At 29.2% G+C, this 72089-nt stretch overlaps 1 protein-coding gene across 1 annotated transcript; it reads right to left on the bottom strand.

Moving 5' to 3' along the window:
* Window positions 1-1560: 1560 nt before the first annotated feature.
* LOC129981429 (homeobox protein B-H1-like) lies at window positions 1561-48982 on the bottom strand. The gene is made up of 3 exons (XM_056092269.1): window positions 48410-48982; window positions 6734-6968; window positions 1561-3228 (listed from the first exon to the last, which is right to left on the bottom strand). The coding sequence occupies exons 1-3, from the start codon at window positions 48831-48833 to the stop codon at window positions 2859-2861; spliced, it is 1029 nt and encodes a 342-aa protein (XP_055948244.1). The 5' UTR covers window positions 48834-48982; the 3' UTR covers window positions 1561-2858.
* Between the last annotated feature and the right edge of the window lie 23107 nt (window positions 48983-72089).

The following is a 72089-nucleotide window of genomic DNA, read 5'->3' on the forward strand; positions in this document are numbered from 1 at the left end:
TTAGGTATCGTCCTCGACAAAAATTACGAAGTTCGTCTCCAAAATTCACTCATATTGCTTTAAAACGGGACATTAACTAAACTAAACGTGGACACAGCATCATCAGTAGCTTCATTATCATTATACATGACGATGTCATCCTGCTAACCACCACCACCACCCTCTCAAAAAAAAAAAATACTTGCATGAAAAATTTTGCGGTGGTGACAGTTCATTGACGAATCTAAAATTATAAATGGCCCTTAGTATTTTTTTTAAGATTCGCTTAAATTTTTCAACTTTCTGCCATGAATCAATTTTATTTCAGAATTATGAGCCTTTTTAAATATGTTTGCATTTGTCTTTGCTGTAACTATTGATACAAGAATCTACTTCTTGGCTACGAAGTATTCAGAGCGTCTCTTTAATTAACAAGATAAATCAATTTATAGTTTCAACATGAACCTGAAAGAGGGATAATACACTTTGTTTTTCGAAAGTAATCATCTCAGCATTACAAAAAATTTTTTCCATATTTTATTTATAAAATAAAAATAATCGGTCATCCAAGCCAATTATTTTTATGATTGGAAACTTAAAAGTAATTTTTATAACACAAAAATTGATTGAAATTTTATCCGTCCATAATACGCTTCAATAATCATACATTATAACTATTACCTTCTAAATTATGCAAGTTCGAAAATTGTGTTAACATTTTGGAAATTACTTGTAGAACATTTTTAAAAACGTTTTATCAATCTGTATTAAATAATTTGACAATCGGTTTTTCTCATTTTCAACAAATCATAATATTTAACATACGACATATTATAAAATCAACCTATTAATCAGAAAATTAAATTTTCTTCATTTGGTTTCACAAGGAAATATTCGCCATACCAGGTTAATAGGATAATATATCTCATGTTAAATAATAGTAAACAAAAAAGTAAAACAATGGTTTTCATTTTATCTCGAAAAATATCGAGAAAGGTTTATGTATAGAAATTTACTAATTTCAATCCTATAAATCATTTAAACACATTTATTCAATTAAAATTCAATATTAAAATTTAAAGATTTCAACTAAAATAAAAAAAAGTTTATAGATCATCTTTTAACATTATGTTTTATGTACACAAATGATTTTTTTTTGCAGTTATTAATTCAACATTTAAAATTTTGAAAACAATGAAAATGATCAAAAGATATTTATGATTAAAATGAAATTAAATTTTATAAAATCAACAAAAGTAAGAAATATAATTATCACTATAAAACAGATAATAAATTAAAGAAAATTTCGAAGCAATTTCTTTTTTTTTTAATAAAACTATTTGTTGGCATAGAAAACCATTGTTTGTTTTGCAGAAAAAAATAACAATATAAATGTCAATGCCGAAATAACAAAAATTTGTTTTAAAATTAAATAAAATAATTTTTGATAAACAAATTGTTTTTAAACAAATTCTTTTTAATTTCATAAAATACAAAGAAATTGTCCTGTTGAAATTTCAACTTAATATTTTATCAGACAAAATTGAGTAAAAAAATCTCGTTTAAAACCCTGCACAATTTTTACGTAGTAAATTCTCTAAATCGTCGTAACTTTATAAATTCTCATAAAAGAAAATAATGAATAGGGCAAATATGATTTCTTTTTTGCATCAATCACTGAATTATTCAAAATGAATAGATAAATGCAAGAGTAATAGCAATTCAAATATACGTATTGTGCAATGTAGGGTTAATAATTTAGTCAGGAAAGCATTAATAAGCCATAATAATAAAATGGACTCATTACATATTTTGAGTACTATAGTAAAATATGGCTTTTAAATTATTTACTTCTTCGACTTTTTATCATATTAGCTATCAGAAATATTAAATTTACTCTACAATTTTGGAATTTTTATTGAAAATTCTAGTATCTTCTAATACTCTCATATTCTTTCTCTGTTTTGAGATGATTCTGATATCCAGAATTTGTCCAAGTTTTTCCAAATATTTTCTATGAACATTATTTTCTGAAATTTTTTTTCTTAGAATTTTATTTAATGCAGAAAGAGATTTTACTATGCAATTCATTTAAAATATGGGCTATGTCCTGTAAATGATTTTGCAACAAAATCCATTTTTCATTCCATATTATTTTATTCTGAATAAAAATGAATTTTATTTATTAAAATATTTTTTTGTGATTTTCCATCACAATTTGACTTGAAATCTGAAGGGAAAAGCAATTACCTCTTTTGTACTTTTAAATACAAATACTGTCATAAATAGAATTTAATTCCTAATAATTTTTTAAAAAAAACACCTTTACTTTAATTTTTTTTCTTTTAGATAGGGAATATCATAGCTCTTTGAAGGTACTATTTTTAAGATGAAGTTCACCCCAAAAATAATCAGAGCTACATCAGGGTTTAAATTACATAAAAAAATTATATAATTTTGTTACGAGAAATTGATGATTAAAAATGTAATAACTTATTAAAAAACAGATTGACAAAAAAAATTTATATAAAAATTGATTAAAATTAATTAAACTTAAATGATGAAATTTTCAGCTCTAAGAATTTTGGACAACATGCATTTCATTGTGCCGTTTGGCTATAAATAGGCTCGAAGATGTTCTAGTGTCAACCTCACTCCATGTAAAAGTACTTCATCAATGGAAAAAAATTATGCTTGAAGTTCAGGACAACCGAAAACAGTGTTCAACTCCGTACAGGGTTTCCCGGAATTTGTTGTCCACAACAACAACAGCAACTAGACCTAACCAGCTTCAGAACTGGCACCAGTCCACCTGCCAGCCGTGGTCACAAAGAATAAATTAGATTAAAAGTTCCTAGATGTGGAATTGCCTCCTTTTTTCAGCATGGAGGTTGGTCTCTGCTGTAGTAGGAAGGAATGGACGATGTAGTGGAGGTGGACATTGGTGAGTTGGGGGAAGTGGCACTGCCCCCGGCGAGAGGAGGAACACCGGAGGAATTGAAGTTGACTGGCAAACCTAGGCTAGCCGCTGGTGCTGTTGGGTACATTCTATACGCCATAGGTTTTTGGAGAGCTACAGCTGTTGCCTGACGGTAGTAGTCCATGCCTGGAATATTGCCGAAAGGTAGACTTGCAGCATAATGGTTTATCCAGTAAGGAGATGTCTGAAGCATCCTCTGTACAGCGGCGTAGTTGCCAGCTTCAGCGAGGAGTTCAAGGCCAACAGCTGTCTGCCGTTTCCATTTGGTCCTGTACAAAGAAAAACGATATCTCATGAGATGAAAAGATCAATTTAAAAACACAGCAATGAAAGAAAATATCAATAATATTTGCTTGATCTTAGCATGGCACGAGATGTAGAATACTTGGATCGAAATCATTCCCAAGCTTCACTGTTGGCTCCATTTCCTCAGTCATCAAAATTTCTTATATATCTCTGTGAGTGAGTTTCGCCAAGATTTGGTATAATTTTGTTTGGGATGGTAATTATATCGGGTTTAGTATATTAGGTTGCACCATTTTATCAGCTATCAATCTAAGTCAAGATTGTTGCTAATTATATTATTCCTATGAATGAATTATCGCTAAGATTTAGCCTAATTTGGTTTGTATGGTAATTATATAGGATTTAGTATATTAAGTTGGCACTATTTCATCAGCCATCTATCCTGGCCAAGATTATGGCTAACTATTTTGTGCCTGTGATCCTAACTTTATTGTTCTTAGTTATCATTCAGATTTGACCTGTTTTTGCTTGTATTGGTATTGTACTGGATTTAGTGTATTAAGTTGCATAGAAACGGAATTTGTTATGTCCATCATTAGAAAAAATAATGCTATTTATTATATGTGGATATTGCATTGAATTAAAAAGATAATTTTTATACAAAATCGTTATACAAAATAGTGCGTGTGGCAAAAGTTGCACTGACCATATCCTTATTCTCATATACGGACAGAATTCTCTTCAGAAATTATGCTATAACTTTCACTTCTTTTCAAGAAAAAAAACAGTGTTCCAAAGGAACTTTTTTTTCCCCAAAGTGACAGTTATCGAGTTAATAACATATACCGATATTGACTGACTATGATCCACCAAAATATTTGCAATCTGAAAATCATTCTTTTTCTGGAAAGAATGTTTTCCAGATTCTGAAAATACTTTTTTTTTTCTTTGACAAGTATCAAATATATGTGTTTATGAATTACTTTTATTCTTTTTCTTTTAATATTGAGATGAATTACTTGCGTTTATCCTAATTATTATCTCCTTGCACTTTGAAAAATGCCTTAGATATGTAACTTATGAGTATCCTGCTTTATTTTAATTCTTCGAGTCTTTACAACATAAAAGAAGGGGGGTTTTTTTTCAGCAAAAATCAATCTATTTCTAGAAACTCTATATAATATTTCTTTAATTATTGAAATGGACACGCTTTAAAATGATGTATTGTCACTTTAAAATAATGCATTGTCTAAAATGGTATACGAGAGAAGTTAGCCGTGAATAAAAGGATTTAAAGGGTAAAATAAATCAGTGATATTAAAACGATAGAAGCACTTAAAATCTCTTTAAAAAAAGTGGCATTGTCCAAGCAAAACTCTACATTTACAGTCAAACATTTCGGGCGGATACATATTATTGCTTCAGTTAAACCATTTCATTAAACTATTTCTATGTTCTCAGCCTCAGAGAAAGAATTTAATAAGAAAACCTGTCCAGAAAGATCCATAATGGTATCAAAGAAAAGAGAATGAATATGGTATTAGGTGACATAACCAAAACAAAAGAGTTGTTCTGTGTAACAGGTGGGAGGTGGGAGACAGTGGGTAGGCATCATGATAGCATCGCGAAAAAATGCTCGATAGTATCAATTTCGAGTTAGTCTTTCACGATTTTATGACTTCTATTGTCTTCCAACAGATAGCTGACGATATTTGTTATAAAAAATTGAAATTTCCGCTACGGTGGTATTGTATGGCATCGCAGAATTTTTCTTTTTATATCCTCACTCAAAATCGCATTATTTTCACTTATTGTAGAAGTATTGTGAATGAAAAGAATAAATAACGTTTGTCTTAAACTCAAAAACCCTCGATCACAACAGCAGAAGAAACGTTTCGTACAATCGAAATTACCAAAGAACTACACTGCAATATTTTGTGAGCAGACTATTGTGAAAATTGTCGTTTATCAAAAGTACTTTTTTTTTTTTTTGCTGATTGTTATTCTTCGTAAACCTGAGGAACAGCAATCTCTTACGGGATTGCTAATGTCATAACAATCGTCTTTATAAAGATCATTGGGTTTGTTTTCATGCATAGTGAAGAAATGTCATAATTTACTGAGGAAAAAATAAATCTTAGCATGTGGTAGGATATGGTCAGCATAATTCTATCTGAATGCTTAAATAAAATCTATTGTATTACACTTGATTGTAAAAATGATCTGAAGAGCATTTAAGTTTAGCTTCAAAGCAGCATTTTAAATTACATAATACTTTAGATACATAGAAGCAGAGCAATATTCTTCCAAAGATCTCATCTATTTAAAAACCAGTTTTCTTTATAGATTGTATTTTTTTCTACTTAATGCTTAATTAGTTTTAATTAAAGCAACGAAATGCCTGTTTAATTAAAAGAATTAAAAAGGTATTTTTCAGATAAAAAAAACTTCTAAAAGTTTTATACATTATTATTATTCTGTTATTAAATACAAATTTATTCATTGTTATGATGATAATTTTTAAAACGGGATACCTTTAACCATGAATAAAATTTATTTTTTATACCGTGCAAACAGATGAAATTTGATCTTATGTTATGAATTGTCAGATTTCGATAGCATAATTTCTGGAGAGAATCATATGAGAATAAGGATATGCAGTCTGTACATCTTTTGCCACACACACTATGCGATTTTGTATAAAAATTACTTTTTAATTCAATACAATATTCACATATAACAAATAGCGTTATTTTCTCTTGTATTAGATGAATTCCTATAGTCAAAAGTAGCTCAAGCATCAATACATGCATAAGAAACATTTCATATTAAGTTTGCCATTCATCCTTTACAGAATCATTTGTTTCTTAATGTGAGATCACTGATAAGTCTATATTATTGTAGTGAAAGCTTATAAGCCAATTAACAGCTACGCTACACGAGCAATTGCTTTTGTATCGTGGTCATGTTACTGGACTGCGAACCACAAGGTCCCAGGTTCTATCTTCACTCCTACCAATCTTCTACATTATCAATGGTTATCATCAACTTCTTCAATATCATATTGAGTTGCTTTATCATTAACTCAAATAACAGTACGTGGTGTATCATACAACCAGTTAGATGACACCATATGCTATTCAAATATAGAAATATATAGTTTTGTGTAGAAAAAGATAAGACGTTTTCACTGATGATGCGATCATCCGTAAATGTCAGCAATACATTGCCAACTTGAGATAACAATGACTATAGTCAAGACGAATTGCAAATTCTGCAGCAGAAATCATGGAGCATTGTGTTAACAAGCAATGGCGCACTCGACAAAAGTTTAGGATTGGAACCATCAATTAAAAATGAGATTCAGAAAAAAAAAAAAAAGCAATGCCCATGTGCCTGTATAACTGTAACACGTAGAATCAGAAACCTTTTATTCTCTATAGCTAGTTCTCTATAACACTCTATAGCTAAATCATTGTCCACGCATTACACTAATAGAAAGACTAATATAACCGAAGGAGTGCTTACCTTCTGTTCTGGTACCAGGTCTTGACCTGTGTATCTGTGAGGTTGAGCTTGGCGGCCAGCTCCATCCTGTCCTGCACGCTCAGGTACTTCTGTCGCTCGAAGCTCTTTTCCAGGGTCTGGAGCTGGTGGTCAGTGAACGCGGTGCGGGCCTTTCGTTGCTTCTTCACCTTCAGGTTGTAGGGCGGACTGCTCGAGTGGTCGGGACTGTTGGACACCTCCTGACCGGAGTGATCGTCTGCATGGAAGAACATATTGTTACATACGCGCTGAATAAATGATTCTCATGGATTAAGGGTGCTTTATCGGAGGACAGTCAGAATTCTTATTATGTGGCATATTTATTTATGAATTTAAATCAATATATTTAACTAACTATTGTCTCCATCGTATAATATAACTATCCTTTTTTTCTTTTGTAATAACTTTCAAAAACCAACAGGCAAAAAAAAAAAAATGACAAAATAAAGTGTTAATTATTTAAACTTTCATATTTTGGTTAAAAATTTCTTCACAGATGTGTAAAACATGAACACAGGAGAAAAAGTGACAATATCACTGTGGGATATATAAAATTTTTCACTGTATATATTACCTGGAAAAACAAAAACAAAATCTCAAGATATTTATGTTTTCTTATTCTTACATTTATCTTGAAGAAAAACTAAGCCAAAAAATTAATAGAAATTAAATTATCAATACTTTGATAGTATAAACGATTAATTGATTTACCCATGCGTCATATTGCTTTAAATTATGTTTTTAAGCCTTAAAATCTAATATTAAACCTTACTTAGAACTCCATACTTCGATTTAAAATGATGTAGAATGCATAAACCTCATAAGCACTCTGTGGTCTCCAAATTAGACCAATATAATAACCATTCCCAAAATAAAAGGCGTCATTTAATTTGGGGCAATTGCATAAAATGGGGCAATCAAATATTGTTTTTCATGATCATAAAATTGTAGGATCAAAAAATTAAAATAATAAGAAGTATTTAATATTGATGTTATCATAATTTGCGTGATATTTCAAATAATCGTATCCGAGGCAATGATTATTTGCGAATACTGAGTTACAGAGGAAGTAAAACATTCTTTCTTTAATGAATATTATTTTCCATCATGCAATAAATCAAAATTAACGATATCCGACAAGAAATCAGATGCGATTTAATTTTGTAAAAACAGATCTAATTGAATGAATGGTTTTCTTTTACTAATATGAATTATAATTATTTGTGATATTTTAATATCATTCATGGAATAAATTATTAAATATCAAATCACCATTCGTTACAATTATTCTGAAAGCGAGAAATTCATAATAATATGGATATATTATAAGAGTAGGAGAATGGGAAATTATTCAGTTTTAATAGCAAGTGGACGATAACCCTTTGAATGATTGCTGCTGTAAGTAGAACCACATTGCTTGAGCGGCGTGCAATCAGCAGTAATGATCGTTGGGGATTCAACTGATGGCTTGCGCCCGACGCACATATGCACCCATAAGCAACATTGATCATTTTTCTCGGAAGCATGCATGCCCCCATAGCAGTTAAAGGGTTAAATCAAATATGTCGAGCACTTGTAATGATTTTACAGGGAAGAAATGGACTGAATCCTGTACGTTATACGTAATTATGTCGCGTGAATACTATGATTGTTCATACAAACAGTATAAATCGTATATCACTTCAAAGTTCCCACTTGAAAAGCATAATAATGATATAAAAAAATAGAGAGAAAATGTCCATCTAACACATTTTTGCAACCTTCATTCTGGCATGCAGCTAATTTGTAAAGTGTTTTTTTTTTTTTTTTTTTTTTTTTGTCATGGCACAAAAATGGCAAAATAAAAAAGAGCCTTGTATTCTACACTTCGCCAAGAATTAACCTTTTTAGAATTCAATTCAAGTTTTTTTTTTGCTCATCCCTCTATGGAAGCGGTTTACCTGGCCGGAGACAAAAGAGGCTTGCGACGGGGGGAGGGGGCGTGATTACAGAGGAGCCGGTGACAGGCCGGCTACTGGCGACGAAACGTGGCGCCGTCGGAAATTACATACCTTACTCGCCGCTTCTTCAAACTGACAGTGTTCAATTACGGACTTTTTTGCTCTTTTCTGTCATTTATGCCATTCCTCCCCGTAGGAATGAAAGAGGGGGGTAGGGCTTTTAATATATCGTACCCCCTGCTGGCATTTCTGATGTCTGTGGCTTATTATAGTGGGGTAATGTACTAGGGTTTTGCTTTGATGCGAAGTTAGCATGCTACGGCTATTACTTGTTCCTACGGTTCTTTTTGTGAGGTAGCATCTTCCTTTTTAGGAGTGTCTTTCTTTTCCATTTTCATGGGGGGGGGGTAGGAAATCTCTTCTTGTTTTTTGTTCAGTTATGGGGGTTGTGGTCGACCCCGTGAATATTCTTGGGTGGTTTCGTGAAATGTGGATTTTTTTTTTCTTTTCTTTTTTTCCCTCCGATGTGGTTTTTAGTGCGACTATTATATAAATTCTTGCACTCAATAAGTCACAATAATAAGAAATTTATAAAGAGAATTCAATTATATATTGCTGTGTTATTTAGTTGAAACCCCCGTCTCATAGGGCAACAAAATTTATTATTAAATAAAAAATACCATCTCGAAATTTTTTTTCATTGTTATAGAAATATATCTGGTACTCATCTAAATGCTATTTTCAACCAATGGGTTTCTTAAGATAAAACTTTAGAAACTTATAATTTTGGAACTTGAATTATGTTAATTCTTCCGACAATACTTAGGATTAAGTTCAAGTTTTGACAGTCTAACTTTGTAAATCTTTTATATTGCCAATTTGTAAATGTTATTTAATTTTTTTTGTTTAAATTTTAACTAATCTACAATATTAAACATTAAATATTTCATCAATAAATGTATCTAAAAATTAATCTAATTTTATAAAAAAATATATAAATCATTTTAAAGTGTCAGATAATTTATTAATTTTTAACACAAAATTACTCGCTAAAATGAATAAAAAAATTTGCAGATAATTAATTTATTATATGCTTATTAAATAATCACCAATTTTATAACTGTTCTTTAAAGCAACACAATATATATCATTGATATTTTATTGCACATTTCAAATGGCATTAGCTTTCTTTTATTCAGTAAAAAACTTTAACAAATCCTTGAAAGCTTTTTACAATGATATAAGTTATCTTTATCGTATTCATTTTAGGCAACAAAAGATCAAAGAATGTAGATAATGTATTTTTTAAAAAATTTGATAGTAAATAAAAAGGTTCTCAATATGATTGCATACTAAAGAAAAAATTATGCCATTACCGCTATGTCATGAGTTACTAACAATAAATTTCTCCTGGCCATGAACTTCGATTAATCGCGGGTTACAGTTAACACCACCATCTCTTATTCATATTGTTAACTTTAATCTAGAAGCCGCCTATTTTTTAAGAGAGAAATTATTATATATATATATATATACAGAGATGCCACTTATTTCCGCTATGCCACTGGTTATAGTACACCCTCTTTTCAGACCCAAGATCATAGTGAGAACTTTTTTACAATACAAACATCAGAAGTTTAATTTAAAGCCATTATATGAATATATGAGTTTTTATTATAAAGGATCTCTTCAAAAAATAACTGATTTTTTTAGATTATTAGAATACTTGTGCCTTTAACTAACAAAAAAAAGATTACCCAAGAGAATTGTATAGGATGAATGATATAAAATAACTAAAAAAAAACTATTTAAAATGCATTCAAAATTGTCCAGAACAAAAAAACTACCCATAATATACCCATAAAAATAAAGCAAACGCATAATACCCATAAAAAGTATAAATTATAAGTAAAATATACAGATATTCATTGGTGAAAAATGTGCCATCATCAATAACAAAACTTTACACTGAAATCCAATGAATAGGCAATAGTGTCCATAGTAAATCATATTTTATCAATAGAATCCTTTCAAATATATTTCTAAAAGTAAATATAATATTACAGTATCACTTGTAACATAAAAATAGCTTTCAAATTTCTTTATGAAAAAATCGTGACAGATTTTTCTCTTTGAATGTGAGTTAACTTTTAAGTTTCTTTCCCCAAAATTATGAACAGATCACAAATGTACTCAAAAAAGAAAATTCAGATCTTAAATTAAAAAGATATTTTTAAATGTGATTTTTTTCATATTTCCATTATGAAGAAGAGAAAAAAAAATATTATAGTTTATGATTGGTTCTTAGATGCATCTCACAAATCTCGTTTATTATAATGGTGATTATGACCCATTTCTTTGAATTTAAAATAAATAGTTTCATCATCTGAAAGACATTCTCAAATTATTAGAACACGAATGTCAAATTATAAACAATGTTTTTATTTTATATTGTTGTTCCTGATTTTCAATACGTTACTTTGTTACAAGGAAGGTTAATTTGATTTATTTCCTCATTTCATCTTTGCATTGTTTATGTCTTAACATCTTTTGTTATCATATCTATATAAATCGAATAGAAGTTTGCCATTGCACAAAAAGTTATTTCTTTTAAAAAATGGATTTTAAAGTTTATTTGTTAGATTAATAATAAAGTAGAAAATTTGAACACAACAGATTTTGAACAAAAATCTGCATTTGAAGCATATTCACAATTTAAAAATATTTCCACAGTATTAATTTAACTATTCATAGATCAGTTTTTATTTTATATTCTTAACTTTTCTGATTTTTACGTAGAAAATTTTGATTATGTTAATCGTTCTGTTAAAAAAATAATAAAAATTCATATTTTAATTTTAAAAAGGCCTAATATTTATCTTCGTAAATCTTAAATTATCTAACATATTACAAATGTTAACAGACTATTAACATTAATTAATTTTTTTTTGTAATTAAACATGAAGCATCAATTGATAGAGACACGAGAAATATATCTTATTTCACATTTAACAAAATTAAACATTTTAAATCTCACAAAATTATTTTTGATTTAAAATCCATATCCAATTTTAATATTAATGCATTGTTTATGCCTTCATATTAAAATTGCTATGTTTGAAAATCTTTTAAAAATTTATTTAATGAAACAAGTCAATTTTTTTTCTACGCACTTCAAAAAATTTTTAAACTTATTTTAATAAAATGAAATTAAAAAAGAAATTATTGCCAATTCAAAATAAATTCCCATATCTTCACTTATTTAATTACAGTTTTCAATAAAAGTTCGGTATGATTGAGATAAAAAGTAGGTAGATTTCGAACTTGATTTATAAATTACTCAGTAGACCTTTCCCCGAATAAATTTTCTTTTATATTTATTTCTTATTGAATGGGTTTAAAAAAAAGAAAAGAAAAACTCAACCAAATCCAGAGAATATACCTTCCGAACCGCCTATCCATTATCTCTTCAATAGTTAGGAGAGGGCGCAACATGCGAAATAATGATAACAAAAGAATGTGCGATTCTTGACAAAAATTTTAACCCACTCAAGCAGTACTTTTTCAACTAAGCTTTGTTATCGTACTGAATTCCGACTGGATCAATTTCTAGGCAGAAGAAAAAAAAATGAACTAAAACCGTAACCGAACAATATGAATCCCAAACCGATATCCACCCCCGTCCCCAACAGGTGGGGGTGCAAGACATTGCCCAAGACGGTCACGAATGCAACAGCATGTCTACTGCAGGAAGGAAGTGAGAATTGAAGACTAGATAAGCGCCGCACGCAACCACTTAAGACGCTGCGTGGCCAGACGTGGTCATTTCCCACGGTGCCACGCTTCCGGTCGGCCGGTAAACCCCACGAAAGGACAATTATCATAATCAGCCGGTTTCCGAAGTGTCTTGGTTTAGTGACCACCCGGCCTACTCAAGGATGAAAACAGACCCCGCATCGAGAATTAAAGAGTCCGACTCACCATCTCTGTTCCTCCTATTCTGTGTACGCGGATCATGCGGGATGGTTTGAGGTGAAAATTACAGTTAAATGTATTTTGGGATGCTGCCTTGTTGGTAGGGCGTTTCCCAACCATCGTGGTTCTAAATATGCTAAGATTCTTTCTATTGTAAGAGTTTATATGAATTGTACGGAATTGCTTAGAACAAGTATTGGCACCCTTGGAAAATTTACATCTTCTTTTCGAAAATAATAAAGTTAAATATCTTGATTTTAAATATATTTAAAATTTGGTAAAATCTAATTTTGTTTTTTCGATTGTCTATTTAGATGACACCTCGTTTTGGGAATGTGCAGTTCTATTGATTTATTAAAGAATCCATTGAATACTCGAGGTTCTTATCGATTATATATAATTTCTACATTTTTGAAGATTTAATTTAGAATTACCGATTGATACTCGGATTCGAAGTTTAAAGTTTTTTTTAATTATCATTCCTCAAAGCAGTTTTATTTCTCAAGGTTATGTCACAATTGTCAAAAATTAAAGAAATTTTGAAATATACGATACTTTATTCGATACCTTTCTTATAATCAGTACTTTCTTTCCCCTTCCGATGAAATATTCATAAATAAACTTAATAAATGAAGTTTTTAAATACATTTTTATTAATAGCATAAGAAGTATTTTTTTAATTTTAATTGGTTTTTCTGTTTTTAGCCTTTAATTTATAATTTATTATTATGATTAGCATTATGGAATCTTGAAACAAATTTTTCATTCACTACCAGATGGCCCCACTAGTTAAAAATCAAAATTTAATTAAAATAAATGATTCACTGTTAAAGTTCCAAAAATATTAAAATACTCTTATGTAACCGAAAATTAGAAAGTGTACAATATTTCAACATTTCAATTCCATCTTTACGAACTTAAAACAAGTGAAATTAGGGGGGGGGGAACTAAAAGCAATAATGAAGCCTGAATTTCATTGATTGTGTGCATGCTAAATAACATTCGCCCTCCCCCCTTTTTTTTCTTCTTTTTGCAATACTTATTCAAATGATTGGAATTGGAGAAAACTGAGTATCTTGGCACCCCTATCTATGAGATGCAGAGCCTAAACAAGGATAGGATATTAAAACACCGATAAACGGATAATAATTTTTTTGTTAAAGTTAAAAAGAAGCCCCATGTCTATGAGACCATGAAAACATTAAATAAGTTGCTGTCGGCTTTAAAAAATATATATTGGTTACCTGTTATTAGGATTCAACAATCGATAATCCCTTTAGAAAACGATTACCATAATCAGGTGGAACGATTTCCGTTTTCTGCTTTCCCAACCAGGCCCACATAACCCAAAGAAGGAAAAAAAATAGCCCTCCCTCCTTTTGACTTCGGAACTAAGGAGCCGAACCGATATTTTGTCATTCCGTTTTGCTTATTCCAATAATTAAGCTAAAAATCCAGCAAAGTTTGAAATGAAAATAACAGCTAGTTGCAACTAAGTGGGCGTTGAGAAGCGGTCTCACTGGTGGAGCGTCTTTTCGAGCCCCCCTTCCGCCCCATTTTTTTCCATGAAATCGTTCATAGCAATTTTTTCTCTACATTTTGATTTCGAACAGATAACAATAGAGAACTGTATTTAAATTCAATATTTTGATACTCATCATTTCTGAAATTTTTATTTATATAGAAAGAATACAAATGCAATCTGCAACTGTTCTATTGTGCAATGGATGGGTGTTGATTCAATTTTATTGATTTGGTTCAGATGGTAATATTGAACACAAAATCCATAAATTGACAATTATATAAATGTGTTTAGATAACCTCCATTTAGTGATTATCATCTTCAAGTGATATATATTCTTGCATTTCCAATAATATATAAAATCTATTATGTGATAATGTTTATTCTTTTTTACAGTTTTTTTTATAATTTTAAAGATTTAAATAATAATTAATAGATGCAGATTGCATGTGTGTATACACACACTCACACACGATTTCGCGATTAACGGAAGGTTAAAAGTGGTGAGCAGAAAAACCAAAAATAATTTAATTTTAATTTTATTTAGTAAAAAGAAGTTAAATGAAAATTATCAATTTTTTTTTATTGGTATATCTTTTTCTATATTCCTAAAAACAAATGAAAATTTAAAAGCAACAATATAGATTTTCTACAAAAATAAAGTATGGCATTATTAAAATTAAAAGTAGAACAGAGTAGCTGCAAAACAGAAATGAGTTGAAAATAAAATTAAAAATTGATTTTTCATGTTGAAACCAAAGAAATTTTTATTGAATAATTCTTTGCAATATTGCATAAATTATGAAAATTCAATAATGCACATAAGATTTGTCGAACGATCTGTTTTCTGTATCCATATATTTTAATATAAATAGGTTTGATTTCAGCAAAAAAAAAAAAAAAAAGTATTAATGTGTCATTGCTTCCAATTTGCTTTAAAGCTCAAATTTTATGGGAGTTTCCAGATAATTTGTGAGATTTCTATTTACTGTACTATATTATATATAAAGGTTTCTATAATAGCATGGATTATATAACTATCAAAATTTGAAGTTTAAAAATATTTTGTGGAAAAAGTGATTAAGAGACTTAAGTTACATAAAACATATAATTGAAAACTTTAGCTAGCATTGAACTCGGTGTACCATCTGGTCTCCAAAAACGGCTAGTTTTCAATAATTAGAAAAAAGTGTCCAAAATTCTATACCTTATAGCGAAAGTAACTAAATATTTCTTTAAAAAAATCAAATAAGTAAAACAAATTTAATAATTATATAGAAAATAGTATAATTATATAGATATTATTTAGATATAGATATTATAATATAGATAATTATAGATTATATTATTGTACAATAATTATATAGTAAAATAAATTCAAAAGTATATAGAAATTAAGAGTTGTAACATATTCCTTAAAAAAATTCATATTCATTTAAAAATATGTATTATTTTAATGAAAAAAACGCAGCTACCATCTTACTTTAATACATAAAAAAAATTATCCTTGAATTAAGTCAAAGAAAACATTTCTTAAACGAAGCATTTCGGGACATCCAATTTCGAAGCAACTATAGAAGCTAAAATATAAGCAAAAATCAGCAGCACTATCCCTCTATTTCCAAGATAAGAAGCCTTCGTTCACATTCGTGGATAACATCTGCGACTCTTACAATTTAATCGCCTTACTTAAACGCACTTTGTCGAATCGATTACCATCGCAAAGGAAGTCGCAGTTGTGAAGGCTGGTCATTGTTCTCGTCCACTGACCACTGAGATTTATCAAGCTTAATTGTTATGGAAAGTAATGGGACCTTTAGATCGGACAGTGATCACAGCGCATGACTAAGCGGAGGACAATTAGTTGCTTGTAAGAGGGACCCGGGTGCTTCGGCCAGTGGTTTTGGACGAAAGGATAGGCCTAATGCGCAAAGAAAATGATCCATTTAATTGGAGTAGTTAATACTCATGGGTCAGTGGCAGACTGGAAACAGAAGGTGGGACGATAAAGATAAAAGTTCAAAAATCTATTATGCTCTTTACTTAAATTTTTTTTAAAAAATCAAATTAAGTAAAGGCACGATTTAATTAAGTAAAGTCATTGATCTGAAATTCTATTGCTGGATGGACTACGATTTTATAAACCACTGTATAAAGGTCATGCAGTCAAGACCGAATGTAAAATTTTCTATTTGTTCCGATGCAGTCCAAAATCAAAAATTTTATTTTTGTTTAAAGATTTGTTTGTGAAAGCATTTAAGACATATGGGAAATACAAAAAGAATTAATCTTCAGAAATTATAGTAATATTTATTTAAATGAGAGAATAGATATTTCAAAAATCACAATGTTAAGTAGCTTCGATTCATATAGCACCTTGAAACTAAAAAAATTTTTTGACATTTCTTGAAATGTTTAGAATTATGATCTTAAAATGGTTTCAGATTCTTTGCAAATATGCCATATAATTAGAACGTTAAGTAAATGGATCTCTTGGACAATTATCAATTATTTTAATAAATGAAATAAAAACTTTCAAAATATAGAATTCACAGATAAATTTTCCGAAAAATATATATATAAGAGACTGAGTAATTTTTTAATATTATATAAGAATTACAGATGGATTCTTCGAAAATAAAAATACATAGTTGTATTTTTAAAGTTTAAACATCCTGAAAAAGCATTTATATTCAATCAATAATTCAGTATTAAATATTTTTAAAAGTCCAAAGAATTAAATATATTTAATATAATATAATAAGTTAAGATTAAAATATAACAAAGTAAATTTTTAAATTGATTTATAAAAATTTATTTTGCCATTATAATAAAAATTGCATTTAAATATTAACCCTTTAGCATACAATGACGACTCTGACTCATAGATCGAATTACTGATTTTTTTATTTTAAATCTGCAATTTAGTGAGACTAATAAATGATTTAAAATGAAAAAATCATTTAAAAAAGCTTCATTGTCTCAAATGCCTTTACATTTTTATAGGAATTTAAAATGTAAAGGCATTTGAGACATAGTAATATAACAAAGTAAATTTTTAAATTGATTTATAAAAATTTATTTTGCCATTATAATAAAAATTGCATTTAAATATTAACCCTTTAGCATACAATGACGAATCTGACTCATAGATCGAATTACTGAATTTTTTTATTTTAAATCTGCAATTTAGTGAGACTAATAAATGATTTTAAATGAAAAAATCATTTAAAAAAGCTTCATTGTCTCAAATGCCTTTACATTTTTATAGGAATTTAAGTAATGATGAATGTCAATTAGTATGCGCCCTCTAATTAGGAAATTAAATAAATTTCGTTAGTCAAGGAGTTAAGCGAAGAAGTCTCCCTAGATAAAGAATGTTTACCTATTTCATAGTTAAAATTTGAAAAGAAATAAAAACTACAATTTTTTTTTTCTAAGTAAACAAGATTGCACTCAAATTGCTCCATAAGTGTTAGAAAATAAATTGTTTGGCGGCACGGTTTTAAGATCTGGGATACTGAAATCCCAAACGATTCGGAAATCACCCAAGCAAACAAAGTTTTTATGTTTCACTCACAGATCCGGCATTGAGTGGCCGTAAACATCATTAATGTGGAGCAATTACCTTTTTGACAGATGTGGTTTAGAAAAAGTGACTAAATGTATCCAAATGACCGTTACGCTTCTGCGGTTTGCGGCATTGGAAACAACAGCCGTCATTGAGAAATTGGAAACTTAATGTCCATTCCCCCTTTACTCTCGCCGAATCGTTACATTTAATTGCTGAACGACGAATGTTTGCCATTGCCCAGTTATCACATCCGGCGGTCCATTGTCCGTCCATCCCAGCAAGTCCGGGTCCGTCACACAACACCCAATTAGCACCCAATAACCCCCCTTACAGCCGTCATCGCGCGCCGGATTTTTCGAATAAACCTCCAGTCGGCATGTATCTGTTTGTGTAGATCATAATGAAACAGTGAATAATTCACGCGAATCAATTGGTGATTCAGAGAATTGTTGGGACGCTAATGACACGCGCCTTGCTTGTAATGACCGGATTGTTGACGAATGGAGGGGACAGTAAAAGCTGGTCGAATGGCTCAATTCTATGGATTTCATTTGTTGAATTTCTGTCTTTATTCGCACGTATTTTGCGACTGGTTGTTAACTTTTTATTAGTCGCAATATAATATTTTATCTATGAGATCTACTTAAACTTAGTACAAATTGAATTTTTCATAAAAAAATATTAAATTATATTCAGAAATTTTATTATTTAAGAATAATATTCTATTATAGATATAAAACTTTTTTCTTCTTTATAATGAACATTTTCAAATCAGAGAGGCAAATTATATTCGCAATTACAATCGGAACATTCAAAGATGGAAACTAATAAGACTAGAGGAAAATTGATATGTAGAGGTTTTTTTCATTTTTTTTTAATAGTACTAAAGAATACAAAAAGAATTGTTCATTTAACTCTTTGGTATCTGAAATTCAGTTCCTTTTCAGATTTCAGTGATGTTTCTTTTTTATGATAATTAAAATGAATACTTACTGAGTTGTAAAAAAGAGGCAATCAATTTTTGAGAAAAAATAGATTTATGCAATTATTATTATTATTATCATTATTATTTCTTGAAGCAAATTAATTGAGTCTCTGTATTTAATGAACTTTTATTTAATTGCTTTTCTGGGCTCCTAAATTTTCTTAAAATTTGTAAAGATAATTTTTATTTCCTCGCGAGAAAAATCAATAAATTTTTTCCATACAGTTTTTTCAAAATACTTTCTTCTATTTTTATAGTAATAAAAATATTTATCGGGAAAAAAAAACCAAAAAAAAATTCTATATTCTATAACCCAAAAATTAAATTAGCCGTAGTTAATTAAAATTCTACTCCACTGTATGTGTGGATTTTTGTCTTGACAGATTATAATTACGATTGCAGTGTTGGTAATAATAATGAAATTTTGAAAATTGCTATCTGAATTAATGAATTATGAATTTACACCCATTTTTTCCTATTTCCGACAGCATTACATCTTTTTTTAAAATTTTCGATTCGGTGAATTCGCATATAATAAAATTAATACCACAGTAAAGTTTAACAAAACATTCAGATTTTTCCATTTTTTGAATTTTTATTCATTTTTTCAATTTCTGAAGAAATTTATAAATGCAATTCAACACAAAAGATAAACATATATACGGACCCAATTTTCTCTCCCTATATGAGTAAAAAGTTGAAACATATTCCATGATTTCCATCTCGTATTTTATATTCAAGAAACAAATAGAACAAAAATAAAATGTACTTATCTATTATAGATTTATTTATTGGCATGCATTACTCTACAATTTTAATGATTCTACAATTTTTACACACTTTGTTTGAAATTATAGAAGTAGTGCAACAAACTTTAGTGTTGAATTTAAGTTCTCAACTCTTTTAAACAGACATGCGCAGTAACCAAATCTTTACTCTATCGACAATCACACACTATAATTGTAGAAACATACCACTTATGACAAGTATGTGTTTAGAAAACGCTGTGGGATCGCGTGTTACCATGACAACTGTCGCACGTGGCGTCCAACACGGATATAATGAGCAGAGCATGTGCCCTTTTTTCATGGGGGTGCACATGCGAATGTTGTGGTCGCGTGTACAAATAAAGAGAGGTTGGGCCCTGGCAAGCCCCAACACAATGGGGACACGTGGCGATGCTTCGAAAAGCGTCAACTTCGTGCTTGACTTTTCGATGGCGATTCGTGTGCAAACATCATATATCTGTGTTACACATGGACCTTCTAATATAAATAAATGTATCATAAATCCGGGAGTCAGCACGTCATAGAATTCGTTATCTTTGTTGGTCATGCGCACATCAGATTTCCTGGGCTGGAGATGTATTTTAACGTTGTAATTCCTTTATTTTTCTACTTAAAAAATGTATCTATTTTTATTACTATATTCAAATGAACTTTTTCACTGAGTTTTTCTTTATTGCAAATATCCATAAATGGAATATTTTTAATAATATTATAAATTGAAGTAAATGAACCGTTTTTTTTTTTTTTTTTTTTTGGCTTAAGTCTGATTGGTTTAAAAAGGAAATTCCCCCTATAAAAGAAGTACTAAGCACAAAAATGAAAAAATATGAAAACATAATCAAATCTTTAAGCAAATTATTGTTTTTGCTAGCTTTTTTTTTTCTCGCCTTTCATTAGTAAATTAAATTACAGCATTAACAACAACAACAAAAAAAATGAAGTCTAACTTTTTGCATTCGGATGTCTCTTCTCAGCGCACCGTTCAAAATGGAGTATCGGTTTGACGGTGTTTTTTTTTTTTTTTTTTTTTTTTTTAAATTTATTTATTGTTAAAAATACCTACAGAATGCAAGAATATATATAAGTTGAATTTTCCTGATATATATAAATTTTTAATTTGTTTTTCGGAGCAATAAACAATTCTTGTATTAGGTGAATTGGACATCGAATAACTTTTCGGAGTGCAAAGTGTTGATTATAATGCAGTTTTTAATTGACTAGACATTATTATTAGAACATATATCATTAATTTAAACCAACAAATAATTAGTTAAAAATAATTAAATGCACATATTAAAATCTTGTAAAAGAAAAAAAAAATGGAGAGCTAAATAAATATATTCTACTTTTTTAAACTACACATTTGCCATTATTTCACTATTGAAAAGAAAATATATTTGTATGATTACAAAAAAGCTTTAAATTTAATAAAATTTGCAATATATATTGTATATTTATACAAAAAATTTTAGTTTTCAGTCTTGTTATACTGTCCAAGATCTTTCGTAATAATTTCTTTAACGCGTTGGTTGTCCTTTTAGCCGATTCGCATTTACTTTCTAATTAGATGATAACCTTCGTAACAGTTAAGAAATAGCAAAAAAGTCATCTAATTCGATAGATGTTTCGATTCCGAATTTGAATCGTGGCATCGAACATATTAACACGCTCTCTAAATAATGAATGAAGCATGACATGAATCCTGTCTGTGATTCGGACAACTATCTATTAAAATGCTTACTTTATCTCTTAATCGTAGAAGAGAATATCTAATTAAATGAGTGTGAATCACAGGTGATTCACAAGATTAACAACGGGATAAAACAAGGATATATAAGCTAATCGTAGAAGTTTTCTGCTGGCATCAAATTCTACATTGAATGAGAACTTTTGCTGTCACTGAAATATGGGTGACACACACTCACATGTTAAAGCATATCTTTCAAACATTCTATAAAGTAATTAGTTATTTTAATTTCAGATCATGTTTTTTGCATTTGCCAAATTATTCAAAGATGAACGCAATCAAAACAACCTTTACTCTTATAATGGATCCGACCGATTTATCATCGTTTTACCGAGTTCCGATTTCCGTCTTAGAAGTTCAAAAACAAACTCTCATCCAGTTAATCCAATGATATCACGTTTTATAATCGCAATCGTTATCGAATCCTTTATTCACTTAACAAGCAACATTCCCTCCTAGAAATAACCGCCCCACTTTCCGTCGTTGCATATTAAAGAGGCGCGACTTCCAAGCCGTGGGAACAAAAATCCTAACATTATTTTTCTTGCACGTGTCTTCTTTCCTACCACACAGAAGGAAAAAGAAACAAGCAAATCTTTAAATTGTGGGAGAAATTTGTTAAGATAAAAGCGCCGTTTTTTTCTTCTAAATGACTCCTCATGATACTGGCGGGGGAGGTAGGGGGAATAGGAAGGTTCATTACTTGAACCAGTGGTGGGAATAAGCGAAGGTTTAAATGCATGCTTTTTGTCCTTTCCAATTCAACGGTTTTCTGGCTACAACACACCTCGCCACCCCCTTACTTGTAGCGTCTCCTATGGAACAGGTTATTTTTAAGTTAAGATTATCTTTTCGAAAATCACACGCTATGCAATTTCCTTCCTTTGCCGAGTCGGTCGGACACGACACATTTTGGGTTTAATAAATGAGCTGGGGGTGGGTGTACATCAAAGTGAACGTTGGTTTCAAAGAGCACCTGTTGCCAATACTGGAAAACTCAGCGTAAAGGCAACGGTATTCTTTGGGATTATCCTTACGACTGCCAATTTTTTTAAACCAAAATAATTTTTAAAACCTTTTATTGTTGAACCAAATCTACATATTTTAAGAAACTGATATCTCTTTATGTATTAAAATAAATGCGAGACGTTCTTTTTGGACATTAAATTTAATAGCAATTATTTTTAAAAAAAATCATTAGTGAAATAAGAAGCAAAAATTATCTACTTTTGACTCCTCAATTTAATTTATTATTATCAAATTTTGAATATTTTTAGGAACTGAAGTACTTCTTGCATTAAAAAAATACTGCGATACGTTCTTTTTGGACATAAAATCCAATAAAAGTCACTTCTTAAAAACATCTGCATTAGGAAATTTAAAAGTAAAGCTTAATTATTTTCTACTTTATAGTCCTTAATTTTTTTTATTATTATTATATATATATATATATTATGAAAACTTGAAATAACTTTTCATTCGCTACAAATGCTGAATCAGAATTAAAATCATTTAATGAATAATTAAGTCTTTAAATTTCAAAATAGTGGACTGTCATCGGAAACACAAAAATATAAAATATGAGAATTCTATCACGTTAAGAGGAGAACGAAATATCGATTACAAAATTCTATCATTACAAACAGAGAGCAAGCAAATCATAAAAAATTGGTACAATGTTTGCACAATTTATAAGCATATTCCTTGCACTAAGATCACCAAGAAGCGTATGTTATAATTGAATAGATAATAATTTTCTTTCAGATTATATCAATAGAATCTATTCATATCTGTGTGATACATCGAAAATGTGTAATGTGAATTCAATTTTGGAATTCAATATCCAAGTTACAGGAGAAAAAGAACATTATATCCTAGAGTAACGAGCCTATATAAGTTAGGAGATCTGAGCATTTGTGATTGTCATATGAATGAAATTAATTCAAATGACTCCATTTATCAACAAAAAAAAACTTAAAAATTCATTACGTTTTACATCTTAACTAAAATTCTGTTATTTAAATTGAAGGAAATAAATTTTTAACGTCCAAGCAAATTTCCAATAAAACAACTTTTTTCCCCATACGATCTAGGGATGAATCGTGGAAAAATCCATAGCTGCTAATAGATCCGATATAGATAATTTCATTTCACAGTGGATACTTTAGTGATAAGTATATATTCAGTTTTTAAAAAATTTTAATTCCATTGTTTTTCGGTACATTTTCTTATTTCTTGCCCATTAATTGGATATCTTATTTCAGAAAATCTAAACCACAATTGACGAAAGATCATATTTAAAATGTCCTAAGAGAACTTTCTTCATAATGTGGCATGCGAAATATCAACAACAGTGAAATCAGAACAGATTTAATTGGTAATTCAGTCTATTAAAATTCAGATTTAATCTCATCTGGCAGTATAAAAGCGATATAAAATCGTGTGCAATATAAATTTTTAATAGTTTAAAAAAAGGCCGAGTTACCAAGTATGACTAATATTTTGCTATTACATAAAAATCTTACTAAAATGACATCACAACATAGGACAACAATAATTTAATATTTACATAAAATGCGTTTTTTGATTGTTATGTGACTACCATCAAAAAGAATGATTCTAATCATTCATAAAAGCATTTTTTATTAAAAAAATGATGTTTGCCTTTATTATGCTTTATTTTAAAATTAATTTTTTCTAAATTTTTTACGAAAGAAGTAATTTTCGAGCTCTTAAATGAAACTGTAGTAATAATAATAACCTTCACAGTAATAATAAGATTCACGATTTGACAACAACATTGTTGGTATAACCATAAGACTTATTTACCAATGAGTTTCATTTTAATGTGAACTTTTGTAGTAATAAATACCAGGTTAAAGATAAAATGAATCATTGAAAAAAAAAAAAAAGCTTAAAACAAAAAGTGATTGGACACATTTTTTTCTGCCATGTTTAGAAATCACTTTTAAATATTTAAAAATTACCATTTTTGAAAGATATTCTACAATTAATTTAAAATTATATTTTGAACTTTCAAAAAGGGTTATAGTTTATATATACGCCATTCGAAACGAAAAATCCGATATTTTAAACTTATTTTTAAAAAATAAAGAGTCAAATGTAAAATGTAAATGCTATCTATTAACTTAGAAAATTCAACATTTTTAAAAACAGAGAAATGCTCATCTACTATAAGTGATTACGCTTATCCAACAAATGGTGGTACTATTATATGTCGATATATGGAAGAAGCATAGATAATAAAAAAATTATAAGCCATAGAATTATAAGTTTTCTTATTATATTTATACAGATGGGCATGTATGGGTGTACATCGTGCAAATAAAATTGTATTTCACAAACAAATATTTATTTTGCTTATTTCTTAAAAAGCGCATTGATTCAACTAGCAGACATTATTAATATTCCAAACAAAATAAATAGGCAACGCGATGAAACATAGCAGAAATAACACATAAGAATAGACACTTTATAATATTTTGAATTCATTTTTTTAAAAGTGCAAAGGAATTTTCACCGTGTTTAATAAACAGTCCGCTTATAGACAAAGACACGAACTAAAAGAATTAAAAAGTAGATCCATAATAGAGCAAAGAATCTCGCCGCCAGAAAAAAAACCCAAACTACTTTAATATTAAGATATTTACACTTGCATATAAATAAATAATGCATAAAGTATTTGCTTTAGTTCCAAAGAATTCGATTCGTCAAACCACAACATTTGCTTTTTCAGTCAAAATAATGTTGACATGGATGATGTTTACCTTCCAAATCCTTTAATCTTTATCGCTATTTCTACTAGCAATGCTTTTCTAAACATAAGTTCGCGAATAGAGCAATTTGAGAGTAAGTTTACATAATATCACCTCGGCTAAAAGATTCGTAATCAATTGGTTCGTCCGAAATGCATGTGGGTCATAGGCTTGATCGATCAAGCCGAAAATTTGAGAACTTTCGCTGTTTTTCGCACAAAACTTTCCCACGCTTTGCATCCCCCATTCATTGGTTTGTTGCAGACGGAGAAAAGGTAACAAAAAAGGTCCAAATTAACTGCCTTAGATTTGTGTAGCTACCATGTCAAGGGCGCGTAACGGTGATTGAGTCAAATTAAATTAAAATACGTTCTACTTTGTTTAAAATTACTTGCTCACGTGGATGATGTTTTTGCCCGAAGGAAAACAATACATAATACATTAGTGAGTAATTTGGTTCAAGTTTGTAATCTGATATCATTTGATATTCAATAATTGAAATCAATGGTGTTTATATATCAAAAAGCTTTTAACCCTCTGGCTGCATAATTTTTAAAAATTTACTATTCAGAATGCGATGCTAGTTAATTTCAAATATTTTTCAAAGTAAACTGATACTATATGTTACATGATAATAGTATGATATAATAAAAATCTGTAATCGTAAAAATGAACACACTAAACTGCATAAAACGCGGGATGCTATAAAAAATGGATTGGTTGCAAACCCTCGGAAATCGCGGGATGAGCAGCTGGAGGGTTAAAATCCATCTACCTTAAGAAATCACCTTTTTTTATGGCAAGAATTTTTTACCTTTCTGACACTTATACAAAAATTACATTAACCTTTTTACAATCGGACGTCTCATCTCGAGCACCATTCAAGACGGTCTATCATTTTGAGGTTGTTTTTTTTTTAATTACGATTGTTAAATATACTTACAAAGTGATTAAGAAATTGTAGATTGATTTTTCGGAGAAATTCAATTAAAAACAATATCATATATATTTCGGTGCTATAAAGAAGTTCTTGTAATCGGTGAATAATGAAGCATCGAATTACTTTTCAGAGTTCAAAAGGTTAAAAAATTTTCCAATTAGATAACAATAAGAATTATTCTAGTTTAATCTTAAAATTTTGTATAGAAGAAATCAAAAAACATTTTTTTAAAACAAATTTTAAAAAAAATTTCTCTTGTTTTTTTACATTGTTCAAGGATTATTTTTAATCGTTTGTGAGTTAATGAATTCTTTCACTCCAAATAATGATGCATATAACCATTATTTGGAGTGAAGATGACATAACAGAACTGTAAAGTAAAACTATCAACAATGTAATTCAAAAACAAATAGATCAGTTTCGTTTGTAAGCGAAATCCTCAAGCTTATGGTACAAAATCTTCAACTCTGATCAGAATTTTAAAAAATTACGAATACATTAAGAAATATCTGAACCACCAGAAGAAAAATTAAAAAAATAAATTCGGAAATAATACTCTTTTAAAAAAAAATTTAGTACTCAAGTACTAATTGTTCCAGTTTTAAAAGTCGTGAAAGACAATGAAAAATGCATTATTTGCAAGCAGCAATTTTGACTATCTATATTATGTAATTTAACAGGATCTATTCTCAAAAGATCTATAATTTTAATTTTTCATATTTTAAAAATGCGATAAATCTAGAATTAAAGTTTCTGCCTCCTTTTAATAAATATTTACAATGCAAATACAAAATTGAATCAACGGTAGTAAATATCGTCAATCTTTTGTCAACCATTTGCAAAACGTGTCATTCGAAATGAAAAGCAGAATTCGTTAATAATTTTGATAATTTCAATCATTTGCTTGATTCAAAAAATCTTCTAAAATTAAGAAACAGAATATGAGAACATAATAAATTGGTTCTTAAATCAACCCTCTCTGTAACCCGTTTGCCTAGAGAAAAATGCGAAATCAAAATATCAATCAATTCGAAAATTATATATAAAAAAGATACCAAATATTAGGTGCCTTGCAGAACGTACTGAATATTTTATATGTTTTGAATGCAGAAGCAATTTACGAATTGATTGCTGAAGTATAATCTTAAACTCAGCATAAAACAAATATCTATTTCTCATTAATTTATGACTTTCAAAAATGATTGCAGAGATAAAAATTTAAAGGAGATTTGAAAGTTACACTCATGTGCACGAATACAGTAAAACATAACACTAGAACTATAGATGTTAAATATATACCTAGTATATACCTATATTACCTACCTAGGTAATATAGTTACCTAGAATTATATTACCCGTCAAATTGACTGGTGTGGTAAAACCAGAAACATTTTTGGTCATTATGTCTTTCATTATAACCTTTGGCTTACTATATGTAAATAAAAGAATATAATATAGCAAAAACAACCTTTAATATAATAATTCACTAATTATTAATAAAAAAAACCCAAGAAAACAGTTTGTTTTTGCATTCATAGGATATCCAATTAGAGCTTTTAGTTCTAAACGGAACACTAATCAGAATAAGATATATCCCATTATAACGGCTGCAGGACACTTTGGATCAATCAATACAATTTCATATGAAAAATGCAATTCAAATTTTTTCAGGAAATATCTGAAAGCGATGTATAAATGAATATAAATGCGTATCCATCATTGCATAGATGATCCATAAAATATTATAAATTTTGAAATTTCTAAAGCAGTCATTTTTGAAGGGTATAAATAGGTATAGGCCATGCTAATTATGCAAGTTAAAATGACTGTGTGGAAATTGAATAAGAATATGCAATTGTTCTTATATTTCATTAAAAATCGTCATAAAGTACTAGAACAATATATAAATTATATCGAAATTTTTAAGCATGGAATTTCAAAACTGTCAAAATGACGGTCTTAGTAGTTCTAATGTTAAACATTTTTTTTTTTTTAATTAGACAAAAATACTTCAGGAAATAAAAGTTCTCATTGAATTTTAAAGTGATGTAAGCAATAACTTTTGTGGAAAAAAAATAAACTTCTGGTCTCTACGGAAAAGCATTAAGATTTTCAGTTGATATTTAATTAAAAATTAATAACTTAATTCTTGAATTAATCCAATATATTTTATTGTAGAATATTTATTATGCATTTTACAAATAGTCTGATAGCTTATAAATATTATGTTAAAAACAAACCTAATTCTCCTAAATGATTCGGGGAATAAAATCGTCTGCAGATATTTAAAAACAAAAATGAAGCGATTATAAAATTAGATGCATGTAAAGTTTTTTTTCGTAACTAATAACGTTTCTAATGCATGTTTAAATGCACTTGTTAAGTTTTCTATCTACCATTTTATATGCGGAGGACTATTCACATGAGACATGAAGCGTCGGCGAAACCGCCGCAAAAAGCCAGTCTGAATAACCGGTGCGGTAGAAGCGTAACCGCAAATCCTCCCTTAACAAATGGCTGAATGATCCCCATCGCTAGTCACCTGTTACTCCGTCCCCTTGGAAACCATACAGGAAAAGACATCCTCAGTAGCAATGAAAGCGATGCGACAATTATGGTTTCTGTACTCTAATAGATGGTTGTGAATTAAGTGCTAAATTCAGAAAAGCACCACTTACAGCCTGTTTTATTTTCAAATTGGTTTAAAAATTAGATGTTAGAAATGCACAGTACTATTTATTCCTATTTTAACCAGCTAATTGTTTTTGACGAGTATACTCGTCATGGAAAAAGTACAACATTTTGCGTTATAACGAGTTTATACGTCAGGATTAGGAAGAAGTGACAATTTGCAGTTTGAATTACAATTTTAGTAAAAACTCAAACATATTCGTAAATTTCAAGATGTTTAAAAGATTTTGAGGCCAAGTCGAAATCAAAGGAACAAATGAAGGATCATTAATTATTATTATTATTAAAAAAAACTGCATATAATATGAATTATTTTTCTTAAATGTATCTCTGTGTTGTATTAATCATCCAATTTTTTGTGTTTCTTTCCATTCATATTCAAAAAATGCATGTCAGTTTAGGTAAATAAACAAATGTGATTATTGAAATAAAAAATAAAGGTAATTTGTTACAACATAATTTCATATTGCACATACTCTGTGTTTGACGAGTACACTCGTCATCGCTAAATTTTTGCGACACAATTTAGATACGCATTTTCCAAAGAAGTCGAAACAGTTAAGTGGTTAAATATTCTATATTAAAATATATATAATCTTAGTTAAACAACAAATGATTTGCTGGGGTTACTTTAAAGCTGAAATTTATTATATAAAATTAATTGGTTGTACAAGTGTAAAATACTTTCCTTATTGTTTTGGCAAAATTTAATTCCTCCCCCACTTCCCTTTTTTATTTTATTTTTATTTATTTATTTTTTTTTAATATTATGGTGGTCACATAGCTTTTGTTTCTTTGTGTGTTTTTTATAAATGATTTCACTGAACTTAAAAACAAAATTTGTTCAATAAATGTCCGCAAGTCTCTAATATTTGAAGTTTTATTTGAATTTGTTCTTAGAATTTTCATCGTTTCAGAGCTCATTATTGGTATTAATAGAAGTCAAACATATATATTTATGTGAAGATAAGTTTTTTCTTATAAATATCATGATTATTTCGCAAGTAGTTTACCTAAACGATCATAAATTTTCGTATTAACCCCTTCACTTATTTATTTTCTTTACTTTGAAATTGGATGAAGCCTTCAATTTTGGACATGTTTGTTGTTTTGATTCAACTGAGAATTCATATAGAACCCTTGAGATATTTATTTACTCTATGTTATCTCATTTCTTAATTATAAAAATTAAAAATAACTTAATTGTTGTTTAAAAGTATGAGAATGAGATCGTACGGGAAAACAGTTTAAGGGGTTAAACTTTGAGTACATTTTGTAGATATCGCAACTTTTAAAAGCTACAAACTATTAATTTCGTTTTTTATACAATTTGTGGAACTCATACTTATTCAATTCGTTCAGTCCGACCACTAAACCGGATTATACTCATTAAAAAGTTTTATTTTTCATCAATAAATACAAGTTTTTAATAAATGCATGCTAAAAGTTATAGCGAAAATAAAGGATGTTTTCAAAAATTTTTTCTTGATATTTATTTTTAAAAGAAGGAAGATGGGATATTGCTCAATTTCTTCGACTATAAACAATTTTTTTGGGGAGGGGGGAGGGTGTTTTTTAATCCTTCTAACCAAAAAATTAATTTCAGGTGGCAATTTAACAAATTATAGGTTGTAGTAATTAAAATACAACAAATCAACTATCTTTTCGCCAAGACAATTCTAACAGAAAGAAATCGATCGTTCCCCAAAATCGAAAACAAAACTATCAGATTTCAGTCGAAGAACATTGAAAATTTACAACCCTCAAAACGTAAAAAAGATAAAACAAAAAATTGCCAATTCATACTTTCCGACTCCAAAATGCGGAAAATTCGAATCTGTCGTTCCTTACAAGGCTAGATATACCAACTATCGGGCTATAATCTCGGTCATAATGTGTTTCTGCGTAAGTTAAAAATTGTGCACATAGTAAACAACGCGCAAAGGCGGAAAATTACTGCCGTTGCGGTCTTGTACTCAAAAGTTCTGTTTTCTGGCACCTTCACAGCATAGTAGTGTTTCTTTTGCCGCTTGATCGACCATACGGATAAGTGTCGCTGCGAAATTCCTTCGTTCGGAAACTTCTTTGGAAAACACCATAAAAATGCGTTTTATTGTTACTTGTAGAAAGAAAAGATGTCGGATGGTTTTCGTGCTGCCTTGGAGATGAAATGGAATCGTCGTTTCTTTTGTAACTTTTGAAGAATTTGCTGCAGCAACTGGGCAGTTTAACTCTTTAAAGGTGTTTTTTATCTCTCCCTCTCTCCTGGATGTAAAATATTTTTTGGGTCGAGATTGATTTATGGAAAGACATTTTTAAATCTTCTTAGATAAAATTAATTTGATAAATCAGCAACAAATTAATCAAGATATTTCGTCATGGTTTCAGATACGAAATTAACGTACTTTTGATTTGTAATTTAATCAATAAAATTTCTAGATATCATTCTGTTTAGTTTTAAGTTTTGGCACATTACAATAGTAATAATAATAATATTAATTAAAAGCGCATTATGCGGTCATAATTTTTATAAATATTTTTTTATTTTAATTTCTGAAGTTATTATCATGAGATAATTCTAATCAGGTAATGTCCAATAGGATAGCATGGCATGGCTGTATAAAAATTGAGCAAATATGGAAATTTACTGTTTTAAAAATAGCAAAAGATATTTCTCATCCACTTTTTAAAAATGCATGTTTGCCATGAGGAAAGTAAACTTTAAACACCTTTCTTAATTATATTGATATAACACAATAATAAAAATTTGTTGTTGCTGTTGATTATCACAGAAATTCCACCTCAAATTACCCCCCCCCTTTCCCAAAATTCTCTAAAATGGTTGTTATTACATTGTCGTAACTTTAATAAAGAGTATTCATAAAGAAGCGTATATGGTATTTAATAATTAATTCTGAAAAAACAAAAAAAAACAAAGGTAGGCAAACCTAATAAAACCATTTTTTTTCTTGTCCAATGTGTATGCTAATACATATAAACTCGTCTTTCATACGATATATTCATTGTTACATTTAAGCTTAGAGCTATAAATAACAAAACAAACTCGGAATTTTAACTTTTTGAAATGTGTTTAAAATTTTTAATGAATTGAATTCAAGTATTATATCAAAAGATGTACTGAAAAAAATCCTGAAATAGACAAGTACAACATTATACATCCTTGCAAAATTAGAAGGACAAATAAAAATACGTTAACAAAACAAACTGAAAATTACGACTTTGTTTTATAAGGTTAAAAATGAGATATGTGTGAAATACGAAAGGGATAAAATACACTTAAAGTATTCAGTAATAGAAATTAATTTATAAAAGAAAAAAAATAAAAACTGACATCCATTCACTGTGATAAATTACTACAACAAAAGCATTTAGTATCAGATAAGAGTCAGACGCAAATTAGTTTATATAAAATCCCGAACGAAGACAACTAAGACATACGACATCAGATAGGCACTAGACAGGCAATATGCGATGTAAATCAATACCAGTCAATATTTTGCCGATGGGCATCATAGAAATAAAAAGCACAAACGTAGAATTAAAAAGAAAATGTATTTTAAAACTGAGTGTCGTATCCCCAAGGCGATTTCCAAACCATTCTAATAAAACCATGGCTCTTTGACGGGTATATTAACAGTCAACCAAATCACAGGGATACTCAATATTTTTCGAAGAATAAAAAAACGTACCCATATTAATGACCAAAGAAGATCCGTCTATCTTCCCTGACAAGCTGACATCGTATCAGATCAAGTATCAGGCATGGCCGCGGGCCGATTTTCCTGAATGAACTGTACATGACGTAAATGGTATTGACGATATATACATTTCTATTACCGATACAGGTAAGTTAATACGGACCGAAGGCATCTTCTTCTGGAATGTCAATCTGTTTTATTTGCGCTCAAGTAGAGCGGCAGGGAGGGGAATCAAAAACCGGCACGCGCAGCTGTTAGACATCATTAAGAAAGGGGATTAAATTCGGCTTGTGTAACTCGTTAAGTGCTGCTATTGAATTCGACTCGGCTACTTCGGCAACGTTTCGTTATAAATCAGATCGGGAGATCTGATAAGGCAGACCGGACGTCGGCCGGCTAAAATTTCGTGCTGGCCTGGCCATGAAGCAAAGCAATCGGTGAAATTGAGTTCGGAATCGAAAGTGTAGACTACCAAGAGATGGCTCTTCGTCTTTGAATATAACACAAAATCAGTTCATATAACGTCGGAGTCATACGGCCAACATAACTGAACATAGTATTTAATCGCTGATAGCATATTATTTTGCACACTGGCTTATGAAAATTTTATAGTATTTGTAGACATCTAACATGCCTTACCTTACACTTTTCCTCCAGTAGAATGCACACTTTTATAATGTCTCTGCATTGGAAGATATAAGCGAGTGCAAAAAGCTGTGGCGTATTTGACATATACAGTGTTAGCAATGAACAATTATAATAATCTTTTTAAATATTTTATTTATTTATTTTTTCAAAAAAGCGATTGAAAATTCATATAAAAATGTTAAAAGAAAATTTTCTGATTGTGGTATATATATGAGACAGATATTTTAAATAGCTTTCATCTTAAAATTTTGATGCGTGATTTTTTTTAATGTGAAAATTTCATTTTCCCCCACAATTTTGTATAGATAATACCAAAATTTATATCTTAGTAAAATTTTATCTATCAAGTCCTTTATTATCAGCCAAATTAAGATTTTAATCCGAGTTTTTATATTCAAGCCATTCAATGCTGGCATTAAAAGAAATATTTAAAGATATATAAATAAAACAATTTTATAATTTATTTATATCTAATCATAATAAATCGTATAAATAATACCATCATTTTTCAATGTATCCAAATTTCAAAACTGATTCTTCGCTAGAGAAACATTTGAATAATTTGTCTTAATTTTGATTATAACTTGATGGTTTTCATATGAAGATTGAGGGCTTCCCAATGAATTGTCCTTATATTTAGATGGTTTTAAAGAAGAAAATGATAAATAATTGCAAGACTTCACTTTTGTTACTCAAAATGCAATGTTTTATCTTCTAAAAGCGATTCTTAACGCTTTTACAAATAATCTGAAATAATATATTTCATTCGTGATTTTCAAACTTTAATCCAACTGCAATGAACTTTTGACATTGGAATTTGTTCAACAAAATGTTCATGTTCAAGAAATTTTTTTTGAACAAAATAGTCCAATGAATATGCAGTTAAGAAGATCCAAAATATCCAAAAACTTTTCATTTCAAATTCTTTTGGGAATAAATCATAACTTTAAAACTATAAATAAACTTTTAATGAATTACGAGTCTAAATATATGTCCGCAAATTCGAATATAAAATTTCAAATTATGTTTTGTAACTTTCAGATTTTATCTTTTTAAGAAATTCATAAGATATTTTTATCACATTCAATAATCAAACAAAATTTTCAAAAATTCAAATTATTCTCTCTCTCAAAAAAAAAAAAAAAAAAAAAAAGATAAAACGGAATGCGCCTCCTTTTCTTCCAAATTTGTTATGATAAATTTTAAATGCCGTTTACAAAATTTTCAAATTATCCGAAAAAAGGAAGCAAAATGAAACTGCAAGAACGTTAAGGCTTCTAATCTTGTTTATTAGAATCGAAGTAAATGTGGTTAGTTTCCCCATAATTTCCCCATTTACCTTCCCACAGATTACCTCAACTAGATCCGCCCCTTTCCCAGCAGTTTCATCACAATCGAGTTTAACTCGCCCAAAGACAAAACATCAACATTTGGCTGAAAAACCAAACGCATCGCCATGAGTTGGCGAATAAATAAAATTTAGGAATGAGAAGAGGGGAAAAAAACAAAAAAACAAAAATATCTTCTAATTCTATTTAGAACAATTTCGAAAAAAAAAAAAAAAATTAAAAATAGCAAAACACTTTTTCCGTCCGAAGGAGAGGAGACAAGCCATGTAAGAACGAGTCAGTAAATAAATAATGAAAAACAGGAAAGTGAATCTGAGCGTTCTGCTCTGCAATTTTCACGAGACCGCCACAAACAGAGGTTCTGCTTCTTCGTCCGACCGAATAAAAACGAGTAAGCTACCGACAAAATGGTGGAAAGCGGTTCTCTAGAACATCAACCATAGAAATAAAAAAAAAATAAATAAATAAATAAATAAATAAATAAAAAAAAAAAAAACGAAAAATAAAACTTTCATAACGATAATTCGGCTGAATCGTTTACACGCCATACTACGCAGTATCATGCATCGGTGACACTGCATGAGTTCTTTGGCGACTTTTTTTCTTTAATCTCTTCCTTTTTAGCATTTATTTTATTTTATTTTATTTATTAACGACTAACTTTAATGTCATTTCGTTGGAATCGAAATTAAGGGCATCTCTTTCTTTTCTTACTTACTTATTTATTTTAATGCGATTCATTTATAAAAAAAAGGAAGTAACAGATGATGGGGTGTTCCAAGGTCATCACTTTCCGCTTTTTCCTTAAACATAATACATGCACCGTTTAAAATTTTACGCCCCCACTTTATGCATGACTTCATTCCAACAGGTGACACTCACCTTTAAGAAAAGCGTAGAAAAACATTTGTGATAGCTCCTATGACGATAAAAAGTAAGTACAGATGATTCAAAGCAAAACATCACAAAAGACACACATTTTTACTCCGAAATGGGTTCCGTGTTTTATACATCATGTTATCTAACATTACTTGATAATAACAGAACTTTTTTTTTTCGTAAGTATAGTCAGTTTCTATTGTATCGAGCTTGTTTATCTATTAATGTAACTTGAATTTATTAAATCGAGTTACTATCGGTAAATCATTTTGATATAACAAATCAAAATAGCCTTAAATATTAATTTTCCCACAAAATCTGCTGAGCCAAAAAGATAAATGAAGCACATTTTTAACAGGAAATTCAACTAATTTGTTATGCATTTTATTTATTACCTAACCTTGAAGATGACTAAATACAGCTATACCTATATCACCTTGATGGCATCAAAATTTGTTATTTTCATGCAGATGCAGTCAATTTCCGTTATAATGAACTTTTCCATCAATGCAATTTGACATGCATTTGTCGACTTAGTTTAATTTCCGCTATAGATTGAAAGAAAAAAAAATTCCTCCCGGCAAGCTGGAAGGCAAAGGTAGATTCATTTACATCTAAGTTATTATCTGTCAACATAAATTATTGATGTTAGAAAGTCAAAATGAGCGCTTGAAAATTACTTTAAAACCCCTAACTTCTAAGATATTGCAGTTATCATAAAATTATAAATACAAAAGTTGTTTGTCCTAATGATGCTTAATTTGGATAATTGGATTTATTTTTATATCTTCAATATTAAGAAAGTTATAACAAAATGAAAATTTTACTCCCCTCCACCATTTCCACTCCTTTGAGCTAGATGGGCCCTTTACGAACTCGTCCAAGATTTTTCCATTTCTAACAACATATTCCAAGCCAGTTAAAATCCAAACCAAATTACTCTAGATTCACAAGATAACACGGGCAAAGTGGTATAAGCATATTATATATATGGTAAAGAACTGAAGAAATTTCCATGGAATCTTGTCAGGAGAACTATTTCCATAGGTAGTCTTCCTATAGGAATCTACCTAAAAGAAGCATTTTTCTTTTAATTTAATCCTTAATTGAAAGAATGGAAGTAACATTTTGACTGAGATGACAATCTGCAAGTTTTTTTTTATCTCCCTCCCAGAAATTTATTTGTATTATATTTCCATATTTCTTTAAATATAGAACTAATATCGTGGTCAAAAATGGCAAGGAAAATAAAGTTTCTATTGCAGAACTCGTAACTGGTTGTCAACGTCCTAAAGATAGTGAATATTTAGACCAAAGACGCTTAGGTTATTTTCATTTATGATAAACTTCACTTCCAATAAGTTTCGTCTTTGTAAAGACACTTTTGTAAAAGGAATTAATTTTAAATACTAAAAAATTCAGTTGTATACGTTTATTTAAAAATGTTTAAATAGATATTTTAAATTATAATGGCTTTCTTAATTATATTTGCTTATTTATATTGAAAAAGTTAATAGAAGAGCTTAGTCGGCGATTACGGAGCCCCAACTTTGATGTAGAGCTTGCATCTATAATTTAAGAAGCCATCTTTGAGAAATATTTGCTAAATTGTTTTCAGTTTATTAAATGGAAAAGATTTATATACCTTTTCGTTAAACTGAGGCTTTATTTCTTTATGTTGATGATTTGTTTTAATAATTTTTGAATGAAAAAAAAATACTGATTTATTCAATTATTTTCGATATTTCCGGAATTCTGCTTTCTTAATATTTGCAATTTTAATTTCAGCTAGAATTTAAAAAAAATTATATCATCGAATATTTGTTGAATTTATATATAAATAGAATTTACAATAAAAACCATAGACAGTTAGTTTGATATTGTGAATTTATGAGGAGTTTCTTTTCTTTAATATCCACTACTTAAAAATTATTATTCACTTAATTACATTTCCAAGTTGTATGATAAAAATTAAGGTATGTTACTAGATTATTTTAAGATTACTAAAGAAGTCTTAAAATATTTAATAAAAAATGTACTGCCGAATTATTGCACCAATAGAAAAACACCCTACATTTCCCAAATAAAATCAGAATTCAAGATAGTGTTACTCAAGGAATTACGAACATTGTATGATTAAAATTCAATAGCGATTCATTTTGAGATACAATTATTTTTATAAAATATTACAGAAAAAATGTTGGCTTGTTTTCAAAATTAATTATTGAATGCTATACATTCAGATGCTTCACTTTCTTTTTCAAAATTATTACAATTAATGTAACCCTGAAAAACAATTTATTGAATTGTTTTAAGTTTACATTGCAGTTTTCTTTAATTTCTAATAATTCGCAATAGCTAACCCAAGATTCCTTAAATAGAAACTGATAGACAGTGCAGGCATGAAATCTACGAAAAGGTCTTAAAAATTGTTAAGATTTAAAACTTTCAGCAAAAACTTTTGAACCAGATCTAGCAGAATATGAATTTCAGTGGTTCTTAATTTTTCTTTATAATTGTAGAATATGATTTATTAATGAAGATATTTATGTCTGTTTAACAAATCGATGTGAATAGTTATAAACCGTAAAAAAAAATGAATAAATAAATAAACTACGGAGTTTGAAGGTATCTGATTATTAAAAAAAAAGTATCGTATTATTTATAAAATATCCATTCAATTTAATCGTAATCAATTATTTCGAAATCAAGCTAAATGCCTCTTTAGAGAGTTTATTAGCTGCTTTGTGGAACAACCGCGTAAACTTTTGACAAACGCGACTCTAATACAGTTTTGCACCAACGCCCAAATTGATTTTCTAACGCCCTCGAAACTATTTTAACAGCAAAACAACAAAGAGGTTAACAAGGCGTTTCAGGACACAGCCAAATCTTATTTCTTCGGCGAGAAAAATCAAAAACATTTGACACTTGGCATACACAACAAAGAGCAATTCTACATGAAAAGCGCCAATTCCATTTTACAATCACACGAGCAGGATTACACAATTCCGCCACCAACCGAACAGTTCAAAAGCATAAGCTTAACAATACCATCAATTAAATTAACGCTATTCGGCATTCAAGAATGAAATGATCATTAACACCGCCAGAAGAAATCCTGCAACATATTCGATTTTCTAAACGTCACGTTCGAAATGGAACAATGAAAGCCCACGGCGGTTTAGTGTTGCCATTACCCCGGTATGAATATCAACTGTCATTTAAACAGATCACGTTTTCGGCTTCCATTTATTAAGGATAGATAGTATTTATTTATTTTTATTATTATTTTTTTTTCAGTTTTTCTTGCCGAGTCGGGCTGTTTGGACGTGGGATCGAGGGTAATTTCTGCAGGTGTGAAAATACCAGCCTCTAACTGATTGTCAGTTTGGGAACTCTTGCCTGACTGCTACCGGAGTGGTGGCAGCGTGTTATTTAGTGGGTGGGGGCGGCAGATTTATCTGGGGAAGAGTAGCTTAATGATCTGGTTTTGTCTTGCCGAAAAAACTAGCGGAATAAGACGACCAAAGACATTAAATAAAAAACTAAATTAGTTTTTTTTTTTTTTTTTTTTTTTTATTTACTTAAGAGAGGATGGGAATATGCTAGCGACTCCGATTTAAATGAAAATGGGAGCCTTTTTGGTCGGTTAAGTTCGACTTCATCAATCATCCAGACTTCCTTAGGTCTTCATATTTTTCACTGTTTACATTCTTTTTTTGAAAGAAAATATTTAACTAAAGCGTTTATATAAAAATAGAGTAGACCTTAAATCTTCATAGAAAAAAAAGTAAGCATGTAAGAAAGAAAAGCTTTTGTGTTATTCTTTTTTCAAGAATATAAAGTAAAAGAAGTATGAGAAACTGCAATGAAAATAGGAATCTTTTGGCAGGTTAATTAGATTCATCAATCACTGTTCTCAACGATTCAACGCTACTTATGTTTTCTAAGTATTGTTCGCAAAGATGGTATGGATAATAGTTATTGGATGAACAAGATCTATAAAAGCGGTAGATAGCCTTAAAAACAACGAAAAACTACGATAGGAAAAAAAAAATTATCTGTCTTGTAATTATTCTTAAAGTTTTGTTATTACCCATATTTGGCCATTACATAATCTAAAGACAATAATTGCATTAAGGAAAATGAAAGCTCAACCTCACAATTAATTTAATTTCTGTGATATAACATACAAATTACATAAGCTTCGCTAGAAGGAAAACAATTCCCTAACTCTTCAGTTTATCTCGCGATTTTCACGGGTTGGCAATCAGTTTTCTAGTGAAATAGCAATCAGTCCATTTTCCATTGCATCCCTCATTTCCCGCAGTTTAATGTATTTATTTTTAAGATTACAGATTTTTATTATATCATATAATTGTATCTAAATACTGATTTTAAAAAATTGCACATTCAGAGGGTTAATGGGAGGGAACTTAACTTCCAATATGTTTATTGAATAAACTCGTCCTGATCTACAAATTAGTATAATGTTGATGTAATACGAATCTCTGAGCAATTCCAAGCCTTCTTAATCAGTTAAATGTGGAATTTATTTTTTAAAGTCCCATCCAGCCGCCCATTTTAAAGTTCAGGTAATGAGGCGTATGCAAGTAAAATACAATATAAGTGGTTGCACAGTGATTGCAAACATTTATTAAAAAAAAGCATAAGATTCCATTTTTATAAGATAAAAAATTATACATCGACCGCGCTAAAATGAAATTTTGGATTGATGTGTTTATACATTGAGCAAACTTAACTGCTCAAAAGCCTCCAAGTCCGGAATTTTTTAATCGCTGATCAGATGCAACCCTTTGTAGATAGAACTAAATACATTTAAAACGAAACAGTTATTAATTTGCGTCGCTATAACAGTACAATCAACTCTCTAATAGTCAGAGGAAAAACCGATGCCTTATATAAGAAAGAGATTTAACATTAGATACATGCAAATCACGAGATACGCTCCTGGAAGATAAAAAGGGTTCTTTCCAAATTTTAATTTAGTGTTTTAAATATTTTTTCAATGCGTTTATCTAAATCCCAAAATAAATTGAACTATCTTCTCAAACAATTTTTGTTTCAAATAATTATGGAATAATTCGTTTTTGTGTAATGAAAAATCACTTAAGTTTGACATTTTACATATTTCTGGGATTTATATAAATGTTTAAGCTTTCTGATAAATTTTTTCATCATAACAGATCTACAGGAAGGATTTTGAATGTTTTCGATTCCATGACTGTTCTTAAATTCATAAAATAAAAGGATTTCAATTATCAATAATTTGTCCTCTTTTGACTGGATTTACTCATTTACTCGGTTACTCACGGGAATTTTGTTACTTCATGATCATTTTGAATAATTTAGATAATTTTTGTTTTTAATCATCAATAATTTATTAAGAAAAAAAGTAAACCGGTTTGAATCATTTTTAAATTCTTTAAACTAGCCTTCCACATTAAAATTAAGAGAACCAAACTGACTTAATGTATTTTTTAAATATTAAGAATGCTTCATGAAATGTAACAAACACATTTCATCTCGACAGCTTTAAGACATGAATGTTAGTTTTTTATCTCTAAAATGCATTCGGCTAGCTTTCTGAAATTCTTGCAACTTTTAGTATATTTTAAAAATTAAAATGCGAGTTCTGTTCATTGATTTAAGATGAAGCAAATTAATCTATTGCGTATATATCACCAATAAAATTTTTCAATCACCAATTTCTGTCACTTGTTCTACTTATAATTTATTAAAATTTTATGCTTTCTGCAGATTCAAATGGCAGTTGTTGGAAATATTAATCCGAATACAACTTAGGATCTGAGAAAGATCAGAATTATCTCTTAAATTATGACTCATATACTTATGAATTATGACTCATATAAATTATAAATTATGACTCATGTACTCAAATTTATTTATAGCTTATGAAGTATGATAGAATAAGAAATGTTCCTTAAATTACTAAGATGAGATATGCTTAAGCTTAAGAAAATATTAAATTCGATGGATATAAAAAAATTATAAAATCTGTATTATATTTGAATTTATCTGGATATTACAGGAAATTGGGATAATAACGGGAATTGCAAAGAATCTCTTAATAATGTTCTTTATACGCAGCTCATAAATTATTCTCGAACTGAGACAAAATGTATTTATAAATTTATATGTACACTTTGCTTATTTTAAAGTGAAAGAACTAATAGGGCCTCTTTAAGATATTCTTAAACACTAAAATTCGATGCATATGTTTTTCTAAAAAAATTACAAAACTATATTACATTAAAATTCGTTTGAAAATTACAGGAAATTCGACTAATAAATGGAATTGCAAAGATTTGCCAGAATGTCTTAATAATGCTAAACGTAGCTTAGAAATTTTGAAATATTTCCGAAGTGCGACAAAATCTATTTATAAATTTACATATATGTATTCGCGTATTTTTATCTTAAAACACTAACAGCGTCTCTTTAGCGTTTTAGCTAAATATAATATTTTTGTTCTTTAATTACTCTGCTGTTAAAATAATAGCAAATTTAATTTATTAATGAGATTTAATATATTTATAAAGTATTTCGAATTCTTCCATTTGAAATGAGGAATTAGTGCATTTTAATAACAGTCGGAACTATTCTTATGCTTGCAAATGAAAAGGAAGAAAAGATTAAAATACTAATCTTTCGTTTTCCTCAAATTGTTATTTTTTTTTTATCTGATCTTGCAAAGAGTTTATTTTATTCATCGTATTTAAAATAAGATCTGGGAGGAAACTGATGTGCTGTATGTGTGTGTGTGTTTTTCCCTGTATGTTTTTCAGTTGTTTTTCAATGCAAATCGCTTATACTTCTTTAAAAAGAAACTACACCCTTTGAAGTTTTTTTTACATCTAGTTCTTTCTGATTCCTGTAACTATGTAATGAAATCGACATTTTGTATTTCTTTTCCAAACTTTTCTTACTTTAATTAAATCATTTTTATTTTTAATAACAGTATCAGCTCCATCTGAATGTTAGACTCAAGCGTCTCCGAGATAAAGCAGCAACAGCTATTCCAATACTGACCAATGAAATGAATGCCACGAGTGCTCAGATTTTTATTTTCAGGGTCTCGCGCATAGGAATTGCATTCTTCATAGTATAGTAAAGAAAACTCGCTGCAATGAAATGGCAAAAAATAGTTACAAAATACCGATTTTTGGCGTGAATCTAATGTGCGATTTCTTTCTTTTTTGGGTATTAATCACTGGCATGCAGTTAATACATAAGAGCCAGTCAAATATATATTTTTGACGTCTTTTTTCAGATCGATTGAAATAAAATTTAACATAAAACTACAGCTATAGGCACAAGATCACATACCAAATTTCACTTATTTAAGTCATTGCGTTTTTGAATAATCACGTTTAAATGCATATTGAAGTACAGATCAACCCTTTTGATAGATTTGATTGAATAAGGATGTATACTTTAAAGAATGAACCAAATTTCCTTTATCCGAGTTATTTATTACATTGTTGAATAATCGGGTTTACATGCATGCAAAATTGCAAACCAACAGACGATTAACCCCTCGACAAATTTTATTCCAAATTGAATGTGGATTTCAATATTTCATTACAAACCACTTCACCAAATTTTATCGATCTATCTCTTCTATCTTTTCGTGTTTTTTAGTTATCGTATTCATTTGTAATAGGACAACAGGACAGACAGGTTTCTTCTAAAAGGATTTCGTTGAAAATTTGATAAACATTTACCAATTTAGTGTAAAGACCGTATATAGAAACCAAATTTTCTTTATCTACATCACAGTGTTTTTGTGTTAACGTGCTCACAGACAGACAGACAGAGTGACATGATTCCTAAAATGTATTTTTTGGTTTCTGGGAAGTCTAAAATGTGGAGATTCTCCAAAATCTCGTGTTCGAATGCTCTGACGATTGCAGAACTTTCTGTAAGTATATGTATACGAAAAAATAAAAGGAGCTCTTAGCAAGTGGGAAGAGAATGATCCATTTCTGATTCCAAAGTTCCAATTAAAACAGATACAACACATTTAGCCGAATATTTTTTTCAATGAATGCATCATTGATTGTAAAATTTTTATTGCCTAAAATTAGCCTAATTTTCTGTCATTATATCAACTTAAAAAAATTAAGGTTAAAAATTAAATGGTTTTTTTTACCACTATTTTGTTATTATAGAATTCCATGTAGCTTTCTATTTTTCCATATATAGGACAAATTTTATAAATTAATTTCACAATTTTTATTACAATAAATAAATAATTAATTATTTATTGTAATAAAACTTCTCATTGCCCTCATAGTTAGATGGCGCATCCTTGTTTGGGATATTTATTGTTATTATAATATCTAAAATAATATAAAAGGCCTTTAAGATATTGAGGCTTTACCAAGTGATTTTTGCCTTTAAAACGACATATTACTCTCGTTTAATTTCGGATTCAAACACTAAAAACTCAATGATTCGATGCAAGAATCAGACACGTCATTATAGCGCAAGCGTCTTGCGTCGGACAAGTAAGACATCTTGAATCGATTTTCAATACAATTTCACTTCTTTCTTTATTATATACCTACGAAAATATATTATTATTCTTCATTTAACAGACATTAAATTATATCATACTACATTTGCCTAATTAAAAATAACCAATATAACATGGTTAATAGAGCAATCATTTCAAAACTGTTTGATTAATATACTTTCAAAGTGTCGCAGAAGTTTGTGCTATAAATGTATATCAAATTATTTCGAATGTGCTAAACGAAAAATGTTAACTGGCAGATTTTTTTTTTTTTTCGTACATTCAGTAATAAAGAAATAGTGGCTCAAATTTGATCATAAATGATAGAAAGATTTAACTTTCCAATGATTCGACCTTTTTGAAAAATCAATATTTTTTTATTTTTTTTTGTCAGACATAATAATGTTTCGTTCGTATGAATTGCGTCAATCATAATGTTGACGCATTTGATGACGGAATGGCACTTTTTAAAAATTCAGATTCTTTTCCTTTTTCGCTAAATTCTGGAATTATAAAACATGATAATTTTTAAGTATACAAATCAGAGAAGGTCATTTTTATTTTAAAAAAGAAAGAGAAAATGACAGTTTTTTTTTTTTTTTTTTTTGAAGCGTTATATATCTATATGCTGTATCAAAGCAATATTCAATGGATTGTCATTGAATGAGAGAGAAAAACAAATGATGTTATGCGAAACGAGCGTTATCGAAAAGATGTACGCACGTTCAAACATCCCGTAATTTGTAATTGCGCCTACCATTAATGAGATGTTACTTTAAACTATCAACCTTATTATTTATATATAAACAACAAGTAAATTTATACATTTCTTTTCTAAACCAAAAATAATCTAAGGAAATGTTAAATCTCGCTTAACATGAGATTGATTTTTATACTTTCTGAGAACTATACACAGTTTTTTCATCGCTTTAAAGAAATTCATGTTATACAAAAATCTAATATAATGGATTATTATCTATCTTAAACATCATTTCCTTATTTAAAAAATTTGATGTTTGAAAAATAAAAATTTGGAATAATTTCAAAAATTATTGGCAATACCCGTATGCGGAAAACTATTTATTATAATTGAATTAATTTTTAAAAAAATTTCTTGGCTGCTTTATGTTTCCAAGAATGATTTTTTTGTTCATTGGTTAGTTAATAGAATTCTGAGGCAAAGTTCATGTGGTTAAAACTAGGTTATTAAAAAATAAATCAAAAGAATAGATTGTTAAGAGAAGGATTGCAAAGTGTGGACTGCTAATATTCTACTTAAAATAAAACTCGAAAGGAATTCTGTATGGAACTAAAAAAAGAAATTTACAAACTATATTGGGATCTAAACTAATTAAAACTAAATTTAACTAAGATCACAATTTTTCAGTAATTAAGTGAGATTTTTTTTTTTCACGTGAACTCGAAAAGGGGGAAATAATTTATCATAAGAAGGCTTAGGCCTAAAATAAAATGAAATTTGCAACCAATGGTAAATGCCACTGAACCCCCAAGTTTAACTTATAGAGCATTATTCGAAGTCTAACTAATCATGGATAAGCCCTTCATCTTTTTAAATGAAAATTAATTACAAATATTTAAAATATTGATAAACGTCAAATAGTGTCCATGTTATTTACATTTTAATTAGCTGAATTAACATTTATGCTTTCTAATTATTGAAATCTTGTCTTTTTGCTTACACGCTTTATCATTCATCATTTTGTTTAGATTTTATGATGATGCATTTATATATATATATATATATATATATATATATATATATATATATATATATATAAGAGAATATTAAAAAATTATATAAATTAGAAAATAACAGTAAAATATGTTTGTCACAAAATTTGAAAATAATCGAAATATCGAAGTTCCTTCAAATTTTGGAAAGTTGTATTCAATTAAAATCAATTGCTAAATTTCAAATCGCCGTCCAAAATTTAATTGCCCTCTTTCCCTAACATGAATTAGAAGGCACTTTTCTAGAATATTTTAGATTAACTAAAAATAAGTTGTATGGCGCAAAATCGCCAAGACAAAAAAAAAGGAATGGAAAAGTTGTGTCTATATTTTAGTTAAAGCTTTAATAAGGCCTTTGTAAAGCTTTAATTAGACTTTCTGAATTCAATTGGCCAATTGAGTGTAAGCCAAACTTACAAACTAGTATGCGCATCATTTTGGAAAGAACTCTTCTAGAAAATGAATAAAAGAAATTATTTTAGAAAATAAATGTAAGGAACTCTTCTAGAAAATCATGAATAAATCAAAAATCGATAATATGGCGCAAAAGCTAATTTTGGCGATGCCGTGCCAACGTTAAGCAAAGGATTTAAAAAGTTGTAACTAGAATTTTATTTTACCCGAAAGTCTCGCAGTAAAAATTCAAATTTCTTCGCTTCCAATTGACAAATCATCATGGAATCCAAAAATCTGGTTAGTATGCAGACCCTTTCAATTTTGATAAATATGTTCTCTATATAATATCATTTACAAATCAATAACAAAGCTCATAGAAAACCTTAACCCTTTGTTGTCCAATATCGAGTCTGATTCGTCATTTTGAAGTATTCGTCGTTTTTACATTTCTTGTTAGATAATGATTATTATATAAGGCATTTAATAGCAAAAACTCTTACCTTAATTTTCAGAAATTATAATAAACATACAACTATATTTTTATTTCTTTGTAGTTCTCTAAACACTAAAGGTAAAATTAGACATCTTATTACTTTTTGGCCTACAAAATGTTAAAATCAACTCCTGTTTTATGGTATTCATATATAAGTCTGGCGAAATAATATCAAAGTAGAAAACTTGAACATTTCAAATTCATCAATAAAAATATTATAAATCCCCCCCCCAAAAAATCCGAAATAATAACTAAATATAACAGAATTAAAAATTTTAAATGAATAGAGAGAACGGGTTGAACAAATTACATCAGGATACTGTTTTATGAAATTTTATAAAACTCAAGATTATTAGAAATCCATAATTATATTTTTAAAGTACCGTCTGAAATGTTAAAAAAATCTACTTGCATGTCTCATTGCAGTTACATCAGTCATGTCAAAACACAGCTTTACGCTTTGCTTTCAATTAATCTATAATTATACAGTGCGTTCGAGAGAAAAATCAATGGATGAGTATCTCAGTGGATCATTACAATAAATTGGAGAATGATGAGAGAAAACAATTTCAAGGACAGGAAAGTAAATATCCTGGTTTCGCACCGACTCAAAGGCATTTACTTTAAATACAGGAAACCATTTTTAACGGATCCACAAACAGACCAAGTTATGTCACGAAAGAGTGTTCCAGCTTAATAGTTTTTTTGGAGGAGAGATTTGTTGCAGTCATTCAAGTTGAAATATTTACATGTAGTTTAGAAAGAAGAAAGCATCCAAAAGTGGTTCAGACTTTAATGAATTTTTTACAAATTATAGAATTCGAAAAATGTAATAAAATCTGCATTTGTTGCAGATTGTGATATGTATTTATAAAATATATATAAATAAAAAAATTCTAATAAAACAATGAAATGGGTTAAAATATTATATTGCTATTGAAGAACTATCATTATTTATCTAGCATTCTAATATATATCACAATTTTCTGGGAATCAATATTTTATTGCACTTAAATTTCAATGAAGTTTTTAAAACTTTGTGAAAGATATTGTTAACGAAAAATATTAACTTAGAACAAGTAACAACTTAGCAAACAGACAACTAATTACAGAAATTCAATGAGTTAAAACAATTCTCGCAATAAACTTTGATTTTATCGAATGTTTTTATAGTCTTAATCATATAACTCCAACCCCTCTTTTGGGGATTTAATTTAATATCAAAAAACATAGATGCAACTTGAAAAATGTTAACAGATCCATAACTTTAACTACGTAATTGAACATATAGTATGAAATTAAATAGACATTATATTTGTTATAAAGAATATGTATATAAGTATTTTAACAATCCTATGAATTTTTATATGGATCTTAACAATAACAAACTCTCAAAAAGTTAAATCCATATAAGAATCCTATAAATTCTTATATGGATTTAAACAATAACAAATTCCCAAAAGATAAGGTTGCATGCATTTTATTCATATAATAAATAAAAATGAAATAGTTGAATGTTTAAAGGATTATTGCATTAAAGGATTTATTACATCTGATTGAATTATCACTTCATTTATTGCATTTATTTATTTTTGGAGATATGGATATTTTTCATTGTTTACATTTCCTATGATGTACCTTTAAGCAGTGAAGGTCAAAGGATGTACTGGAGGGGGGGGAGGGAATAGATATCTCTAGCAATGATTTTTGGTGAACCGTGGAAACAAAATATTTGTTTTTATTTCGGCCCCTATGGCTATTAGGCGAATAAGATAGAATGCCTGGATTAAACTTTAATTCATTTTCTCAGATATTTCAAAACTTATCCAAATCCTGCACAGGAAACTGACTTTTGAATTTTCATAACACCTATGAGAAATAGTGGTACATTTTTGAAAAATAGTATGGAAACACTCACCATTTCCAGCATCCCTGGACAGTTCCTCATCTGAAGAATGACCACCATCGTCATCATCCTCCATGTGTGGTGAAAAATGTCCACTGCCATTCGGCCTCCGGTGGTCAAGCGGCATAAAGTACGATGGGGCTTGCATGGGATGATGCAGGGCTCCCAAGGGCGGGCAGCCCATCGGAGGACTGGATCCGAGGGGTGGACTGAACCCCCTTTGACTTGGCGTCTTCTGGTTGGCAGCAGCGGCATTACTGCTGAGAATGTCCTTTATCAGAAACGAGGAATGTGTTGAGGAGTTTGGGGATGCCAGTCCAGGTACCGGCACCTGTGACTGAGACTTGCCGCCGGTTTTGTCCTCCGACGCGGCGTTGTCCTCGCTGCTCGCGTGACGGTCCGGAGGCATCGGTTTTTGTTGGAGATCCACAGTCATGGCCCGCTGGCCGCTGTAGTATCGCGATCCCGAAATGATCGAGGATTAGAATTTTCAGGAGAAGAAACCGGAAAAATCGATCCACCCTTTCACCTGTTCCGAAGCGGATGGCTCAACTTTTTTATTCAGCAACAGCAGCGCCCGGCAACCGTCCGATATCAACCGCATCCAAAACTAGAATTGGCGATGTTGGGATCAGTCTCGGACGGTTGAAACGAGGCAGGGCTTCGGCGAGAAACGCCTACCCAATCAGATGGAGACTAAGAGCTGACGTAACTGGAGTTGGTAACGTGAATCGGCCTATTAGAACGGAGGGAACGGATGCTTTTTCGGATCGGCCCATTGAAGGTGAAGAGATACGGAAGGAGGTGTTTTTTTATTGTTTGTTATGATATTATTTATCGCCTTTTTTTTCTTTTATTAGATTCATGAGTTTCCGATATTACAGTAGAGGAAATGAAGCGAATTCAGGTAAATACAATTCAATGACCATTTTCAATGTAGATTGCATGTTATTTTCTCGACAGAGGTGAGATTTTTTAAAAATACTTTTTTTTTATAGTTTTCTCAAAGATGATTGGATAAACGTTGTGAAATATGCAGTAGAAGTTAAAAACGTTTAAGTGAATTTTTATTAACGATAGATTAATGATTCAAAAACTTAAGAAAATGAAGAAAATAGTATAGAAGTTTTGTAAAATTCTATAATTAAGATCTACAAAAGGAGGGGGAGGGGTAGGAAAAAAATTTGTACACAAGTTAATAAGTCTCACGATAGTTTCTTTTTCTATCCTTTTACATTTCCTTAAAATAATTATAATAAACATACGCCCAGATACCATGTTTTGAATTTTAAAATTATGATGATTGTTTCTAAAATATTCATATAAAAATATACCGAAAATACCGATATTTGGTAAAAACTTAAACATTTTGTAAAATATTTTTGAAAAATATCAAATGTAAAATTTTGTGATTACAAAAAAGAAACAATACTAAACCTACGAATAGAATGAAAAAAAAAAAAAGGAGGGGGGACGAAAAAGAAAAGGAGGGGGGACGAAAAAAAAAGAATTTTATAATAAGGGGAAAAAATACCGAATAATATTTTAACGAAAGAATAATATTTTTAAAATAATATATTAAAATAACATTTTAAATTAATAATACAAAAAGTATCGAATAGGATAAAAAAGTCTAATAAAAACCAAAGTACTAAGTAATAGTATTAAAAAGAAATTTTAAAAATCTCTGCAAAAACTCGAATTTGATTCAAAAGTTTCGTATTTTATTCTGAATTATGTAGAACTAAAATAATTCTACCGGATAATTACACAGCTGCATAAATAAGCTGCGGCAAGTAATCACATTTTATAAAAAAATGCAAATTTTAAATAATTCTCATTATGATTGAAATACAAATTTTTTATTGAAACAAATTATTCAAATAATGTCTCATTAAGTGTGCAATGACTTCAATAATTTTCCCGTTGTTTTAATTAATGTATTAAAAATATTCTATTTTCGAAAAAAAAATTGAACGAACTTTAGTTCCTATCCTATTTTAAATAAATAATACAGGCTATTTTTTTGATAAATGTCCGCACTAACAATAGACATAAAAGTTTTTTTTAAACTATTTATAGAATGTTATTGTATGGCTTATTAAAAAAAAAATTGTTTTATTTTCACAGAAATATTTTAAAACATTTTATATTTTAACCAAAATTAGAAATAAATATTAAGTTAATAGCCAAAGAATCGAAAAGAAAGATTAAATGAATCCGGCCCGAAGACTTTCTCAAGGGTCACCCTCAGGCAAGGATTCAAGTCATTTTTGTTACGTTATTTCTAAACATCATCAATGTATACTAATATTAGACTTAGAGTTATTTATTGCATTTTTATCACAAAAATCAATTTAAAAATTGGAAATTTTGGCAATAATTCATTATTGAAATTAATCTTTGTTATTACTAGTAGAAAAAATTTTAAGTCTAATTAGTGAAACAAAAATGTTCCGAATATGAGTCTAACGAATTAATTTCTTAGTCAAGAAAAAAAAAATGCAGCTGTTTCTAAGCATTTTTTTTATATATATAATACTATGCCTTTTGCATCTGAACTATCGATTAATACATTTCATCGCTCTTGAAGGCATTACGATTAATAAGCCATTACGATGATTATGATATTAAGACCGTTATCAATACGTTAACGGGTTTAATATTATAATATAGGCTGGATACACTCTGAAATTCTTGACATGTAAAAATGGAAATGTAATGGATTTGCAGCTACCAAATTTGCTACACAATTGCTTTTTAAATACTAAATACTCATTTTTAAAAATGTATTTACATTTTAAACTACTTTAATCTAAATATTCGCTTTTTCTCTTAATAACATTGCCAAATTATTACAAAAATTAATTCTTACACCATTTTAATTTTTTAAAAATAAATGGCTAATTGACTTTTATTGATTATACAATTTTATTTTCGTAATTTTTTAACCAATATTTGTTAATTTAAAAATAATTTGAAGTATATTTTACAACGGTACTTTTCACTATTTACTTAAATGCGTTTGTATACACGCGCATTTTGTGACGATAATGAATTCCTTTTTTGTGTGTGCTTTTGTTATATTGTTATAATTATGAGTCAGTTTTTTTAAAATAATTACAATGGCAAATGGATTAAGCATGAAATGGTATTATTCTAGGATGTTTCGGATTCAAATCTTCCCTTTCTTCTCTTCCCTCCCTCCTCCTATTAAAATGAACTTGTTTTACGTAGTACGTCAGCAATGTAAAATTTACCTCATACATGTCATCTTAAACTATGAGTCTTAATTTAGTTTAAAATCAGGAAAATCTTTACTTCTCCGTATTCCTTCATTATTTTCAATACCTGTGGTCAGTGTTTATAAAATCGATTTTGATTAAAGAGTTTTATATAAAATTTATCGATAGATTGTTCAAGATTAAGTTTATTTTAACTAATGTTGTATTCTTTACTTCCGATTGTGAGAAAATTTAATCACAAAAACGAGGTCAAAAAGACTCCAAAAACAAAAAGGATACCTTGCCCAGAAAGATGAATAAAAGCCAATGAGAAAACATTTCCATATCACAGAGAGGGAAATACCTTATAAAAATTAACTAATTTTTAAAGGAATGTTTAAACTATAAATCGATAAAAATTATCTGAAAGAAGACAGTTTTTTTCTAAGAATTATTTCATGTTCCTAAATATTTGTTTGAGGTTTAAAGATTTTTTTATTCAGTACTAGTTGGTACCCGGCGCGTTACTGCCTCAGAAGAAATAATTTTAGAAATATCGTTTGAAATTTGAAATAGCTATATTATTTAATTAGGAATGACAGAAAGAATGATATTTATTTTTTTGTCGACATTGAATACGCTCACTGAAATTGAATGATATATAAGGGAGAATTATAAATAATATTTATCCCATCTTTTTTTTTTTTTTTACTTTATTATTCAAGCATACTTTAGGGTAGACAATGTTTCTTGTTTTTCCGTCTTCAGCAAAACCAAATAAATTTCTTGGCTGTCCGATTCCTGAGCATCCAACATACAACTGAAAACATGGATTTTTTAAAGTTCAAATCAATGAGTTGGCAAAGTTTTATTGCATAAAATATAACCAAACAAAAATTAATTTTTATATATTAGATTGGTCGATATTAAAATAAAAATTCTGTGTCAAATGTTTCATTTCAAAAAATTGGTAGTCAATAATAGCAAAATTTCTGTAAGCACAAAATGGTAATGCAAAATTTTCAAAATTCCAATTTTTTCTTATGCAATATAAATAACTATGAGGAAAATATCTATTTTTGAACCAATCAATGTTTAATTTTGCTAGAAATGCCAAAAGGAAACCGAATCCTTTGAAGCTCAGGCACCTGTTTTTCAATTCATTATTGGTTGATATTAAAATAAAAATTATATAACACGTTTTTAATTTTTCAAAAAAAAAAAAATTGTCGATAAAATAGCAAAATTTCTGTAACGCACTAAACACAAAATTTTCAAAACCTCAGTTTCTTCTCACACAATATCAAGAGCCATGAGGTAAATTTGTGGATTTTTGAACGAATCAATGGTTCAATCTGGCAAGAAATGCCAAAAGGAAACCGAATCCTTTTAAATTCCGGCATCTGTTTTTCCCTTTTTGTTTGTAAAATAATAATGTTTCATAAATCCTATCTCCTTACAATGGAACTCCGAGTTTGTCTTTGATCGATAAGTCGAAAAGCTGTACACTTATGTTGTCTCTTGTAGAGAGAGACCTCTCGCTGAATTGACTAGTGTCTTGACTGAATCGACTAGTACAAATCTCTTGAACCTACCCGAGTACTTTGTCACTGTCACCGTCACCGAGTACAGTGTGTAGTCTGAAGGGTACAAAACTTTTTCCCTAACTCAATTGTTAAACGTTCCTACCACGAAATTCTGGGGTTGTCTCCAGAGGGAGCTATCATTAGCTTAAGACACTTTAATACTATTGTGATAAACCGAAGTGGGGTAAGTTCTGAAAAGGCGGATATCATTATTGGTCAAACCTGGTAGTTGCCAGTTTTCGTATTTAAAGGGTTGAATGGAAGAAAGAGGAAGGGGACAAGGTTCCCCGCCCCATCAATCAATGATACAATATCTTCACCTTTCACTCCCCCTTGAGAGGAGGAAAGGGTAAGGGATGAGCGAAGTTACTGAAGAAATTTCTACAAAACCATTTATATATGATTCTTTGTTAAAGACACGTGGCTACATGGGTGGTCGTGTTCACCATGTGAGAAAAGTGTAGTCCTAGTAGTGTAAACATTTGAGTACCCCCGGGAACTTTGAAAAGGAAGAAGAAAAAGTAGAAACTTCTTTTAGCATTCGTTATAAAATTCATATTACATAGTGTTATTTAAACACGAATCCATTGATTTAGAACTAACTTCAAAAGTAAAGATTACATATTTTCGTTTAATTCTATTTCATTTATGAGTCGATTTAAACGTTTTTAAGCTCTATCTCATAAGTTAAGGAACAATATTTTTATTAAACATTAATAAAAAAAAGTGTTTTATTTTCTACATCTTAGAAGTTATTATTTATTCCATGTCCATTTTATGTCCATTTATTTTCTGGATTATAATGTCATATTTTTAGTAATAATTCTTTATATGCTGTCTAAAGTTTGGTTGATAATTTTGGAGATTTGGTTAATTTTAGATTAATTAAAAATATAATCAAAACCTTGGAAAACCCTTTCTTAGTGAGTACCTGTTACCCAAAGAATAAATACTGTGATTTGGTAATTCTGTGATTAACACTCTGTCGCGTAGAGTATTTATAACGATTTTTTGCATCATATATAACAGCTATCTAACAGGTTTCAAGAACTCTCATATTAAAACAAACCATTTTGAGATAATTTAGCAATCAATGGTTTCAAATATAGCATTACTTTAGAACAAGCAACTGCTTGTCTTCAAACGTACTTAAGTAAGATGTCAAAATAAAATAATTATTTAAAAAAACATAATAAACATCAAAAGAAAAGAGATATCTCGATTTTTAAGATGTGATTACTTGGGAGGATGAATTTTTCTTCAAATTATCGATGAAACTACATCATATTCTACTTCTTAGTAGAAGGTAGAAAGTCAATTCTATCGTTTTATGTGCCCCCCCCCTCCCTTTACTTGCAAATATTAATAAAAACTTTGTACTTCTGCAAAATATAAATAAATTTGCCTATAATTATAGAATAAATTGCTATAATTATGGTGTAAAATAATATTAAAATAATGGGAAAATTTATTGCTTGCCGATATTTCAGTGCAGAAAATGGCGCCTTATTTATTGCAGTCAGTATGGAATGAAAATAATTCCCTTCGCCAAAATCGTCATAATTTTCGCCAAACATCAAGAAGACAATTTTAAATGGTTTTTAATTAATAAATACATTTGCTAAAATAGTGTATTTCTATTTAATACTAAATCAATCTGAAACATTTGCATTGATATGCTTTCTGGTTCTTTTTTAATACTTATATTGGTATTTATTTTTCTTTTCTTTTTTTCTGAAACAAGATCAATTTTATAAAATAATTCTTTTCTTATTTCTTACATATTTCGATAAATGTTACACTAAATACTGAAATAACTATATCAAATATTTTGATTATAAAAATCTTTGCTCTGCTTAATGCTGCTATAATATTCTCCAATCTGCTTAGCAGTAAAATGGTTTACATGTTTAATGACTAAAGTTTCTTTTTATGACTATCAAGTACAATGGTTAATTAATTAATTATTAAATCCAGATTCATTAATATATATTGGTAATATTTTTATTCTTCTATTAATGTAGAAATTTCATTCATAGCCATAATGTGATTAAATGTTGAAATGTATATCTAACGTTTTTGATAAATGTTTCTAGATTATTTCATTATTTTATTTGTTTAAGCATATTTTTTTATACATTCCATTGATGATAATAAAGAGTTATTCAAAATAATTGCCCAGATTATAAACGGTTATGATTATCTTTTTAACATTACTTGGAAGAAATATTTCACTGCAATGAAAAAACGGAGACAAAAAGTTTTGTTTACATATGTAATATTAGTACTATGTGTTTTCTTATTATACAGGCTTTTATACAAGCATCATAAGGCACACTTGATGTCATAATTACACAAGCATCTTAACACTCATCTCTTATTATACAAGCATCTTACATACACACTTGAAGAAGAAAGCTTTCATATATATATATAAAAGGTAATCGGTTAAGTCCTTTTAAACCGCTTGAATTCAGAAAGGTGTCTCGTATAGCCAGGGAAGTAACGTGTACTTTAAGTAAACAGATAACGCTGAGTTTATGAGACAGATTACAGCGCCCCAACAGCAAAATAAAGAAGCTACAAAAGAAAAAGAGATCGGTTATAAAATCCAATTAGAAAATATTTATGCTATACCATAATAAAAATATATTCCATTAATAGAATATTACATATAATTAATAGAATTATGTATAATTCTATTAATAGAATTATATGAAAAATTCGCTTAGATATTTGCGATTAAAATTATAAACTTTCCATGACTTTAAAAAGGGTTCGTCTTGAACTACAAAAATGCATTCTCTGCTATTATTACATAGTTCTTTCAAGTTAAGTGATGGAAAAATAAAAATTAAACAACAAAGAAAATAAAAAAATAATAATATTAAAAAATTTGAAAAATGCATACAAAGGAAGGGATTTCAGAATATATATATTTTTTTAATTTTAGGCTTTTACATTTATATCTAATCAAGCACCTAAATCAATTCAAATCCCTCCCCCCCCTCCTTTTTTCTCCTTCCCCAATGTCTAAAAGTAGATTATTATTATTATTATTATTATGACTACTATCACTATTACTATTGATTTTAATTCTCCATATCAGAAGTAAGAAACAGCAAAATATAAACTTACGAATCACTTTCAAGAGGTCTTCAATATATTGAGTATAAAAAATGCTAACTAATTTTTTTTATAAATGTAAAATTTATATAAAATGGTAGAAAAGTACAAAACTTTTTAACACAAGCTAAATACTATTTAATTATAAATTTATAAAATTAAAAAAATGCAATGTTATAAAGCAACATATTTTTCAGTATTTTAAATCAGTGATAATATATATATATATGTAATATTATTTGTTGTGAAGCATGATGCAGTTTGAAGACAGTGAAGAGATTCCTTTTATCTTTTTAAATTATTTTTAATATCCATCGGGAAAGCATAATTATTTACAAGCAGAGACGCGGACAAGACGTCCGCCACGGCGCAGTACAAAAGCCGAAGAGGGGAAGAAGGGCTGAAATAAATTATCCCTCGCCTTATATAACCTTAGATTTTGACAGGGAAAATATTTCTTCACAGTGCCAATATATTAATAAGATTCTGATAGGGATTTCTGACGCATGTCAATCACATGTAAGGGAAACACAGGGATCTTTTAAGAAAGAATACTTACTGGACATTTTTACCCCTTCACGCCGAGCGTGGGAAAGTAACGGCGCTTAGCTGACTAAGTAATTTTACAAAGTTTCCCTTGAATTAATTAAGTAGAGAAAGTGGAGTTGGATCACGAAATAAGAGAATATTTTAGGATGAAATTACTATGGGCTAAATTAAGATAAAATGTTGGAAATTAATTAAGTTGAAATTAAAGTTTAAGATATCATTACACACATATATATATATATATATGTTGTATGTCAAAATAATGTTCCAAATTTAGACGGCACTTCATTTTAATTTGAATAAGTTGGAATGGACACTCTTTGTAAATTCATTGAAAATGCAAAAATAAATTTCACTAAAAATATCATAAAAACATTTCGAGACCTCAAGATCCCACAAATCTGCGTGGCCTTTGCCCATTGCCTATGTTGTTTATTTAATAATCCGGTCCTCTTTAAACACAGACATATAGCTAGACAATGCCGGTAAGGCGCTTAAAAGTAGAAAATTAAATTAGTCCTTATTACATATTATAAAATCACTTCATCTTTTAGAGTGAAGTGATTTTATAATCCATTAGGATTTAAAAACCTTCGTGTTGACAAAAAAGCAAATATATTCCATTATAATTAAAGAGTAAATTACAATAATTACAGAATAAAATAAATTAAAATGGTGGAAGGAATTCATTGTTTGCCGACATTTAAATGCAGAAAATAGTACCTCATTTATTGGAGTCAATATGCGATTAAGTTTATTCTCAAATACTTTTCCCTAAGCAACAAGAAGACATTTAGAAATCTTTTAAATACAATTTAAGAGCATTTACTAAAACAGTCTATTGTTGTTGAATGCTAATTCAGTCTGATACATTTAAGTATATGTTTTTCTGTTTTAACATTTATATTGATATTCTTTCTTATGAAGCATGATATATTTTACAGGATAATTCCTTTCTTACTTCTTCATTTTTCTAACATTAAGTACTGAATTAGTTACAACAAATGCTTTTATAATAAAAAATTGCTTGCATAATTTATTTCCTTTTGCCTGTTATTAAAATAATTTAAAATATTTAACGGTTAAAGAATTTTCAAGGACTCTCATGTATAAGGGTTAATGAATTCTGTAGCAATTTCGTAGTGTAGTAGTCATTAATGAATTATGTAGTAATTAAAGAAGTGATATTATACGTACCACTTCTTTACGTATAGTATCACTTTTTTCAGAATGAAGTGGCTTTATAATGACCTTTGTGTGACCTTTGTTTTTTTGCTTTAACTGATTTGAAATCAGTTCATCTTTTAGGGCTTCCCTGAAGCTTAAAGGAAGAATTCTTTTGATTTATTTATCTCTCAGGTGTGTGTGTGTGTGGGGGGGGTATTCACGGCGTTGATTTTTTATGTACTTATTTTGTAAGCAACAAACAGTTTCCTTTACAACTGTGTCTTCGAATTTTTTGTTATTTTGTGTATTTAATAGATTTTTAACCATTGATTATGATTATCTGATTATGTTTTACGGGCCTCTTAAGAACTGGATGTGAACTCTTTTCAGTCGCTGGTTTAACCCTTCCAACCTCACGGATGAGCTGTGAATTGTGAATCTTTAAGGTGAGTTGTGGACTGTGAATCTTTAAGGATGATCAATCCCTCTTTAAAATTATTTTATTCGATTTTGAAAGTTTTTTCGATTTAGAATTGAGGAAGCAATTGTACATTTATTTATAAATAAATTTGATACAGCTATTCATTTTTATTTTATACAAATAAATAACATTTTTCAATTAATTTATAAATAAAAAAAATACCGGATAGGCCGGAGTTGTATGAATTCATTTCTTTGTCCACTAATGCCAGAACACAAAGGTTTTGTACCAAAACTCATTGTTATAATACGTATTTTCTCACTTCATATTGAGTACTAAGCTGTCCATTTATTTCAATATGAAAGCAGCAACGTCCTGATGAATCATAGAAGCAATTGCCGGTAACGTGTCGAGTTAAAATAGAAGGCTCTGTACTGGTAGTTTATATACTGCACTGCACGTTTCAAGGATTTATTGGAGAAAAAGTAAGTTAAAGGATGTAACCTGATCACATTTTAACATAAATTCTGTTCTGTAATTCCTAACTTAAAAGCAGGAAACATAAATAAAACATTAACATGAATCATAGGCCTAATTATTAAGAAAATTGCCGCAAACTGATTTTATTTTTCACTGATATATGATACACAGATATGAAAAGGTAATAATTTGATAAGAATCAAAACTTGCAGTTTTTAGTTTTTGAAAAACTAGGAAAGAGAGCACGGAAACCGGATAGTCGCTAGCCGGATACTCGGGTATGTACTGTATTTATATTTCAAAATAATTCTGTTTCTTTTCTTATAACTCCACCTCTTTTATCCAACTTTCCCCTGAAGGGTGTGGACGGCGATTATAGAGATTTCCATTTATATCTTTCATCCTACCATTCCGACGGAACTCGACCAGATAATACTGCTATTCAAGAAATGACTTCAGAAATTCATTGTAAATCTTAATCTAATCACTAATCTGTCATTGTAAAATACTGGGTAAAAAGAATATGAATGTACGGATTTGTCCATGTAGCATGTAACGATAAGTTGCCGTTTAAATTCTGAAAGGAGAGTACAAAAGATGCATTTCTTCTTGGGAGGTCCGGAGTCCAACACATAACCACCTGAACTATTTCCCACATTTGTCAAAATCTTGTATATACCCCCAAGACGTCATACCCCTTTATGACGTCACACTTTCCTGAACTTGTTTTCCTATGTGTATTTAGAATACCGTCAATTCATGCAGGAATTTACAAAAATGATAAATTATAAAAAATATATTGTTTCTTAGAGCTGATACTTTATTTCTATATATGTTGTGCATGAAAATATTAAAATATAATGCATATGCGTGCAATAATAATCTGTTTAAAACGTTCAAAAATCTATTAAACCAAATTTGGTAACCATTCCTTGAACAGTGGAAGTTGCACAATGCTTCTCGGAATGATTTTTAAAAATTTTTAATTAGAATCATAATTAATTAAAATTTAAGCCGAAATGTAATATTTTTTTTCGCTATAGCTATATTATTGAATCAAATTATTGAATCAATATTATTGAATCAAAACAATTTTTACACAGTTTAAATTTTTTTAATGATACCAATTTATTTATAATACAAATTTTTCCTAAATTTTGGCAATTTTTTAAAAATATCCTTTTGCATGATTTCCTACTTTGTTGTTCTAAAATACAAACAATTTTCAATGTTTCATCAAATATTCAATCGCGTAATTTTTTTTTCTTTCATTATTGAAAGCCAGAGAAAGAGGATTCTGTGTAACATTTGTGTAATCTGCAAGATGTATAAAAAATTCGATAAAATGCCGCTAGATTTGATGATGAATGAATCGCCCTTTTATGTTTATAATAGCATTGTGACGTCATGCGACTAGTCTCCATTAGAAAGGTTCATGCAGACAGTGGTCAGAACATATGTAAGATAATTAAAATAACATGGCTTTATCATCGGACAATTTGACGAAATCGTTGATATGAAGTTTATCTAAACGTTTTAACTGAAATTAACTATTACCATTACTCTTAGCGCACCAAGAAGTCACCAAAAACAATTAGTTATTCAATATAATGAATAACTAATTTAATATTATTTTGTTCCACAAGAATCGAAATAGTCAAAGGATATTAGGACCTGAAATCCGAAAAAATGCAGCATTATAATGTTTATTTGATTGCTCTATCTTTGTTTATCTTTATAAATTTCCTCTTAATTATATAATAACGATAATGTGTATCGCCGCAATGCGCATGCGTATAGGCACAGTAACTAAAGCAATGAAACGTATTGTTGCAAGATACACATAAAAATATTTTAATTCTTGAAATTTGAAGCAAAAATTAATCGAAAGAAAACTAATATAGCAGGAAAATTTAACTTTTTCAAACTTTTAAATTAGTGTGGGAACGTGTTTTGAGCAATAGTTATTGAAGAAAAGCATTAAAAATATTCTGAATAATTTTCAAAAAGAAAAAAAGAATTAAAATTTTCAAAAACATTTTCTTAATGTGAATGTATTACCCAAAAAATAATAACTACGTTATGAATTCATTAAATTTTTATCCATTTATCTATCCTATAAAGCATTTCAAACGTTTTTTGCAACATATATAATTTGATTTCTCGTAAGTTGCTATTTGCTATATTATAATATTTAGCTTATAAACATTACTTTGCTAAAGGTGCCATTTATATGGAATTAAAGTTTAATTAAATAAATTAATTCATTGAAAACGATATTCTGGAAATATTAAAATATTGTGAGAGCGACTTTTCGTTCGAATTCAGAAAAATAGTTCCGTTACTAATATCAAAGCGCTTCTACTCATTTATTTGTAAGTGCTATCTAATGGTCTGATTTTAGATGCATATATAAAATATTTTCTGTTGTGTTTTTCGTTGTATTAGAAAGAATTGCAGAAAAATATCGTTGCAAGACAATGATTAAATGGTTTAGAATTTGAAAACAGTATTGTATAATAAAAAATTTATCATTATACAAAAACAAATAAATATTAGACTCTTTTTTTTTTAATAAATCATATACATTAAAAAACAGTTTTTCAACTCATCTTTCTTTCTAAAATTTTTAAAAAATATTATTCAATCATTGTTCACTTATTATTAAATAAAGTTCTAAATACTTATTATTGACAATTTTTAAAATTCTTTATATAAACTTCTATCAATTTAAGGGTAAATTTAAGGGTAAATTAAGGGTAAATTCATTAATCAAATATATATAATTATTTATTTATTTTTATCACATAAAATTTTTAAATGCAAAATATGAGTGAAAAAAATTTTGCGCCTTGTTGATTGTAGCTACGAGCGTGAAGATTGCTACAAGTTAATACACATTGGTAATGATTGATTTTTCATCTTAATAGGATTTGTCCCAACATCTTTTCTGTTGGACAATGTTCCCTGCTTATGTGTGTCCTTATTTCGATTGATTTTTATCCGGAGAGGGGATCCTTTATTAGGCATTGCAGTGCCTAGCTTATTTTTCATAAATTAATATAATCATCATAGCTGACTGCTCCTACCTACTCGAAAACACACGGAAAAATCTGAATGACTGGATCGCTGGGGTAGCATTGGCGGGAACTAAAGTTGAGGCTTAAGAATCATCACCGGCCACGGTACAATCCCTTCTGTAGGAGACATATCCCGTCATCGGTAGAGGGTAGTCACTCCGCACCATTTCTGCTCCCATCAGGGCAACAAGAACCAACGAATCCCTTCTGTAGGAGGCATATCCCGTCATCGGTAGAGGGTAGTCACTCCGCACCATTTCTGCTCCCATCAGGGCAACAAGAACCAACGAATCCCTTCTGTAGGAGGCATATCCCGTCATCGGTAGAGGGTAGTCACTCCGCACCATTTCTGCTCCCATCAGGGCAACAAGAACCAACGAATCCCTTCTGTAGGAGGCATATCCCGTCATCGGTAGAGGGTAGTCACTCCGCACCATTTCTGCTCCCATCAGGGCAACAAGAACCAACGAATCCCTTCTGTAGGAGGCATATCCCGTCATCGGTAGAGGGTAGTCACTCCGCACCATTTCTGCTCCCATCAGGGCAACAAGAACCAACGAATCCCTTCTGTAGGAGGCATATCCCGTCATCGGTAGAGGGTAGTCACTCCGCACCATTTCTGCTCCCATCAGGGCAACAAGAACTAACGACAAATCTGGAAACTTCATCCCTATGTCTCAGGTGCCTTGGTGGGGGTGTGCATTCGTGTAATGATTAATTTAATTTTTCATAAAATATTTGAATACGCCAATAGTCGCCATTTTCTTTTTTAACCCCTTTCACTCATCGGAGTAAATGTAGATAGAATCAGCGAGAATGAATAAGAAAATTAATTTGATGCTATTGTTTGATCAATATTAAAAATAAGGGTCTTACTTGAAAAAAGATTTTCGTAATTAATTCTGAATAAATTAATAACATTTAGAAAATAGATAAATGTATGCATTTTTGAAATAATTGAGACCGATTAACCGCTCAGCTCATTGTTTAGAAAACTGCACTTATTGTTAAAAGAATTGAGTTACTATAGAATAAATGCTTTAGAAAATATCAAATACGACAATTTTGTTTTGAATAAAATAAACATAAATAAATTTTATAACAATTTTTAAAAAAACGCAAAATTATTAAATAAAGTAAAAAACTGTTTTACTTTAAACACATCTTACCTTTTAGTATTGAGCTTATAAATCATTAATATTGAAATTCCCCTTAAATATTATAATTCCCCGCGGTCAAATGATGAGGATGATACCTCAGTTAGACTCCACTCACCAAACTTCCACACTACACAAGAGAGAGGACAAAACCTCAACAAATTTTAAGCTTATCAAATACAGTTATAAAGCAATTCTTTAGTGAAATCGGAATTTGAATCTAAAACCCTTTGGTGCCGAAGCCAGGACCTTACTACCAATCCGTTATTAAGGTCATCCTTCAATTTGAAAGGACTGAAATGTTGTACAGCCACAACTTCTTGCGATAACCTTTCCTTTATAAGAATTTTGTTTCCCGTTAAAATGCATTGCACAATGGAATAATACATAGTTTCAGTGTGATAGAAAATTACAACTTGTTTTATATTATTTTGTAAATTAATCGAGCTATGCAAATAAATAAACTAATGAATAATAAAAATAAAAAATAATTTTTTTAGCATTACAATTTGAAGTAAAACTCTAAGACTGTGGGAAATGCATTTGTATAAATTTGTTAGGTGCATATTAACTACAATCTTTTAAAATAACTAATTTTCTTTTCAAAAAAATTTGTTTTTTCCTATTTAAATGTATTTTTCAATCTTTAAATAATTTAAAGCTATTTACTTTACTAATTATATAAATATAAATTTAAAAATTATTAAATTTCAATTTCTCTGATAATTCCATAAATATATGGCGCTCATTTTTTGGATTGTTTTCTTTTAGTGTTATTTTCTCAACACGATATTGTTTCTTTCATCTTTTGCCAGTGAAGAAATAATTCAATTTACATCAAAGAAATATTTCTTAATAGATGGAAGAAGAATGCATTTATTATTCTACGAAATATTCCTATTTCAAACAATAATTTAATAGTTGTGTAAGATAAATGAATAAAGCTAGAAAAATCTTTAAATAATTTTATTTGATGAAGAATGGTCCAATGTTTTATTTTTTCAACTAAGTATTTACTACGACCAGAATAAAATGAAAATTATTATATGACATATGCATTTATTTATTTCAAAATTTATTTATTTTTATTTTTTATTTTTATTGATATTTTATTTATTTTTTATTTTTATTGATATTTTATTTATTTATTATTTTTATTTTTTATTTTTATTGATATTTTATTTATTTATTATTTTATTTTTAAGACATTTTATTTAGAAATAAACAAAGGCGGTTCGTCAGTTTAGAAATCACCAGTGCTTCAAAAAATATTTATAAAAAGATTGCATTTTTTTTTTTTTAAAGAAAGATAATTCTTTATTAAAACTCTAAAATTTTTAATTTCAAATCATCATACGAGATTTGTTATACTTTAAGCATATTAAATGATTATAAGATAATTGTTAAGTATAAACGTTATAAATTCCTTCTAGTTTTGTCAATAGATAATAGGAATATTAAAGTGATGATCTATCAGATAAAAATATCAAATCCTCCTTTCTCATACACACAAACACATTGCTATTTTCTTCCAATCAGATTCAAAATGCTCGCCCAAAAATAAATATCAAATAAGATGTACATTTAATAAATAGTGAGGTTTGTCTTTTTCACATGCAATTATTAATAATAGTTGATATCACATGAGCTGTTCAAGAAAATTTCCCACGTACTTTCCTTTATAAACTTAACTTTTAATAAAAGAAAATTAATTTTCAATAAGGTATATATATTTTTGTCAAGGCATTAGGAAGTCAAAGGAATATAAAATACATAAATATTGAGTAAAAAAGCCAGCGAAAAAAAAAAGAAGAAAAAAAAAATGGCTATCTCCGGATAGAAGTGAGATAAAACCATCAATGCTCTAAAGCGAATCTGCTCCAATTGCAACTCCAGCGCTTTTAAATTCAAAAGAATAGGGTTGCTTTTCTCTACAAATCAATCAATCATTTTTGGCTTTCATGAACTGTATGATAAATTACCCTGACCTGCAAATCTCTTACTGTTTGTTCCTTTTCTGTTTTATATTATGCTTTAATTGTTTAACATTTTCTTCGAACATTGAACTTTCAGAATGTTCAGAATAGGCAAAGAGCATCGAAACTACGAAGCGGAAAAGTAAGAAAATTCGATTTAAAAAAAAGGGAAGGAGAAAATTTAAATTTTAAATCTAAGTTCAGGAGGAGTTGCAGGTCTAATGAAAAAAACTACCGCTGGAAGCTAATAGCGTACATTAAAAAGAAATATTATCAGAAATTAGAGCAGGAAAGAGGAAATGCTAGACATGATAGAAAATCCCACGCAAGAATTATGTACTTTTGCCATTTCTTTGCATTTACGTCATATTTTACTTTGACGCCGTATTTTCTTTTACAGTCGTCTCAGCCCTATTTTTACGATGGTCAAACTTTAATACAGTGAGAAGCAATTGTTAGATTGCGCTTAAACTTCAGCATAAAATTTATTAAAATAAGGAAGAAAAGAGAGAAAGATAGCTCACAAAGCAATCTGGAAACCTGAATCAATTCAATGTATAATGAGGAGAGAAAAGGCATTTAATGTGAAAGTCTATATAAAGAAAGTCAGTGGAAATAGTTTCCCAAAGACTTTCTCACATAAATATACTTTATAATACTTCTATATTATTAATTTCATGTCCTTGTCGAAAAATAGTTACGAAATAGCTTATTAGAGTGCGCTCTTTGGCGATTTACTCCTGGGATACGGTTAATACAAAAGTATCAGAAAACCGAATGGGTATTTTTGGCACTTTTCTTATGCTAGATAAAAGCATAATCTGACATATAAAGTTACAGTAAAGCATCACTTAACGAACACCTCGCATAACGAGTGAGTCACATAACAAGCGAAAGGAAATGCAAGCAACAAACGATGCAAGCTTAACGAGCAACTAATGCAAGCTTAACGAGAGATGTTAAAAAGAACGACTCGCAAATAGACACCCTGTCATAACATGCTGGGTTGACCTGTATCATTCTGTTTTGAAAGTGCATATGAAGAGAAAACTTATATCTACATGAAGAAGTTTTGGCCGGATAGCATTGTCTAACGCGACTTCAAGGTATTTACACAAGTGCCCGTGGAACATTACTCGATGAGATTTTGCCTCTGGCCAAGGTTAGGGGTTAAAAAGAGATAGCAACGGCATCGATGAGCTGGTAAGTATACATAGCCAGAACTACAGAAAGAACTTACGTAGTTGCTTTCTGTAGACACAGAAAAAAATTACGAAGGAGATTTGGTATTGAGAGGAGGAAATAAGGTGCAACAGAGCAACAACTTTGCAGCGAAATAAGGGGATGCGAAAAGCATGGGAAATAATTGCGTAGTATGTTGCGAAGCATCATCCTGATAAGGTCGTAGCTTAAAATCCATTAATAATAATGCCGTGTCTCATTTTTACCAAAATTTTTAAGTGCCAAAGAAAACTTTTAGACAATTTTCTTGTAAAAAAAAAAAGGCATGCATTGTAAATAATAAATAACATTATTATAAATTTCTATACTTTTTTTTTTTTTGATGGAGTATGGATTTCTATGGAGAAAATGGTTTAGCTTAACGAATATTTTCCATTGCGAGTAAGATTCAGGAGCGAATTATGTTCGTTAAGTGAGGTTCCACTATACACTTAGTCCACAAGCACTTAAAATATGCTATTATTACTTAATTAAATTAGCAAGACTGCACGGAAAAAAACGGAAGGTGATATTTCTTTAGATTATAAAACATTCACAGAGTTAAGGAATTAATTCATTTCAAAGTATATATAATGTGAAAAAGTAAATTAGTTTTATATTTCTCTGTTTAGTTTTATTAACGACCCGTTTTAAAGCAACATTAGGGTTATTTTGGAGCGGACCTCGTAAGTTTGAATCGCTGGTTCAGATGACGAGGACGACACCTGAGCTGGCACCCCCGCTCTCTACACTACGACACACCAGCGGGAGGACGTTTGGCGCGGACGGATTTAACGTGCACCAGACTCGCTTACACGACGTTCCTTCGGTGGAATTGGGTCACGAACCTAAAACCCTCCGGTTCCAAAGCCGAGACCTTACCACCAGGCCACCACGGCCCTTTATATTTCTCGGACATATATTTCAAATCAAAACGGGAATAATCACTGTAGGATTTTAATAATCAAGCTGATTGAAACTTCAATTATCTCGGACTGACGAAAACTAGTTTAATAAAGGCTGACTTTCTAATCATTATTTCTTTGGCTTCGACAAAGGTTTCCAAAATCGTATATTCGAAACCATATAAATAAATAAGTCCATAAATACTACCCACGTATTAATATTTTAATGAAATAATTTATTAATTTTCAAATCTTTTACGTGCATATTTTTAAAATATTAATTAACTTTGAAAAAGTCATGGATGAAATGAATGCGATGTAATTTTTTAGAATTGAAAATTAGAGCATTGGCGACGTATTACGAGGAAATGATTTTATTTTTATGATGGAACACAATAAAAGTTTACAAAAAGATCCGTTCCTGATTAAAAATGCCATAATATCAATCATGGAAAAAGAGGACTCCTGAATATTACTGATTTTTAATGTTTCCGTTGCATTTTTTCTGCGGTTCTTTTATGTTTTTCAGAAAAGAATGATTTTTTCAGCTTAACAATGTGGCATTTTTTGAAATGTTAGGAATGTTATTTTTTCATGAAATTATTTTTATAGTTTTATAAAATAGTTTTTTCATAATTATTTTTTTAAATTTTATAAGATCTCCTTTTAGTAATGATCTCTTATATGCCTTCGCATTGAGAAATTCGGTGAAATTCAATGCTAATTCTAAATTTTGAGTCTCTTCTGAAAATTTCGTTGATTATTTTTTTTAAATGAAGAGTTTTGTTTTATATTCTGATACCGATTCGCTTAACAGAAAAAGTTGGATGATGGAAGTTATACCATATGGTAAAAAAATGGAATAAAATTGAAAACTATTAGGCTAGATCAAATCATTAATAAATAATCAATCATTAGAAATAATCAAATCATTAATAATTTCTTCATTCAATGATAATATAAACTCTATAGAAATAGTGATTTACTTTTTTAAATCAAAGCAACAATATTGCAAAACTTTGATTTTCAATTATTTCAATTTTTTTTGTGTGACATTGCTTCGGGAACAATTGTCGGCAATAGAAGCAATCACCTTTACATGCACCTGCACTAGCGCCATCTATAGAACAGGTTAGAATCGAGAATCATTCTTTTACTTACCTTTTCTTCAAACTTTCTTAGATGATAAAAAGAAAATTATCTCCAATTTGGTTTTCCTATATATGCAATATTTAAAGCCATTATTTTCAATTTTTAAAAGACTTGGAGTAGTTTTAGTATTCTTTTATAAGCTCGAATTAATCTAAAAGTACAATGTAATAAGAAAAAATAATCGATTTTCTAAATTTTACATTAAATAATTTTCTAAAATAAAATTATAAAATTAGCTAAATTATTATTCATTTATTAATGCATAGTTTAAAAATAAATAAAACATTTCTTTTGTTAATGAATATTCTGTATTATGTAATTTTATAAAAGCTTTTTTTTTGTTAAATAAATTTAAATATAAATCTCCAATTTAAAATTCTCTTTTATACGCAATATATATTTAGATTCATAAATCAAATATTTTTTTAAGTGTCCAAGCAAGTTCTTTTATAAAACTGGATTTCAAACAAAACGAATAAAAATTGTAAATGTAACCTTCTTTTTTTTAATAACATTTATGAGATTTATTTTATTCCAATATTTTTTTTATTTGAGTGTTATATAAATTCAAAAAAAAAAAATCAAAACTTTACCAGCGAAAATTTCTGAATGAATTTTTAAAAATATATTTCATATTTAAATATTTATTGTAATACGTCTTGTAAGAGGGAAGGGATACGTAATAGATTTCAAAATGCAACTGAAGTGACGAATTGTAATTTATACTAAGTATGTATAAGTTAATTCTATTGTAAATAAATAAGCCTCTTTAATTTTCTTTGATCTGCAAAGTAATAAATTATTTTTGATCTGATATACTTGCGGAATTTTTATTCTGCATCTAATCTTAAATTGATGTTTTGATCCTATTTGTCAAGTAAATCCGTTCAGTTCTCCGAATCACAGTTTTAAATAATATCCCATACATCGGCAATTCATACATTCGCAAATAATACCATGAATAAAAGTTTTTAGTATTTGCAGATAACGCTTTTGTCTACTCTGACATTTTATATACTATAGGCAATGCTCTATAATAATGATGATCTGTTAGTCATCATTATTTTAAGTGCATACCTTAAAAATTTTTACATGCATACCTTATTTAATAATGACCTACTAATCATGTTTATTTTGCATGCAAACCTTATAATGATTGCCCTGAGAAATGGTAGTCGATTCTGTTTAAAAGTAAATGGGTATATTATATTATCTTAACGAATTATTACGATTCTTTCCTTATTATTTATTTCCATGCCCTCATTAATTAGTAAAATATTTAGAAGACGTTAGCATTTTCAATTCTTTGCTCTTGGGTGTCTTCTCTCATGCACCATTCAAAAAGTGCATCATTTTTGCGTTTTATTTATTTATTTTTTTAATTTTGATTGTTAAAATTACCTATAAAGGGGTAAGAAGATATAGATTAATTTTTTGAGAAATTCAGTTTAAAACAAATATATGCATTTATTTTTCGGATCAAGAAACAAGTCCTTTATTAGGTGAATAATAATGCATTGAATTATTTTTCAGAGTGCAAATGGTTGAAAAACAACAGCAACAAATAATTCTACTTTTCTGGCAGCTAAACCTGACTGAATTATGTAGCTTCTATTTTAGGAAATTTCAGGCCATTTCAATAATTACCTAGAGGAAGATTCATTATGTGGCTGGGATATCCTGGTTGGTAGGGCGTTGGTTTCGCGTCCTTTGGGTTGAGAGTTCAAACCCGGCGGCCGAAGACTCTCCGTGTGTGCGGTGTCTGGAGCACATATAAATCTGTCGTGTTCACAAAGTTCTCCATGTCGAGAATAATACCACTGGGGGTACCGGATTAAGGGTGATTGCTTTGTGATTCAGGTCTAAATTACGATCTGTGGATGAATGAATGAAATGCATGAATGAAGTCTTCCCCGTAAAAAGGGTTGTGATGTGTATGTAAGTCGTACGTCCTAGATGGCGCTACTGAAGAAACAAAAGAAGCTCATTCGACTTAAAACCCCTGACTTCTAAAGTCAGTGGGCTTGTCTGTAACAAGTGCCATTAGAAACAACAACAGATTCGTCATTCAACAAATGAATTTTCTGGAGAGGGCCTTGATTGGTCTAAAACAAGGAAATGCAAAGCTCCATAACTCTTTCAAAGGAATGAAACCATTTCTTAATTAAGTTATTAGCGTCTCAAAAATATTTCAAAGCTTTATATTGAAGTCATTTTTGTCTCAGAACGCAGGAGTTTTTTTTATTTTGTTGTATATGTAGTATAGAGAAAGTAAGTCGATCAATCGTCAAAGAATTCGAACTCAAAATTTTAAAGATAATTCTCGCCTTAAGCCTCCATGAGTTTGAAAAACACATTTAAAAAAATTATCCGTCTATCTGTCTATGACAAAGATAATGCAAAAACGCTTTAAACTAGAAGTGGTGGACGGCCTTTATATCACATTTCTAGATTTCTATCAAATTTTGACTAAAATCCATCCAGAGTGAACCTGTCTGCCCGATTATTCGAATATAAATTAACAAGTTAACTACAAAATGAAGCTAGATAGATGAAATTTAGTACACGTATTTAACATTTACTGTGTAGACAACTGCCAATTTTTGAGCCAAATTCAATGAGGGATTGATCGTCTTGTAGGGCTGTACTTTCAGAAAAATATAAACGCGGTAACTCAAAAATGCAATGACTTAAATATATCAAATTTGATATGTGATTTTGTGACTACAAGTGCAGCACTATGTCAAATTTTTGTTTCAATAGGTTGTGAAAAACGTGGTTAAAAGACGAATTCGATTTTTCAGATACTATTAACCGCAGGCTAGTAACTAATCGCCAAAAAACTCGCTAAGGTTCACAAGATAGATTCAGTAAAAAATGCTAAATTTATGTCAAAGTATAATATTTCATAACTATTGTAACGCCAATGCCATGCAAGGCGCTCTGTGTGATAGCACTTCTGTTAGAGAGTAAACGAGAAAGTTTAGGCAAACCACTATAGCTGGTTTATTTTAAATATTGAAGTGACAAAATATTTTACTAAATTTGATTAATAGAAAATGGTGATTATATCAAAATTCAATCATCGCAATTTTCTCACCCGTACGGTTATTGTTTGAAGCAACAGAAAAAATAATTCTTCACATCATTCAGAGTATTTTTCCAATACAAAATTAATGCCCATCTCTAAAGGATTGGAAACTAACCATTGTGCCATGATTTGAATGGATGTTTATATTAATTTTTATATTCAAATACTTCCAAATAATTCTTAAATAAAACAGACTATATAATTCTAATGCTATTAAGGGTAAATGACATTTCAGAATTTTTTTCTTGCATTTTCAACAACTTGTCAATTCACAATTGTATGTCAGTTTATTTACTAATATTTGCAACATTAAAAATATAATATTCGACTACTCATATTCACAGTAATCAGTTTTTTAATAAAGATTCACAATGATTTCTTTATAGTGATTCACATTGATTTCTTAATAGTGATTCACGATGATGTTTTAATAGTAATTCACAGTGATTTCTTAATAGTGATTAATGATGATTTCTTAATAGTGATTAATGATGATTTCTGAATAGTGATTAATGATGATTTCTGAATAGTGATTAACGGAGATTTCTGAATAGTGA

Source organism: Argiope bruennichi, chromosome 8 (genome assembly GCF_947563725.1).
Source record: "Argiope bruennichi chromosome 8, qqArgBrue1.1, whole genome shotgun sequence".
NCBI lineage: Eukaryota > Metazoa > Arthropoda > Arachnida > Araneae > Araneidae > Argiope > Argiope bruennichi.

Bases quoted from the DNA above. Each gene is read 5' to 3' on its own strand.
- LOC129981429 (XM_056092269.1), bottom strand. From the start codon at position 48,833: ATGACTGTGGATCTCCAACAAAAACCGATGCCTCCGGACCGTCACGCG. The intron at 6,969-48,409 runs GTGAGTGTTTCC...TCTTCCATGCAG, and splicing joins GTCCAGGGATGCTGGAAATG to ACGATCACTCCGGTCAGGAG. The intron at 3,229-6,733 runs GTAAGCACTCCT...TTCTTTGTACAG, and splicing joins ACCTGGTACCAGAACAGAAG to GACCAAATGGAAACGGCAGA.